General features: G+C 47.6%; 1 protein-coding gene, 6 non-coding genes and 1 pseudogene across 7 annotated transcripts; 7 read left to right on the top strand and 1 right to left on the bottom strand.

The window, feature by feature from the left end:
* The first annotated feature begins 981 nt into the window (after positions 1-981).
* On the top strand, positions 982-1,145 carry LOC140455754 (U1 spliceosomal RNA). Its single transcript, XR_011953015.1, has one exon. It is a non-coding gene; the product is annotated as a U1 spliceosomal RNA (small nuclear RNA).
* A 2,494-nt stretch (positions 1,146-3,639) lies between these two features.
* LOC140455752 (U1 spliceosomal RNA) lies at positions 3,640-3,803 on the top strand. Its single transcript, XR_011953014.1, has one exon. It is a non-coding gene; the product is annotated as a U1 spliceosomal RNA (small nuclear RNA).
* Positions 3,804-6,297: 2,494 nt separating this feature from the next.
* Positions 6,298-6,461, top strand: LOC140455751 (U1 spliceosomal RNA). The gene has a single exon (XR_011953013.1). It is a non-coding gene; the product is annotated as a U1 spliceosomal RNA (small nuclear RNA).
* Positions 6,462-8,955: 2,494 nt separating this feature from the next.
* LOC140455697 (U1 spliceosomal RNA) lies at positions 8,956-9,119 on the top strand. The gene has a single exon (XR_011952961.1). It is a non-coding gene; the product is annotated as a U1 spliceosomal RNA (small nuclear RNA).
* Positions 9,120-11,388: 2,269 nt separating this feature from the next.
* Positions 11,389-15,196, top strand: LOC140455031 (uncharacterized). The gene is made up of 2 exons (XM_072549703.1): positions 11,389-11,522; positions 13,494-15,196. The coding sequence occupies exon 2, from the start codon at positions 14,374-14,376 to the stop codon at positions 15,025-15,027; it is 654 nt and encodes a 217-aa protein (XP_072405804.1). The 5' UTR covers positions 11,389-11,522; positions 13,494-14,373; the 3' UTR covers positions 15,028-15,196.
* On the top strand, positions 11,614-11,777 carry LOC140455748 (U1 spliceosomal RNA). The gene has a single exon (XR_011953011.1). It is a non-coding gene; the product is annotated as a U1 spliceosomal RNA (small nuclear RNA).
* Positions 15,197-15,303: 107 nt separating the features above from the next.
* Positions 15,304-15,468, top strand: LOC140455851 (U1 spliceosomal RNA). The gene has a single exon (XR_011953080.1). It is a non-coding gene; the product is annotated as a U1 spliceosomal RNA (small nuclear RNA).
* A 9,598-nt stretch (positions 15,469-25,066) lies between these two features.
* On the bottom strand, positions 25,067-25,207 carry LOC140455759 (U1 spliceosomal RNA; annotated as a pseudogene).
* Positions 25,208-60,948: the final 35,741 nt, after the last annotated feature.

Genomic DNA, 60,948 nt, shown 5'->3' with positions numbered 1-60,948 from the left:
GGCTCACAGCTGCCCTGCACTGATCCAGGTCTCCAGCCCACTTTGTTCTGCCGCACAGCTGCTCCGCAGTAATCCAGGTATCCTAATTTAATCTTGTCCCATTTGTCAGCACTTGGCCCTTATCCCTCTGAACCCTTCCTATTCATTTCGCCATTCAGATGCCTTTCGCATGTTGTAATTGTACCAACCTCCATCACTTCCTCTGGTAGCTCATTGCGTCCACGCAGCACCCCTCTGTGTGCAATAGTTGCCCCCTAGATCCCTTTGAAATCTCTCCCTTCTCACCCGAAACCTATGCCCTTTAAATTTGGAATCCTTTACCCCAGGGAAAGCAGCAGGTAAATCAGACGCGGAAGAAAAGGACGATTACATTTTAATCACAGGCCAGTTTATTTTACACAGAGGGTGGTGAGTGCTCGGAATGTGCAGCCAGACGAGGCGGTGGTCTCAGTTTCGTGTCTCGTCCAACATAATGTTGAAAAATATGTTTCCCTGGCACCCTTAATCTTGTATGTGATTTCAACCTGAAGTCACTAATCTGATTGAAGAGAGATTTGCAAAGCTGCAGCTAGACATTGTAGAAAGTCGAGGCAAATTGGTTTTAAAAACTGCTTCCAGTTTCACAATCAAAGATTGTAAGTTGCTTTTATTCGCGTTGACATCAAATTCGGACGAGTGTTTGAAAAGAAAGTTGGAACTTTCCTTCCTCTTTTTCCGCGAATCAGGAGGCAGCCTGAAGGAAACAGGGGCGGGGCGCGTCCTTTGAAGGGATACATGCAGATAAGCAGTGCAGGCGCAGCCGTGGGTGGTATTTGAGTAAAACGGGAGTCCTGGAGACATTCGGTGATCCATTTGAAGAATGAAGCTGATCGACAGGCAGGGCAGGTTGAGTAAGTGAATGTCCGATGTTGCAAAAGTGAGTGAGTGTGAGAGTGAGAGTGAGCGGCTGTTGTGGGGTGTGAGCGAGTGTGAGCGCTGAGCATACTTACCTGGCAGGAGAGCTGACATGATCAGTGCGGTGGCGCTCCCAGAATGAAGCTATCCCATTGAACTTTGGGTGTGCTGACGCCTGCGATGTCCCCAAATGCGGGATACTCGACTGCAAAATTTGTGGTAGGGGTGGACTGCGTTCGCGCTCTCCCCTGATATACAAACTAATGGCAGAATCTAAATTGCCCTTTTTCTGTCGGCAGTGCTGTTATACTGCAGCTTGCCTTCTCACGGCTCCGTTAACTTCCCTCTCGAAGCAAGATCCGTCCTAACTTTAAAACCGTTAGGCGGCCCCCATACCTCTGCTGCATATATGACCATTTCCCTCTATTGCCTCACGATATCTCTCTACATGCTCCTTAAACACCTTCCCTCTTAACTGCTCTCAGTCACCATCTGCTCCATGTCTTACCACCATTTGCTGCTTCGTCAACCTACCAAGCAAGGGCATCAACACCCTGAGCGACAAAGTGCAAAATCCAGCCCACCTCACGCCTGGGGGGAGCAATCTTCCGCCTTCGGACCCTCCAACCACACAGCATCAATGTTGACTTCAGCCGTTTCCTCATCTTCCACCCCCACCTCATCTCAGACGCGCCCCTCCACTTGACTTGTCCCACCTGTCCATTTTCCTTCCCACCTATCCACTCCACACTCCACACTGACCTATCCCCATCAATGCTCCCCAACCCCCACCCACTTGCATGTACCTATCACCTTCACAGCAAGCTTCCCCCAGCTCCACAACCACCTCCAGTCCAATTACCGCTTTCGCTCTGCTCCAAGTCTCCAGTCTGCTCCAATTCAGCTCTCAGCCATTATGTACTGATACAGGCCTCAGCCATTCTGTACTGACCCAGGCCTCGAATCCTGTCCCATCCAGCTCTCAGCCATTCTGTCCTGACGCAGGCCTCTAATTCGCTCCCCCCCATCCAGCTCTCAGCCATTCTGTCCTGACACAGGCCTCTAATCCTCTCCAATCCAGCTCTCAGCCATCCTGTATGGATACAATCCTCTAATCCGCCCCCATCCAGCTCTCAGCCATTCTGAACAGATACTGGCCTCTAATCCACTCCAATCCAACTTTCTGCAATTCTGTACTGATTCAGGCCTCTAATGCAGACTCATCCAGCTCTCAGCCATTCTGTACTGACACAGCCCTCTAATCCGCCTCCATCCAGCTCTCAGCCATTCTGTACTGATCCAGGCCTCTAATCCTGTCCCATCCAGCTCTCAGCCATCCTGTACTCATCCAGGCCTCTAATCCACTCCAATCCAGCTCTCAGTCATCCTGTGCTCATCCGGGCCTCGAATCAGCTCCAATCCAGCTCTCAGCCATTCAAGGCTGTTGCATCTCTCCATCGGCTCTTCTTCAGCTCTCAGCTGCTCCACACTGATCCAGGCCTCTGGCTCACTCTGTTTTGCCTCAAAGCTGCTGTGCACTGATCCAGGCCTCTGGCTCACTCTATTCTTCCTTACAGCTGCTGCACACTAATCCAGGCCACCAGCCAATTCTGTTCTGCCTCTCAGCCTCTCCACACCACACTAGGCCTCCAGAACACTGTGTGCTGGCTCACAGCTGCTCCACACTAATCCAGGCCTCCAGCCTACTCTGTTCTGCCTCTCAGCCTCACCACACCACTCTAGGCCTCCAGCCCAATGTGTGCTGGCTCACAGCTGCCCTGCACTGATCCAGGTCTCCAGCCCACTTTGTTCTGCCGCACAGCTGCTCCGCAGTAATCCAGGTATCCTAATTTAATCTTGTCCCATTTGTCAGCACTTGGCCCTTATCCCTCTGAACCCTTCCTATTCATTTCGCCATTCAGATGCCTTTCGCATGTTGTAATTGTACCAACCTCCATCACTTCCTCTGGTAGCTCATTGCGTCCACGCAGCACCCCTCTGTGTGCAATAGTTGCCCCCTAGATCCCTTTGAAATCTCTCCCTTCTCACCCGAAACCTATGCCCTTTAAATTTGGAATCCTTTACCCCAGGGAAAGCAGCAGGTAAATCAGACGCGGAAGAAAAGGACGATTACATTTTAATCACAGGCCAGTTTATTTTACACAGAGGGTGGTGAGTGCTCGGAATGTGCAGCCAGACGAGGCGGTGGTCTCAGTTTCGTGTCTCGTCCAACATAATGTTGAAAAATATGTTTCCCTGGCACCCTTAATCTTGTATGTGATTTCAACCTGAAGTCACTAATCTGATTGAAGAGAGATTTGCAAAGCTGCAGCTAGACATTGTAGAAAGTCGAGGCAAATTGGTTTTAAAAACTGCTTCCAGTTTCACAATCAAAGATTGTAAGTTGCTTTTATTCGCGTTGACATCAAATTCGGACGAGTGTTTGAAAAGAAAGTTGGAACTTTCCTTCCTCTTTTTCCGCGAATCAGGAGGCAGCCTGAAGGAAACAGGGGCGGGGCGCGTCCTTTGAAGGGATACATGCAGATAAGCAGTGCAGGCGCAGCCGTGGGTGGTATTTGAGTAAAACGGGTGTCCTGGAGACATTCGGTGATCCATTTGAAGAATGAAGCTGATCGACAGGCAGGGCAGGTTGAGTAAGTGAATGTCCGATGTTGCAAAAGTGAGTGAGTGTGAGAGTGAGAGTGAGCGGCTGTTGTGGGGTGTGAGCGAGTGTGAGCGCTGAGCATACTTACCTGGCAGGGGAGCTGACATGATCAGTGCGGTGGCGCTCCCAGAATGAAGCTATCCCATTGAACTTTGGGTGTGCTGACGCCTGCGATGTCCCCAAATGCGGGATACTCGACTGCAAAATTTGTGGTAGGGGTGGACTGCGTTCGCGCTCTCCCCTGATATACAAACTAATGGCAGAATCTAAATTGCCCTTTTTCTGTAGACAGTGCTGTTATACTGCAGCTTGCCTTCTCACGGCTCCGTTAACTTCCCTCTCGAAGCAAGATCCGTCCTAACTTTAAAACCGTTAGGCGGCCCCCATACCTCTGCTGCATATATGACCATTTCCCTCTATTGCCTCACGATATCTCTCTACATGCTCCTTAAACACCTTCCCTCTTAACTGCTCTCAGTCACCATCTGCTCCATGTCTTACCACCATTTGCTGCTTCGTCAACCTACCAAGCAAGGGCATCAACACCCTGAGCGACAAAGTGCAAAATCCAGCCCACCTCACGCCTGGGGGGAGCAATCTTCCGCCTTCGGACCCTCCAACCACACAGCATCAATGTTGACTTCAGCCGTTTCCTCATCTTCCACCCCCACCTCATCTCAGACGCGCCCCTCCACTTGACTTGTCCCACCTGTCCATTTTCCTTCCCACCTATCCACTCCACACTCCACACTGACCTATCCCCATCAATGCTCCCCAACCCCCACCCACTTGCATGTACCTATCACCTTCACAGCAAGCTTCCCCCAGCTCCACAACCACCTCCAGTCCAATTACCGCTTTCGCTCTGCTCCAAGTCTCCAGTCTGCTCCAATTCAGCTCTCAGCCATTATGTACTGATACAGGCCTCAGCCATTCTGTACTGACCCAGGCCTCGAATCCTGTCCCATCCAGCTCTCAGCCATTCTGTCCTGACGCAGGCCTCTAATTCGCTCCCCCCCATCCAGCTCTCAGCCATTCTGTCCTGATACAGGCCTCTAATCCTCTCCAGTCCAGCTCTCAGCCATCTTGTATGGATACAATCCTCTAATCCGCCCCCATCCAGCTCTCAGCCATTCTGAACAGATACTGACCTCTAATCCACTCCAATCCAACTTTCTGCAATTCTGTACTGATTCAGGCCTCTAATGCAGACTCATCCAGCTCTCAGCCATTCTGTACTGACACAGCCCTCTAATCCGCCTCCATCCAGCTCTCAGCCATTCTGTACTGATCCAGGCCTCTAATCCTGTCCCATCCAGCTCTCAGCCATCCTGTACTCATCCAGGCCTCTAATCCACTCCAATCCAGCTCTCAGTCATCCTGTGCTCATCCGGGCCTCGAATCAGCTCCAATCCAGCTCTCAGCCATTCAAGGCTGTTGCATCTCTCCATCGGCTCTTCTTCAGCTCTCAGCTGCTCCACACTGATCCAGGCCTCTGGCTCACTCTGTTTTGCCTCAAAGCTGCTGTGCACTGATCCAGGCCTCTGGCTCACTCTATTCTTCCTTACAGCTGCTGCACACTAATCCAGGCCACCAGCCAATTCTGTTCTGCCTCTCAGCCTCTCCACACCACACTAGGCCTCCAGAACACTGTGTGCTGGCTCACAGCTGCTCCACACTAATCCAGGCCTCCAGCCTACTCTGTTCTGCCTCTCAGCCTCACCACACCACTCTAGGCCTCCAGCCCAATGTGTGCTGGCTCACAGCTGCCCTGCACTGATCCAGGTCTCCAGCCCACTTTGTTCTGCCGCACAGCTGCTCCGCAGTAATCCAGGTATCCTAATTTAATCTTGTCCCATTTGTCAGCACTTGGCCCTTATCCCTCTGAACCCTTCCTATTCATTTCGCCATTCAGATGCCTTTCGCATGTTGTAATTGTACCAACCTCCATCACTTCCTCTGGTAGCTCATTGCGTCCACGCAGCACCCCTCTGTGTGCAATAGTTGCCCCCTAGATCCCTTTGAAATCTCTCCCTTCTCACCCGAAACCTATGCCCTTTAAATTTGGAATCCTTTACCCCAGGGAAAGCAGCAGGTAAATCAGACGCGGAAGAAAAGGACGATTACATTTTAATCACAGGCCAGTTTATTTTACACAGAGGGTGGCGAGTGCTCGGAATGTGCAGCCAGACGAGGCGGTGGTCTCAGTTTCGTGTCTCGTCCAACATAATGTTGAAAAATATGTTTCCCTGGCACCCTTAATCTTGTATGTGATTTCAACCTGAAGTCACTAATCTGATTGAAGAGAGATTTGCAAAGCTGCAGCTAGACATTGTAGAAAGTCGAGGCAAATTGGTTTTAAAAACTGCTTCCAGTTTCACAATCAAAGATTGTAAGTTGCTTTTATTCGCGTTGACATCAAATTCGGACGAGTGTTTGAAAAGAAAGTTGGAACTTTCCTTCCTCTTTTTCCGCGAATCAGGAGGCAGCCTGAAGGAAACAGGGGCGGGGCGCGTCCTTTGAAGGGATACATGCAGATAAGCAGTGCAGGCGCAGCCGTGGGTGGTATTTGAGTAAAACGGGAGTCCTGGAGACATTCGGTGATCCATTTGAAGAATGAAGCTGATCGACAGGCAGGGCAGGTTGAGTAAGTGAATGTCCGATGTTGCAAAAGTGAGTGAGTGTGAGAGTGAGAGTGAGCGGCTGTTGTGGGGTGTGAGCGAGTGTGAGCGCTGAGCATACTTACCTGGCAGGGGAGCTGACATGATCAGTGCGGTGGCGCTCCCAGAATGAAGCTATCCCATTGAACTTTGGGTGTGCTGACGCCTGCGATGTCCCCAAATGCGGGATACTCGACTGCAAAATTTGTGGTAGGGGTGGACTGCGTTCGCGCTCTCCCCTGATATACAAACTAATGGCAGAATCTAAATTGCCCTTTTTCTGTAGACAGTGCTGTTATACTGCAGCTTGCCTTCTCACGGCTCCGTTAACTTCCCTCTCGAAGCAAGATCCGTCCTAACTTTAAAACCGTTAGGCGGCCCCCATACCTCTGCTGCATATATGACCATTTCCCTCTATTGCCTCACGATATCTCTCTACATGCTCCTTAAACACCTTCCCTCTTAACTGCTCTCAGTCACCATCTGCTCCATGTCTTACCACCATTTGCTGCTTCGTCAACCTACCAAGCAAGGGCATCAACACCCTGAGCGACAAAGTGCAAAATCCAGCCCACCTCACGCCTGGGGGGAGCAATCTTCCGCCTTCGGACCCTCCAACCACACAGCATCAATGTTGACTTCAGCCGTTTCCTCATCTTCCACCCCCACCTCATCTCAGACGCGCCCCTCCACTTGACTTGTCCCACCTGTCCATTTTCCTTCCCACCTATCCACTCCACACTCCACACTGACCTATCCCCATCAATGCTCCCCAACCCCCACCCACTTGCATGTACCTATCACCTTCACAGCAAGCTTCCCCCAGCTCCACAACCACCTCCAGTCCAATTACCGCTTTCGCTCTGCTCCAAGTCTCCAGTCTGCTCCAATTCAGCTCTCAGCCATTATGTACTGATACAGGCCTCAGCCATTCTGTACTGACCCAGGCCTCGAATCCTGTCCCATCCAGCTCTCAGCCATTCTGTCCTGACGCAGGCCTCTAATTCGCTCCCCCCCATCCAGCTCTCAGCCATTCTGTCCTGATACAGGCCTCTAATCCTCTCCAGTCCAGCTCTCAGCCATCTTGTATGGATACAATCCTCTAATCCGCCCCCATCCAGCTCTCAGCCATTCTGAACAGATACTGACCTCTAATCCACTCCAATCCAACTTTCTGCAATTCTGTACTGATTCAGGCCTCTAATGCAGACTCATCCAGCTCTCAGCCATTCTGTACTGACACAGCCCTCTAATCCGCCTCCATCCAGCTCTCAGCCATTCTGTACTGATCCAGGCCTCTAATCCTGTCCCATCCAGCTCTCAGCCATCCTGTACTCATCCAGGCCTCTAATCCACTCCAATCCAGCTCTCAGTCATCCTGTGCTCATCCGGGCCTCGAATCAGCTCCAATCCAGCTCTCAGCCATTCAAGGCTGTTGCATCTCTCCATCGGCTCTTCTTCAGCTCTCAGCTGCTCCACACTGATCCAGGCCTCTGGCTCACTCTGTTTTGCCTCAAAGCTGCTGTGCACTGATCCAGGCCTCTGGCTCACTCTATTCTTCCTTACAGCTGCTGCACACTAATCCAGGCCACCAGCCAATTCTGTTCTGCCTCTCAGCCTCTCCACACCACACTAGGCCTCCAGAACACTGTGTGCTGGCTCACAGCTGCTCCACACTAATCCAGGCCTCCAGCCTACTCTGTTCTGCCTCTCAGCCTCACCACACCACTCTAGGCCTCCAGCCCAATGTGTGCTGGCTCACAGCTGCCCTGCACTGATCCAGGTCTCCAGCCCACTTTGTTCTGCCGCACAGCTGCTCCGCAGTAATCCAGGTATCCTAATTTAATCTTGTCCCATTTGTCAGCACTTGGCCCTTATCCCTCTGAACCCTTCCTATTCATTTCGCCATTCAGATGCCTTTCGCATGTTGTAATTGTACCAACCTCCATCACTTCCTCTGGTAGCTCATTGCGTCCACGCAGCACCCCTCTGTGTGCAATAGTTGCCCCCTAGATCCCTTTGAAATCTCTCCCTTCTCACCCGAAACCTATGCCCTTTAAATTTGGAATCCTTTACCCCAGGGAAAGCAGCAGGTAAATCAGACGCGGAAGAAAAGGACGATTACATTTTAATCACAGGCCAGTTTATTTTACACAGAGGGTGGCGAGTGCTCGGAATGTGCAGCCAGACGAGGCGGTGGTCTCAGTTTCGTGTCTCGTCCAACATAATGTTGAAAAATATGTTTCCCTGGCACCCTTAATCTTGTATGTGATTTCAACCTGAAGTCACTAATCTGATTGAAGAGAGATTTGCAAAGCTGCAGCTAGACATTGTAGAAAGTCGAGGCAAATTGGTTTTAAAAACTGCTTCCAGTTTCACAATCAAAGATTGTAAGTTGCTTTTATTCGCGTTGACATCAAATTCGGACGAGTGTTTGAAAAGAAAGTTGGAACTTTCCTTCCTCTTTTTCCGCGAATCAGGAGGCAGCCTGAAGGAAACAGGGGCGGGGCGCGTCCTTTGAAGGGATACATGCAGATAAGCAGTGCAGGCGCAGCCGTGGGTGGTATTTGAGTAAAACGGGAGTCCTGGAGACATTCGGTGATCCATTTGAAGAATGAAGCTGATCGACAGGCAGGGCAGGTTGAGTAAGTGAATGTTCGATGTTGCAAAAGTGAGTGAGTGTGAGAGTGAGAGGGAGCGGCTGTTGTGGGGTGTGAGCGAGTGTAAGCGCTGAGCATACTTACCTGGCAGGGGAGCTGACATGATCAGTGCGGTGGCGCTCCCAGGATGAGGCTATCCCATTGCACTTTGGGTGTGCTGACGCCTGCGATGTCCCCAAATGCGGGATACTCGACTGCAAAATTTGTGGTAGTGGGGGACTGCGTTCGCGCTCTCCCCTGATATACAAACTAATGGCAGAATCTAAATTGCCCTTTTTCTGTAGGCAGTGCTGTTATACTGCAGCTTGCCTTCTCACGGCTCCGTTAACTTCCCTCTCGAAGCAAGATCCGTCCTAACTTTAAAACCGTTAGGCGGCCCCCATACCTCTGCTGCATATATGACCATTTCCCTCTATTGCCTCACGATATCTCTCTACATGCTCCTTAAACACCTTCCCTCTTAACTGCTCTCAGTCACCATCTGCTCCATGTCTTACCACCATTTGCTGCTTCGTCAACCTACCAAGCAAGGGCATCAACACCCTGAGCGACAAAGTGCAAAATCCAGCCCACCTCACGCCTGGGGGGAGCAATCTTCCGCCTTCGGACCCTCCAACCACACAGCATCAATGTTGACTTCAGCCGTTTCCTCATCTTCCACCCCCACCTCATCTCAGACGCGCCCCTCCACTTGACTTGTCCCACCTGTCCATTTTCCTTCCCACCTATCCACTCCACACTCCACGGTGACCTATCCCCATCAATGCTCCCCAACCCCCACCCACTTGCATGTACCTATCACCTTCACAGCAAGCTTCCCCCAGCTCCACAACCACCTCCAGTCCAATTACCGCTTTCGCTCTGCTCCAAGTCTCCAGTCTGCTCCAATTCAGCTCTCAGCTATTATGTACTGATACAGGCCTCAGCCATTCTGTACTGACCCAGGCCTCGAATCCTGTCCCATCCAGCTCTCAGCCATTCTGTCCTGACGCAGGCCTCTAATTCGCTCCCCCCCATCCAGCTCTCAGCCATTCTGTCCTGATACAGGCCTCTAATCCTCTCCAGTCCAGCTCTCAGCCATCCTGTATGGATACAATCCTCTAATCCGCCCCCATCCAGCTCTCAGCCATTCAGAACAGATACTGGCCTCTAATCCACTCCAATCCAACTTTCTGCAATTCTGTACTGATTCAGGCCTCTAATGCAGACTCATCCAGCTCTCAGCCATTCTGTACTGACACAGCCCTCTAATCCGCCTCCATCCAGCTCTCAGCCATTCTGAACTGATCCAGGCCTCTAATCCTGTCCCATCCAGCTCTCAGCCATCCTGTACTGATCCAGGCCTCTAATCCACTCCAATCCAGCTCTCAGTCATCCTGTGCTCATCCGGGCCTCGAATCAGCTCCAATCCAGCTCTCAGCCATTCAAGGCTGTTGCATCTCTCCATCGGCTCTTCTTCAGCTCTCAGCTGCTCCACACTGATCCAGGCCTCTGGCTCACTCTGTTTTGCCTCAAAGCTGCTGTGCACTGATCCAGGCCTCTGGCTCACTCTATTCTTCCTTACAGCTGCTGCACACTAATCCAGGCCACCAGCCAATTCTGTTCTGCCTCTCAGCCTCTCCACACCACACTAGGCCTCCAGAACACTGTGTGCTGGCTCACAGCTGCTCCACACTAATCCAGGCCTCCAGCCTACTCTGTTCTACCTCTCAGCCTCACCACACCACTCTAGGCCTCCAGCCCAATGTGTGCTGGCTCACAGCTGCCCTGCACTGATCCAGGTCTCCAGCCCACTTTGTTCTGCCGCACAGCTGCTCCGCAGTAATCCAGGTATCCTAATTTAATCTTGTCCCATTTGTCAGCACTTGGCCCTTATCCCTCTGAACCCTTCCTATTCATTTCGCCATTCAGATGCCTTTCGCATGTTGTAATTGTACCAACCTCCATCACTTGCTCTGGTAGCTCATTGCGTCCACGCAGCACCCCTCTGTGTGCAATAGTTGCCCCCTAGATCCCTTTGAAATCTCTCCCTTCTCACCCGAAACCTATGCCCTTTAAATTTGGAATCCTTTACCCCAGGGAAAGCAGCAGGTAAATCAGACGCGGAGGAAAAGGACGATTACATTTTAATCACAGGCCAGTTTATTTTACACAGAGGGTGGTGAGTGCTCGGAATGTGCAGCCAGACGAGGCGGTGGTCTCAGTTTCGTGTCTCGTCCAACATAATGTTGAAAAATATGTTTCCCTGGCACCCTTAATCTTGTATGTGATTTCAACCTGAAGTCACTAATCTGATTGAAGAGAGATTTGCAAAGCTGCAGCTAGACATTGTAGAAAGTCGAGGCAAATTGGTTTTAAAAACTGCTTCCAGTTTCACAATCAAAGATTGTAAGTTGCTTTTATTCGCGTTGACATCAAATTCGGACGAGTGTTTGAAAAGAAAGTTGGAACTTTCCTTCCTCTTTTTCCGCGAATCAGGAGGCAGCCTGAAGGAAACAGGGGCGGGGCGCGTCCTTTGAAGGGATACATGCAGATAAGCAGTGCAGGTGCAGCCGTGGGTGGTATTTGAGTAAAACGGGTGTCCTGGAGACATTCGGTGATCCATTTGAAGAATGAAGCTGATCGACAGGCAGGGCAGGTTGAGTAAGTGAATGTCCGATGTTGCAAAAGTGAGTGAGTGTGAGAGTGAGAGTGAGCGGCTGTTGTGGGGTGTGAGCGAGTGTGAGCGCTGAGCATACTTACCTGGCAGGGGAGCTGACATGATCAGTGCGGTGGCACTCCCAGGATGAGACTATCCCATTGCACTTTGGGTGTGCTGACGCCTGCGATGTCCCCAAATGCGGGATACTCGACTGCAAAATTTGTGGTAGTGGGGGACTGCGTTCGCGCTCTCCGCTGATATACAAACTAATGGCAGAATCTAAATTGCACTTTTTCTGTAGACAGTGCTGTTATACTGCAGCTTGCCTCCTCACGGCTCCGTTAACTTCCCTCTCCAAGCAAGATCCGTCCTAATTTTAAAACCGTTAGGCTGCCCCCATACCTCTGCTGCATATGTGGCCATTTCCCTCTATTGCCTCATGATATCTCTCGACATGCTACTTAAACACCTTCCCACTTAACTGCTCTCAGTCACCATCTGCTCCATGTCTTACCACCATTTGCTGCTTCGTCAACCTACCAAGCAAGGGCATCAACACCCTGAGCGACAAAGTGCAATATCCAGCCCACCTCACGCCTGGGGGGAGCAATCCTCCGCCTTCGGACCCTCCAACCACACAGCATCAATGTTGACTTCAGCCGTTTCCTCATCTTCCACCCCCACCTCATCTCAGACGCGCCCCTCCACTTGACTTGTCCCACCTGTCCATTTTCCTTCCCACCTATCCACTCCACACTCCACACTGACCTATCCCCATCAATGCTCCCCAACCCCCACCCACTTGCATGTACCTATCACCTTCACAGCAAGCTTCCCCCAGCTCCACAACCACCTCCAGTCCAATTACCGCTTTCGCTCTGCTCCAAGTCTCCAGTCTGCTCCAATTCAGCTCTCAGCCATTATGTACTGATACAGGCCTCAGCCATTCTGTACTGACCCAGGCCTCTAATCCTCTCCAGTCCAGCTCTCAGCCATCCTGTATGGATACAATCCTCTAATCCGCCCCCATCCAGCTCTCAGCCATTCTGAACAGATACTGACCTCTAATCCACTCCAATCCAACTTTCTGCAATTCTTTACTGATTCAGGCCTCTAATGCAGACTCATCCAGCTCTCAGCCATTCTGTACTGACACAGCCCTCTAATCCGCCTTTATACAGCTCTCAGCCATTCTGTACTGATCCAGGCCTCTAATCCTGTCCCATCCAGCTCTCAGCCATCCTGTACTGATCCAGGCCTCTAATCCACTCCAATCCAGCTCTCAGTCATCCTGTGCTCATCCGGGCCTCGAATCAGCTCCAATCCAGCTCTCAGCCATTCTGTACTGATCCAGGCCTCTAATCCTGTCCCATCCAGCTCTCAGCCATCCAGTACTGATCCAGGCCTCTAATCCACTCCAATCCAGCTCTCAGTCATCCTGTGCTCATCCGGGCCTCGAATCAGCTCCAATCCAGCTCTCAGCCATTCAAGGCTGTTGCATCTCTCCATCGGCTCTTCTTCAGCTCTCAGCTGCTCCACACTGATCCAGGCCTCTGGCTCACTCTGTTTTGACTCAAAGTTGCTGTGCACTGATCCAGGCCTCTGGCTCACTCTATTCTTCCTTACAGCTGCTGCACACTAATCCAGGCCACCAGCCAATTCTGTTCTGCCTCTCAGCCTCTCCACACCACACTAGGCCTCCAGAACACTGTGTGCTGGCTCACAGCTGCTCCACACTAATCCAGGCCTCTAGCCCACTCTGTTCTGCCTCTCAGCCTCACCACACCACTCTAGGCCTCCAGCCCAATGTGTGCTGGCTCACAGCTGCCCTGCACTGATCCAGGTCTCCAGCCCACTTTGTTCTGCCGCACAGCTGCTCCGCAGTAATCCAGGTATCCTAATTTAATCTTGTCCCATTTGTCAGCACTTGGCCCTTATCCCTCTGAACCCTTCCTATTCATTTCGCCATTCAGATGCCTTTCCCATGTTGTAATTGTACCAACCTCCATCACTTGGATCGTTTGGTTGTGCTGACCTGCTCTTGGTGGATCTTCATGATGGCTTCGACCCAACGCCAATTCAGGTACCAGCCAACCTCTGAGCTATGGCCTCAGCAGCCACTTGCAGCCCTGGCAACGTCATTCGGAACACAGTCAGGGTGACCGTGAAGAAGGTGGCAGAGCACACACCGGTGGGTTGGAGGTTATTTGTGAAGAAAGTTCTGCTGGAGTGCTGCGGGCTCGCAGTAGTGGACGTATACTGCCTCCAGTATTTCCTTGGCGCCGGCTACTTCGATGTGACCTTCAGAAGCGTGAAGCAGTGCGAACAGCTCCTGAAGGTCTTCAAGGTGAAGGAAGGGGAACTGCTGTTTTCCATCTTGTCAGCGACCCCATTGTGTGTGCTTCCTGCACAGAGGAATCGGGTTGTTACAATCCATATGTACAACCCCTATGTTCCAGCGGCTGATGTCCTGACCTTCCTGGGAAGGTACGTCCAAGTTGAGGGAGACGCCACTGATGTGATCAACCCCTTTGGGATCTGGACCAGTAAGCGCCAGGTCAGGGTAACTCTGAGGGCCTATGATAGTGTGAAAATCCTCCACCCACCCTCGAGCTTCGCAATTGGAGGGAGCAGAGGCTACCTGACATATGCAGGGCAGCCGAAAGTGTGCCGAATCTGCAGGAAGTCGGGACACGTGGCGGCGGATTGCAAAGTGACCATCTGCAGGAACTGCAAACAGGAGGGTCACTTGACTAAGGACTGTCAGGAAGAAAAGAGCTGCAACCTGTGCGGAGAGGCGGGCCACATGTATAAGACCTGCCCAAGACGGGGGGGGGGCCCACTTACGCACAGATGGCTGGAGGTGGCAATGTGAGCCGTGGACCCCCAAAGACCAGTAAGGTCCACCCAGACAGCAGGGAAACGGAGTCTGGTGGCACCCAGAAAGAAGAACAGGCTGGAGTGGAGGAGGCGGCAGCCAGCGGAGAGACACAGCAGCTGATCCTCACTCTAGCCGGGCAGATGGAAGAAATGGAGGAGGAGGTAATCAAGCAGGCAGAGGAGTGGATACCTGTTAAAAACAGGAAGAGGAAATCTTGCCAGGCCCCCAAAGCCTCCCCGCAAAAGGGGAAAGGACAGCTGCACGAGGGAGGGATGGCCAGCTCTTCGGAGGGGGATGATGGACGCAAAGAAGGCCATCACCACCAGAAGAAGAGACAGAGTGCCGTCGGTAAAAAGGAGGGTATTTCCTCCCAACCAGGAAACAACGAACCCCCCGAAGTCCACTCTCCACCCAGTGAGAACCAGGGGGTACACACTGCCCCACAACTTCAGGCAACCGAGAGCTGTGATCCTCTGACAGTCCCATTGTCAGACACAGAACTGGACAGTGAGGACCCTTGCCTTGGCTCAATGACACCAGAGCGGGTAAATGACCCCAGTGAGGAGCTGGATAGCTACCTCAGCCCAGCGAAGGTCCAGCAGTTCGTGCTTACCTTGGGGATGTAGACAGCCACCCCAGAGACAGGACAGTCAAATGGACAATGGTAACCCCATAAACTGGGGGTTAAAGAATGTTCACTTGCTTTCATATAACAGGGCACCCACTCAGTAGGTGGGTTCCGCTGAAGCCACAGCCAAATACCAAGAGACTGGATGGTTAATAAAGGTAACTGTTAATAGGATAACTATATATTTGATTGATTCAATCTGTGCTTTGCAATGTTAAGACATGCACTGTATATAACTATGAACGATATGGAAAATTGTACAAGTACCAAAGATTTATTTATATGAATAAAGTATATTTTGAAATTAAAAAAATGGTGTTCCCTGGACGAGGCTATCCCATTGCACTTTGGGTGTGCTGACGCCTGCGATGTCCCCAAATGCGGGATACTCGACTGCAAAATTTGTGGTAGTGGGGGACTGCGTTCGCCCTCTCCCCTGATTTACATACTAATGACAGAATCGGAATTGTACTTTTTCTGTAGGCAGTGCTGTTATGCTGGAACTTGTCTTGTCACTCCTCCGTTAACCCCCAGGTTTGCTCGGGCAGTCTTTGGTATACCTTTCTTCCCTCTCCAAGCAAGAGCTGTCCTAACTTTAAAACCGTTAAGCGCCCACCAAACCTCTGCTGCATATGTGACTATTTCCTCACGATATCTCTCAACATGCTACTTAAACACCTTCCCTCTTAACTGCTCTCAGTCACCATCTGCTCCATGTCTTACCACCATTTGCTTCTTCGCCAACCTACCAAGCAAGGGCATCAACACCCTGAGCTACAAAGTGCAAAATCCAGCCCACCTCACGCCTGGGGAGAGCAATGCCTCATCTTCCGCCTTCGGACCCTCCAACCACACAGCATCAATGTTGACTTCACCCGTTTCCTCATCTTCCACCCCCACCTCATCTCAGACCCGACCCTCCATTTGACTTGTCCCACCTGTCCATTTTCCAACCCCCACCTCATCTCTTTTATCTCCAAGGTTTCGTACAATGTTCCAGAAACTTCCTCGCGTGCCTCCTTTCGCGTTCTGGGATATTTCCCCATCAGATCCAGGGGACTTGTCCACCTTAATGATTTTTAAATAAAGGCCCCCAACCCCACCTCTTGTTTAATGTTGAACTGCCCGGAGTACCAACATACCTGTCTCTAAACTTCCCACCCCCCTTGCCCTTCTGCTTTGTGAATACTGATGCAAAGTATTCGCTCCCAACATCACCCACTTCCACCAGCTCCACACACAGATTTAGGTTCTACTGTATCACGTGTACTCAAGTACAGGAGTACGGTGGATAGTATATAATGTCGCCACACACGGGGTCACCTTCCAAATAAACTGTAGCACTAACTATTAAAAGTTTAAACGAAAAAAACCACCCAACACCAGGCTATCGTCCAACAGGTTTTATTTGGAAACACAAGCTTTCGGAGCAGAGATAGAGGACACAGAATTTCTACCAAAAACACCGGCGTCTCCAAATCATCACCGAACATAGTTCGAGGCTGGGGATCAGGCCTTGATCGCGGATGGAGATAAGTCCTTGATCGCGGATGGAGATAAGTCCTTGATCGCGGATGGAGATAAGTCCTTGTTCGCGGATGGAGATAAGTCCTTGATCGCGGATGGAGATAAGTCCTTGATCGCGGATGGAGATAAGTTCTTGTTCGCGGATGGAGATAAGTCCTTGTTCGCGGATGGAGATAAGTCCTTGATCGCGGGTGGAGATAAGTCCTTGATCGCGGATGAGGATCAGCCGTTGATTGGAGAGTTGAGTCTTTCACACCCAGAGCCAGATACCAGGCAGGGATCAGCAAACAATCTGGCGCCTTCGGTGACCTGTGGGGAAAGGAAACAAAGTGGTTAAGGTTTCAACTTGCATCTGGACAGCATTATCACGGCCGCACTGCTCGAGTAACTAACGTAACTAACTCAGTCATAACAGAAAAGTCAACCTTCCCCTCGCACCGCCTCCATCAGACACACTTGGGAAAGGGACAGCACCAGGTTAAGGAAAAGGAAAGTAAAAGGAAACATCCATTAATCTCGAATTGAAGTCAAAGTTGTAGTGACTCTGAAATAACCAAATAAGATAGCTTACCTTGAACTCTGACCCCACCAACCACGATTAGCCAGACCTGTGGAAAACATTCGGCCCCTCGCTGAGCTCCAACATTTCCTGCTGGAACGAAGAACTGCAGCCGCTGGAAACCTGAAACAGAAAAGACTGGAGAAGGGAGAAAGTGTAGTTCAGTTGGAGACTCCCGACTCGAAACCGGTTACTTTCTGAGCTAACCTTTCAAAAAAAAAGAGGAAGTAAGATGGAAGAGAATGGCAGAAGATAGGGTAGAAGTAGAGGGATAGAATGAAGGTAATCCATACAGGCTGGATCCCAGCTGAGACTAGCAGAGGAGTGATTTCGGTGGGAAAGCCACAGCAAATCCTCCTGAGCTGAGTCTCCAGCTGCAGATGCAGATATAGACGTGTTGAGCAGCTGGATTTCGTCCAAGTGAAGTGAAGAGAGCGCTGAGCTTGGGTAAAGCCTTTGCTTGATGCAGCCGCCCGAGTGGTTGGTGTCCTCGAAGAGTCCCATCAGGCAAAGTCTGGCTGGCTTCTTGCAGGACCATGAGGGCCGAGCTCTGGAAGCGCAGGTGGGTCTTGAAGCCCTGGGCGATGTCCCGTCGCAGGCGCTGGAAGGGCAGCTTGCGGATCAGCAGCTCGGTGGGGTTCTGGTAGCGGCGGATCTCTGGCAGTCCCACGGTCCTTTCCCCTCCCAGTGAACTTCAGCGCCGTCTGCTTCGTCCTCGCCACACACTCTCTCCCCCTCCCGCCCACTCTCTCCCATCCCCACCCACTCTCTCCCATCCCCACCCACTCTCTCCCATCCCCACCCACTCTCTCCCAACCCCTCCCATCCCCACCCAGTCTCTTCCATCCCCTCCCACTCTCACCCATCCCATCCCTGTCGCTCCCGTTTTCCCGCCCAGTCTCTTCCATCCCCTCCCAGTCTTTCCCTCCCCTCCCAGTCGCTCCGGTTTTCCCGCCGAGTCTCTCCTCTTCCCGCCCAGTGTCTCACTCACACCGCCCCTCCTTTTAAAACGGCTGAGCCGCTGGCGGCTGGCGCCCGGCGTTTTGTGATTGGTTCAGTAAAGCCCGCGTCTGATTGCCGCATAAAGCGCCCCCGCTGATCTCACTGATTGGTTGATATTGCGCTTTGTGATTGGACGGTTTGACAATCCGGGAACAATCACCCCCATATTTGGGAAACTCTGTGTTGCTGGACAGAATTGCATCAGGCTGCCTTATTAGGTTATGATGCTCGTGTTCAGCACAGGGTGCTGTTGTTTTGAGCGCAAAACTTTGTTTCTATTTTGTATGCTTTGTTCATACAAATCTTTGTTAGATTCACAGCTGATGGTGCCATTCACATTCAGAGAACAGGTTCAGTCGTGGATATCACTGGATTAAATGCCCATCCTCTTGGCTTCAGCTTGGGTCACTCAGCACATCGTCCTGGACCTTGGAATGTGCCAGTCTGCAACACTCAGTCAGGGGCTGGGAGATTTGTCAGAACCAAAGCAGTTATTTTGTCACATAATAAAAGCCTGGAAACCATTTTGAATCTTATGTTAGTGTCTGTCTGTCATACACTGTTCCCTGGCTCAGTGAGGTGGTTGAACTTGCAGCTGCACAAATACCTAACAGTGAAGTCTTTCCCAGCTCTTCCTTTACAAGAACCTCTTGTGTACAGACACTTGCTTATCAGCAACTAACCAATGCTGTACAGACACTATGTGACTGAGGCTAGTGACTGGGCAAAGTGCCTGAACTCGCCTTATCCCCTGATGACAGGGGAGTTTCGAAGGGGATTAGAAGTTAGTAATTATATGCCGGTGGTACCAGATTATAGTCCAAAAGGCTTATTGGGAAGTAAGCTAGTGTTTCCAAATAAACCTGTTGGACTATAACCAGGTGTTGTGTGGTTTTTAACTTGGTCCACCCCAGTCCAACACCAGCTCCTCCACATTATGGTTCCCTGAAGTTAGAGAATAATTTCTTGTAATAAAGATCGATTCTTGTTCAATGCAGAAACCTGGTCGGAAGTCGGGGAAACTGGGGAATACTTATTATTAATGTTCCTAATGACACTGGGAACAATGAGGCTTGACTAACAGCCACCTCAGTGATTTATAACAAGATGTAATGTGTACAAGGTCATCGAGTCTCGGAGATGTACAGCATGGAAACAGACCCTTCAGTCTAACTCCTCCATGCTGACCACATATCCTAAATTAATCAACTCTCTTTTGTCAGCATTTGACCTATATCCCCCTGAACCTTTTCAAGTTTCACAACAGCCTTCCTACAGCAGGGAGACCAGAACTGAACGCAATATTCCAAAAGCGACCAAACCAATGTCCTGTCCAACTACAACATGACCTCCAACTCCTATACTGAAGTGAACTGTTAATCTGCGACAGCCCATTTTGCTCTCTGTAATAATTGAGAAATCACAGCTGAAAAGGAAAATAGTTTCTTGTTGGACACCAAAACAGAGCCACTACTTGTTTTGTATATGAGCTAGTCCCAGCCTGGGGCAGACATTTCTGCAGACCCATCCCTGAGTCTGCTTTGTAAAGGGCTCAGTTGATGCATTCCAACTATATCACTCAATGCCTCTCACTGCCCAGACTGGTGGCTGGTCGCTTGCTGTTTTGAGCCAGAGCATGGAGATGGGCAGGTTTGTACTTTTTCTTTGTTGCACAGGCTCATGTGTACAACATTGAGAGGTCACATGATAGAGAATTCATGGTGCCTTTTTGAACACCTATGTATCCCTTGGTCTGCCACTTAAACAGATCTCGGCTTGCAACTTGCAGCGTTCCAGGAATGGGGCAGACCAGGATTAATCTTTGTGCATTTAGGGAAGAGATGGAATCCACACAAGTGGGGAAACAGGCCATTCGGCCCAACAGATCCACACCAACCTTCCAAAGGGCATCCCACCCACACCCTGTCCTCCTCATGGCCAATGCACCTAGCCTGCACGTGGGCCATTCCACCCTAACCTGCACATCCCAGGACACTATGGGGCAAATTACAGTGGCCAATCCACCTAACCTGCACATCTTTGGATGGTGGGAGGAAACCGGAGCACACGCAGACACAGGGAGAATGTACAAACTGAACACAGACAGTTGCCCGAGGCTGGGATTGAACCAGGGTCACTAGCACAGTGAGGCATTGGTGCTAACTACTGAGTAACCGTGCCATATCTCTCTCTCTCTCTCCCTTCCATGACACCTTCTACTGCTATTGCTAAAGCATCTCACTTATATAACAATGTCGGAACTCAAGAGGTGGGAGCGGAATTGACTAATTGAACCCCTTGAGTCTGCTCGACCATTTAATATGACGAAAACTAATCTCATCCCAGCTTCAACCCCACTTTCCTTCTCACTCTGCATATCCCTTCAACCATCACTAATTGAAAATCTGTCTATCTCCTCCTTAACTTTAATCAATGTCCTGGCATCCACCACACTCTGGGCTGATCAATTCATAACACTTCCTCCTTATTACTCTTTTAAATTGGATACCTCTTAGTCTCAATTTTACTTCATTCTCTCATGGGATATGGGCATCGCTGTCTGGGCCCAGCATTCACTCCCTGTCCCTAGTTACCCCCTTCTTAAGATGATGGTGAGCTGCCTTCTTGAATCACTGCTGCCCACCTGCTGTGGGTTGACCCTCAATGACTTAGGGAAGGAATTCCAGGATTTTGACCCAGTGACAGTGAAGGAACGGCGATATATCTCCACAGTGTGGGAACAGGCCATTCAGCCCAACAGGTCTACACCAACCCTCCGAACAGCATCCTACCTAGACCCATGAGGGTAACACGGTGGCTCAGTGGTTAGCACTGCTGCCTCACAACACCAGGGACCCAGGTTCAATTACAGACATGGGCGACTGTCTGTGTGTAGTTTGCACACTCTCTCTGTGTCTGCGTGGTTTCCTTCAGGTGCTCCGGTTTCCTCCCACAGTCCAAAGATGTGCAGGTCAGGTTAATTGGCCATTCTAAATTGCCCATAGTGTTAGGTGCATTAGTCAGAGGGAAATGGGTCTGTCTGGATTACAGGGTAGGTGTGGACTTATTGAACCAACGGGCCTGTTTCCACACTGTAGGGAATATAATCTAATCTAATCCCTTCTTGATGGTGAGTGGCTTGGATGGCAACTTGCAAGAGGTGGTGTTCCCGTGTATCTGCTGTCCTTGTCCTTTTAGATTGAGGTAGGCTAGATTGCAAGGCGCTGTCTGAGAATCTTTGGTGAATTTCTGCAGTGCCAACTTTAGGTACATTTAAGTTGTCATTGGACAAGCATATGGATGTACATGGAATAGTGTAGGTTAAATGGGCTTCAGATTGGTATGACAGGTCGGCACAACATCGAGGGCTGAAGGGCCAGTACTGCGCTGTAATGTTCTATGTTCTATCTTGTAGATAGTGCACACTACTACTACAGAGCATCGGTGGTGGAGGAAGTGGATGCTTGTGGATGTGGTGCCAAACAAGCAGGGGGCTGCTTTGTCCTGGATGGTGTCAAGCTTCTTGAGTGTTGTTGGAGCTGCACTTTGTAGGTGGTGGACAGGCTTTGGGGACTCAAGAGATGCGTTACTCGCCAGAATATTCCTAGCCTCTGACCTGTTCTTGTAGCTGCTGTGTTTATGTGGTAAGTCCAGTTGAGTGTATGGTCAATGATAACCCCCAGGATGTTGATAGTGGGGGATTCAGTGAGGGTGACACCATTGAATGTGAAGGGACATGGTTAGATTGTCTCGCATTGATGACGGTCATAGCCTGGCAATTGTGTGGTGTGAATGTTACTTGTCACTTGTCAGCCCAAATCATGTAAACTTGAATCACTGGGCGGGAAGGGGAGAGACTGGGCGGGAAAATGGGAGAGAGTGGGTGGGATGGGCGAGAGTGGGTGGGGATGGGAGAGACTGGGAGGGGATGGGCGAGAGTGGGAGGGGATGGGAGAGAGTGGGTGGGGATGGGCGAGAGTGGGCGGGGATAGGCGAGAGTGGGAGGGGATGGAAGAGACTGGGCGGGAGGGGATGGGAGAGAGTGGGCGGGAGGGGGAGAGAGTGGGAGGGGATTAGATTAGATTACTTACAGTGTGGAAACAGGCCCTTCGGCCCAACAAGTCCACACCGCCCCGCCGAAGCGCAACCCACCCATACCCCTACATCTACCCCTTACCTAACACTACGGGCAATTTAGCATGGCCAGTTCACCTGACCTGCACATCTTTGGACTGTGGGACGAAACCGGAGCGCCCGGAGGAAACCCAAGCAGACACGGGGAGAATGTGCAAACTCCACACAGAGAGTGGCCTGAGGCGGGAATTGAACCCGGGTCTCTGGCACTGTGAGGCAGCAGTGCTAACTACTGAGCCACCGTGCCGCCCAAAAAATAACCAAATAACTGGGAGGGGATGGGAGAGAGTGGGCGGGAGGGGGAGAGAGTGGGAGGGGATGGGCGAGAGTGGGCGGGAGGGGGAGAGAGTGTGTGGTGAGAACGAAGCAGACGGCGCGGAAGTTCACTGGGAGGGGAAAGGACCGTGGGACTGCCAGAGATCCACCGCTACCAGAACCCCACCGAGCTGCTGATCCGCAAGCTGCCCTTCCAGCGCCTGCGACGGGACATCGCCCAGGGCTTCAAGACCCACCTGCGCTTCCAGAGCTCGGCCCTCATGGTCCTGCAAGAAGCCAGCCAGACTTTGCCTGATGGGACTCTTCGAGGACACCAACCACTCGGGCGGCTGCATCAAGCAAAGGCTTTACCCAAGCTCAGCGCTCTCTTCACTTCACTTGGACGAAATCCAGCTGCTCAACACGTCAATATCTGCATCTGCAGCTGGAGACTCAGCTCAGGAGGATTTGCTGTGGCTTTCCCACCGAAATCACTCCTCTGCTAGTCTCAGCTGGGATCCAGCCTGTATGGATTACCTTCATTCTATCCCTCTACTTCTACCCTATCTTCTGCCATTCTCTTCCATCTTACTTCCTCTTTTTTTTTGAAAGGTTAGCTCAGAAAGTAACCGGTTTCGAGTCGGGAGTGTCCAACTGAACTACACTTTCTCCCTTCTCCAGTCTTTTCTGTTTCAGGTTTCCAGCGGCTGCAGTTCTTCGTTCCAGCAGGACATGTTGGAGCTCAGCGAGGGGCCGAATGTTTTCCACAGGTCTGGCTACTCGTGGTTGGTGGGGTCAGAGTTCAAGGTAAGCTATCTTATTTGGTTATTTCAGAGTCACTACAACTTTGACTTCAATTCGAGATTAATGGATGTTTCCTTTTACTTTCCTTTTCCTTAACCAGGTGCTGTCCCTTTCCCAAGTGTGTCTGATGGAGGCGGTGCTAGGGGAAGGTTGACTTTTCTGTTATGACTGAGTTAGTTACGTTAGTTACTCGAGCAGTGCGGCCGTGATAATGCTGTCCAGATGCAAGTTGAAACCTTAACCACTTTGTTTCCTTTCCCCACAGGTCACCGAAGGCGCCAAATTGTTTGCTGATCCCTGCCTGGTATCTGGCTCTGGGTGTGAAAGACTCAACTCTCCAATCAACGGCTGATCCTCAATCCGCGATCAAGGACTTATCTCCATCCGCGATCAAGGACTTATCTCCATCCGCGATCAAGGCCTGATCCCCAGCCTCGAACTATGTTCGGTGATGATTTGGAGACGCCGGTGTTTTTGGTAGAAATTCTGTGTCCTCTATCTCTGCTCCGAAAGCTTGTGTTTCCAAATAAACCCTGTTGGACGATAGCCTGGTGTTGGGTGGTGTTTTTCGTTTAAACATTTAATAGTTAGTGCTACAGTTTATTTGGAAGGTGACCCCGTGTGTGGCGACATTATATACTATCCACCGTACTCCTGTACTTGAGTACACGTGACACAGTAGAACCTAAATCTGTGTGTGGAGCTGGTGGAAGTGGGTGATGTTGGGAGCGAATACTTTGCATCAGTATTCACAAAGCAGAAGGGCATAGTGGGTGGGAAGTTTAGGGACAGGTATGTTGGTACTCCGGGCATTTCAACATTAAACAAGAGGTGGGGTTGGGGGCCTTTATTTAAAAAGCATTAAGGTGGACAAGTCCCCCGGATCTGATGGGGAAATATCCCAGAACGCGAAAGGAGGCACGTGAGGAAGTTTCTGGAACCTTGTACGAAATCTTTGAGATAAAATAACAGCTGATTTGGGACACTGAAAGCAACATTGTAAATCCTAATGGCACGCTGGCTTTGTTTCTGCGCTGTGTGACTGACATAAAGCTGGGTGGGAGGGCGTGCTGTGGGGAAGATGCTTGGCAGACCGAGTATAATGTGGATAAATGTGAGGTAAACCTACCAACAGTGGCTAAGGGCAAGAGTGGCAGAGGTGATCAAGTTGTGTTTAATTCCTCCACCCCCATCGTGGCATTACCGTCACTGAATTTCCCATTATCAGTATTCCCAGTGACCAGATACTCATCTGGACGAGCCAGATAAATATCTCACCTCGTCAGTGTGGAGTGGATAGGTGGGAAGGAAAATGAGATGAGGTGGGGGTGGAAGATGAGGAAACGGGTGAAGTCAACATTGATGCTCTGTGGTTGGAGGATCCGAAGGCGGAAGATGAGGCATTGCTCCCCCCAGGCGTGAGGTGGGCTGGATTTTGCACTTTGTCGCTCAGGGTGTTGATGCCCTTGCTTGGTAGGTTGACGAAGCAGCAAATGGTGGTAAGACATGGAGCAGATGGTGACTGAGAGCAGTTAAGAGGGAAGGTGTTTAAGGAGCATGTCGAGAGATATCGTGAGGCAATAGAGGGAAATGGTCACATATGCAGCAGAGGTATGGGGGCCGCCTAACGGTTTTAAAGTTAGGACGGATCTTGCTTGGAGAGGGAAGTTAACGGAGCCGTGAGAAGGCAAGCTGCAGTATAACAGCACTGCCGACAGAAAAAGTGCAATTTAGATTCTGCCATTAGTTTGTAAATCAGGGGAGAGCGCGAACGCAGTCCCCCACTACCACAAATTTTGCAGTCGAGTATCCCGCATTTGGGGACATCGCAGGCGTCAGCACACCCAAAGTGCAATGGGATAGCCTCATCCTGGGAGCGCCACCATTTTTTAAATATTTAAAAATATACTTTATTCATGTAAATAAATCTTTGGTACTTGTACAATTTTCAATGTCGTTCATAGTTATATACATTGCATGTCTTAACATTACAAAGAACAAATTGAATTAATCGAATTCACAGTTATCCTATTAACAGTTACATTTATTAACTATCCAGTCTCTTGGTATTTGGCTGTGGCTTCAGCGGAACCCACCTCCTGAGTGGGTGCCCTGTTAAATGAAAGCAAATGAACCTTCTTTAACCCCCAGTTTATGGGGTTACCATTGTCCATTTGACTGTCCTGTCTCTGCGGTGGCTGTCTACATCCCCAAGGTAAGCACGAACTGCTGGACCCTCACTGGACTGAGGTAGCTATCCAGCTCCTCACTGGGGTCATTTACCCGCTCTGGTGTCATTGAGCCAGGGCAAGGGTCCTCACTGTCCACTTCTGTGTCTGACAATGGGACTGTCAGAGGATCACAGCTCTCGGTTGCCTGTAGTTGTGGGGCAGTGTGTACCCCCTGGTTCTCACTGGCTGGAGGGTGGACTTCGGGGGGTCCGTTGTTTCCTGGTTGGGAGGAAATGCCCTCCTCTTTACCGACGGCGCTCTGTCTCTTCTTCTAGTGGTGATGGCCTTCTGTGCGTCCATCTTCCCCCACCGAAGAGCTGGCCGTCCTTCCCTCGTACAGCTGTCTTTTCGCCTTTTGCTGGGAGGCTTTGGGGGCCTGGCAGGATTTCCTCTTCCTGTTTTTAACAGGTATCCACTCCTCTGCCTGCTTGATTACCTCCTCCTCCATTTCTTCCATCTGCCCAGCTAGAGCTAGGATCAGCTGCTGTGTCTCTCCGCTGGCTGCCGCCTCCTCCACTCCAGCCTGTTCTTCTTTCTGGGTACCACCAGACTCCGTTTCCCTGCTGTCTGGGTGGACCTTACTGGTCTATGGGTGTCCACGGCTCACATTGCCACCTCCAGCCATCTGTGCGTAAGTGGGGCCTCCCCGTCTTGGGCAGGTCTTATACATGTGGCCCGCATCTCCGCACAGGTTGCAGCTCGTTTCTTCCTGGCAGTCCTTAGTCAAGTGACCCTCCTATTTGCAGTTCCTGCAGATGGTCACCTTGCAATCCGCCGCCACGTGTCCCGACTTCCCGCAGGTTCGGCACACTTTCGGCTGCCCTGCATATGTCAGGTCACCTCTGCTCCCTCTAATTGCGAAGCTCGAGGGTGGGTGGAGGATGTTCTCACGATCATCGGCCCTCAGAATTACCCTGACCTGGCTCTTACTGGTCCAGATCCCAAAGGGGTTGATCACATCAGTGGCTTCTCCCTCAACTTGGACGTACCTTCCCAGGAAGGTCAGGACATCAGCTGCTGGAACATAGGGGTTGTACATATGGATTGTAACAACCCGATTCCTCTGAGCAGGAAGCACACACAATGGGGTCGCCGACAAGATGGAAAACAGCGGCTCCCCTTCCTTCTCCTGGAAGACCTTCAGGAGCTGTTCGCACTGCTTCACGCTTCTGAAGGGCACATCGAAGTAGCCTGCCCCAGGGAAATCCTGCAGGCAGTACACCTTTTTTTAAATATCAAAAATATACTTTATTCATAAAATGATTTGATGGTCTGTACATTTGGTCATGCCATACATATGTCAACATTTATATACACAGATCAGAATTTATCATTGTTATATACAGGTCTGTGCATTTCTCAATTTTATGCACATATATTTGGCTGAGGCATCAGCAGAGCCCAAAAAAACGTCCGCATGGGCCCCCTGTTCTTCTTTAGGCAGGCCGATCTTACACGGTGGTCTTTCCCCACCGCGCCTTGGCGGCAGCTGCCCCAAGCTTCAGCACATCCCTCAACACGTAGTCTTGGACATTGGAATGTGCCAGTCTGCAACACCCGGTCGGGGTCAACTCCTTCAGCTGGAAGATCAACAGGCTTCGGACCGCCCAGAGAGCGTCCTTCACCGAGTTCATGATCCTCCAGGCGCAGTTAATGTTCGTCTTGGTGTGAATCCTGGGGAACAGGCCGTAGAGCATGGAGACCCACGTCACAGCGCTGCTCGGGACGAACCTCGACAAGCACCACTGCATTCCTCTCCAGACTTCCTCTGCAGAGGCACATTCCAGAAGGAGGTGTGTGACAGTCACGTCCCCACCGCAGCCACTTCGAGGGCAGCGTGCGGTGCGGCAGAGAGTCCGGGCGTGCATGAAGGATCTCACAGGCAGAGCCCTTCTCACCACCAGCCAAGCCATGTCTTGGTGCTTGTTGGAAAGTTGGCCCGGTGACTGCAGCGGCACAGCTTCTGGGAATAGGCCAGACCTGTGCCACGTATAATAGCAAAGACAGTGCCTCACACCTGATGACCAGATTTTTTCCCGTGATGGAGAGCGACTGTAGCTTCCATCTGCCCAGTTTCTGCCTCACTTTGCTGATACGCTCCTCCCAAGACATGGCACACGCCCCAGCCCCCCCCGAACCAAATACCCAGCACCGTCAGGTGTTCCGTCCTGACGGTGAAGGGGATCGAGGATTGGTCGGCCCAGTTCCCAAAGAGCATGGCCTCGCTCTTGCCTTGGTTTACCTTGGCCCCCGAGGCCCATTCTAACTGGTCACATATGCACATGAGTCTGCGCACGGACAGTGGATCCGAGCAGAAAATGGCAACGTCATCCATGTATAGGGAGGGCTTAACCTGCTGCCAGGAATTGTCACCCCTCTCAGGCTCGCATCCTTCCTGATGTACTCGGCAAATGGCTCTGTGCAGCACACAAACAAGGCAGGAGAGAGAGGGCAGCCCTGCCTGACTCCAGATCTGACTGGGAAGCTATCTGATTCCCACCCATTGATTGAGACTGCACTGACAATGTTGGTGTAGAGCAGTCTGATCCAATAGCAGATTCCCTCCGCAAAGCCCATTTTAGAGAGAACATCTCTCATATACCTGTGTGATATCCTGTCAAAGGCTTTCCCCTGGTCCAGGCTGATCAGGCAGGTGTCCAATCCTCTGTCCTGTAGTTGATCGTATCCCTGAGGAGTGCGAGACTCTCAGCGATCTTCCTGCCCGGTACAGCACAGGTTTGGTCCGGGTGGATCACCGACCCCAGAGCAGACCTGACCCGGTTGGCGATGACCTTTGACAGAATTTTGTAATCCGCATTCAACAGTGAGATTGGTCTCCAATTTTTGAGTTCCTCCATCTCCCCCTTCTGCTGGTAGATGAGGGTGATGATGCCTTTCCTCATGGATTCACTCATGGTACCTGCCCGAAGCATACTGACATACACCTCCAGCAGGTCCTGGCCGATCAAGTCCCACAGAGCGGAATCGAGCTCGACCGGTAAGCCGTCACTTCCGGGAGTTTTATTCTTTTCGAAGGTCTCGAGGGCCTTGGTCAGCTCATCCAGAGATAGCGGCTGGTCCAGCCTCTCTCGTGTTCTGTTGTCTAAGACCTCCGTGATAGAGGACAGGAATGACCGGGAGGCCGCGCTGTCGGTCGGATTCGCATCATACAGTCTGGAATAGAAGGATTTACTGATCCTCATGACGTCTGCCTGAGATGACGTTATTGAGCCATCTTCTTCCTTCAGGCTGCTGAGCACGGAGCTCTCTTTGTGCACCTTCTGGAAGAAGAAACGTGAGCACAACACGTCCTGCTCCACCGAGCGGACCTTGGACTGGAAGATTATCTTGGAGGCCTCCGAAGCAAACAGTGAGGCTTGCTGGCCCTTCACCTCCTTAATGTCCTCCGTGACATCCAACCCCATCGTCTGTAGCAGGAGCAGGTTCTGCATTCTTTCCTGGAGCTGGGACAGTTTTCCCTGCCTCTTTCTCGCCTCCTGAACACCTTTCAGGATGAAGAACCTCTTGATGTTCCCTTTTACTGTTTCCCACCAGTCTGCTAGGGACTCAAAGAGGGGCTTCTCGGTTCTCTAACCTGCATAGTCCCTTTTGAGCGCCTCAATGTTTCCCGGGGTCAACAGCTTTGTGTTCAGCTTCCACGTTCCCTTAACAGCCTGCTGTTCGTCCTGTAGGTGACAGTCGGCCAGCAGGAGGCAGTGGACAGAGAAGAACACCGGCTTGACGTCGGTGGATCTGACCGAGAGCGCTCGCAACACAAACAGGTAATCTATCCTTGAGCGGATAGACCCGTCTGCCCGTGACCAGGTGTATCTACGCTGCGCTCCATCTGCAGGGGTGCTGAAGATGTTGTGCAGCTTGGCATCTTTTACTGTGTCCATCAGGGCTCTGGACGTGGCGTCCGGTTTACTGTCCCCCCCGCCGGATCGTCCATCTGCATCAATGATACAGTTGAAGTCTCCAGCCACAATGACCAGCCTGGACGTAGCCAGCAACAGTGGAAGCTGCTGCAGGCTGGCCAACCGTTCACTCTTACCCACTAGGGCGTACACATTAATCAGTCTCAGGGGAGCATTCCTGTACATGACATTGGTGACGAGGAGGCGCCCGCCCACCACCTCCTTAACCTCGGAGATGGTGAAGTTGCCTCCCCGCAACAGGATACCCAGGCCGGAGGTGCGGCTATCGTTGCCCCCCAACCAAACTGACAGCCCATGGGCCCACAAGCTCGACCATCTCCTGTCGCTGCTGAGGTGCGGTATCCCACACTCCTGCAGAAACAGGGCATCGACTTTAACGTTGGCCAGGAAGGCCATCGTAGAAACATACTGCGTAGCCGATTTGATGCTACGCACATTGATGCTGGCAATTTTTAACCCCATTTTAACAGTTTACGAGGTTAACAGTGTCCATTTGCTGCTGGTCTTGCCCCTCTGGGGGTAGTTGTGTGCATTCCCATGGTGACGGCAAACTGCTGGACCCTCCCTGGGCTGAGGTAGCTGTCCGGCTCCACGTTGGAGCCATTTCCCCGCTCTGGTGTCTTTGGGTCGGGCCCAGGGTCCCCACCGTCCAGTTCTCCATCTGACAGCAGGGCTGTCACAGGACCACTGCTCCCAGTTCCCTGGAGCTGTGGGCTGGTGGGTACTTCTTGGTTCTCACCAGGTTGGGGGAGTCCTTTACACATCCCCTCAGAGGGATCGTCTTTTCCTGCTTGGGCGCTGCTGCCCTCCTTTTTCCCCACGGTGCTCTGTCTCTTCCTCTGGTGATGACCCTCCATGCACCCGTCCTCACCGTTGGAAGAGCTGCCTGTATCCTCGTCGTGTCGATGTTGCTTCCCCCTTCGCTGGGTGGCTTTGGGAGGTTTCTTCTTCCTGTTTTTGAGAGTAATCCAATCCTCTGCCTCCTTTGATCCCTCCTCTTCCATTTCCTCCGTCTGTCTTGCAGGAGCTTGGGTCGGCTGCTGCAGCTCCCCGCTGTCTGCCGTCTGCTCTGCTACAGCCTGCCCTTCCTTCTGGGTGCCTCCAGACACCATTCCCGTGCTGTTTTGTGGTACCTTGCTGGTCTTAGGTAGTCCATGGCTCGTGTTGCCACCTCCGGCCATGTGTGCGTAGGTGGCGGCCCCTCGTCTTGGGCAGGCCTTGTACATGTGGCCCACCTCTCCACACAGATTACAGTTCTTGGCCTCCTTACATTCCTTGGTTGGGTGGCCTTCCTGCTTGCAGTTTCGGCAGACGGTCACCTTACATTCCGCCACCATGTGGCCTGACCTCCCGCAGGTTCGGCACACTTTTGGCTGCCCTGCGTATGTCAGGTAACCTCTGCTTCCTCCGATGGCAAAGTTGGAGGGTGGGTGGAGAATGTTCCCACTGGCATCGATCCTCAGGGTTACCCTGACCTGTCGTTTGCTGGTCAAGATCCCAAAAGGATCGACCACATCGGTTCTCTCTCCCTCGACCTGGATATATCTTCTCAAGAAGGTCAGGACATCTGCTGCTGGGACGTGAGGGTTGTACATCTGGATTGTTACAACCCAACTCCTCTGTGCAGGACGTACACACAACAGGACCGCCGACAAGATAGAGAAGACCTTCAGGAGCTGCTCACAATTCTTCACGCTCCTGAAGGTCACATCGAAATAACCTGCCGCAGGGAAATCCCGCAGGTAGTACACGTCCTTTTTTTTTATTTCAAAATATATTTTATTCATGGCTGCGAGCTGGATGGGGACGGATTGAAGCCAAGGCAAGGGTCCACACTGTCCACCTCCACTCCAGCCTGTTCTTCTTTCTGGAAGCCACCAGACTCCGTTTCCCTGCTGTTTGGGTGGACCTTACAGGTCTTTGGGGGATCCACGGCTCACATTGCCACCTCCCGCCATCTGTGCGTAAGTGGGGTCCCCCCTGTCTTGGGCAGGTCTTATACATGTGGCCCGCCTCTCCGCACAGGTTGCAGCTCTTTGCTTCCTGACAGTCCTTAGTCAAGTGACCCTCCTGTTTGCAGTTCCTGCAGATGGTCACGTTGCAATCCGCCACCACGTGTCCTGACTTCCTGCAGGTTCGGCACACTTTCGGCTGCCCTGCATATGTCAGGTAGCCTCTGCTCCCTCCGATTGCGAAGCTCGAGGGTGGGTGGAGGATGTTCCCACTATCATCGACCCTCAGAGTTTCCCTGACCTGCCGCTTACTGGTCCAGATCCCAAAGGGGTTGATCACATCGGTGGCTTCTCCCTCAACTTGGACGTACCTTCCCAGGAAGGTGAGGACATCAGCCGCTGGAACATAGGGGTTGTACATATGGATTGTTAACAACCTGATTCCTCTGTGCAGGAAGCACACACAATGGGGTCGCCGACAAGATGGAAAACAGCGGCTCCCCTTCCTTCTCCTTGAAGACCTTCAGGAGCTGTTCGCACTGCTTCACGCTTCTGAAGGTCACAACAAAGGAGCCTGCCCCAGGGAAATCCTGCAGGCAGTACACGTCCGCTGCGGCGAAACCACAGCATCCCAACAGTACCTTCTTAATAAACAAGGTGCGATCATAGTATCGATAGGTCCACTGCGTCAAACCTGCAGCACTCCAGCAAAATCTTCTTCACGACAGTTGTCCGATCGACTGGTATGTGCTCCTCCACCTTCTTCACGGTCACCCTGACTGTGTTGCGAAAGCCGTGGCCTGGGCTGCGAGCGGCTGCTGAGGCCAAAGCTCTGAGATTGGCTGGTGCCTGAATTGGCTTTAGGTCGAAGCTAGCATCAAGATCCACCAAGAAGGGACTCGCTGTACAAAGATCTGGGCAACGGGGGAGAAAATACACCCAATGCCACCCTCACCCTGATGGCCACCTTTGTGTGTGGCTGCATCAAGCTGTGCGTGGATCCCCGGTACGCAAACACCAAGTGTCACTACGTACTGAGGTTCTACCTGTCCCCGGTGTTGCGAAGGATGGGCCTTGCCTCGCTGCCACAGAATGCTCCGAGTAGTTGGACCGTTCCATATCACCTGTCATTCGTGGAGAAATTTATGAGGAAAAACACCTTTGACCACATGTCCATCAGGAAGTGGTCAGCACGTAGTGTCCTTGAGACCCTTCGGGAAAAGGAGAGGGCAGATCCTTTCGAGTGGTTCCCTGAGCAGACTGTCAAAGCCATTTGGCAGAATGCCTCATCGCCAGAACTTTCCAACAAGCACCAAGACATGGCTTGACCCCGACTGAGTGTTGCAGACTGGCACATTCCAAAGTCCAAGACTACGTGTTGAGGGACGTGCTGAAGCTTAGGGCAGCTGCCGCCAAGGCGCGGTGGGGAAAGACCACCGTGTAACATCTGCCTGCCTAAAGAAGAACAGGGGGCCCATGCAGACGTTTTTTTTGGGCACTGCTGATGCCTCAGCCAAATATATGTGCATAAGATTGAGAAATTCACAGACCTGTATATGGCAATGATTAATTCTGATCTGTGTATATAAATGTTGACATATGTATGGCATGACCAAATGTACAGACCATCAAATCATTTTATGAATAAAGTATATTTTTGAAATAATAAAAAAAATCAAGATCCACCAAGAGCAGGTCAACACAACCAAACAACCCTCCAACATCCAATCATGATCCAGCGATGGTCTCCAGTAGCTCCGACGTCTCGCAACACGATCCCCTTGGTTTTGATGTTGTATTCCTAACATCTAAACATTAGCTTAGGGGCACCACGTCTGATTTACAATCCAGCTGTTGTTTGTCTCAGTAATGGTAAGCACATCACACCCTCTAAAATATATCTAAGCAACAACAATATCTTGCATTTATATTGTATCTTTGATGAAGTAGACAGTCAGAAGCATAATTAGCAAACACAATTTAAGACCAAAGCACTTAGGCAGCTACTGGGTGATGTTGATGAAACCATTGTTGATGAATGCTTCTTAATTATTCCAATTAGGAATGGCCAATAAATGCTGGCCTAGCTGTTGATGCCCTCATCCAGTGAATGATGCTTTTTTATAAAAAGATCAGGTGACTGCACGCTTGGTCAAAGAGGTGGTTTTAGAGCATCTTAGAACAAGATTGAATGAGGTAGAGATGTTCAGGAAGGGCATTCCCTACTTCAGGGTCCAATGAGTTGGAGAGACACACATTGTTGGTGGAGGAATTAAGACAGAGGCAACTTGAAGAAGCTAGAGTTGGAGGAGTACAGAGACCCTGAAGGGTTGTGGGCTTGAGGATGTTACGGAGACAGGGAGAAGTGAGACCATGGAGGGGTTTTAAAACATGTATGAAAATTTTCAAAATCAAGGCATTGTTTAACTGGGAGCAATCATGGACCAGTCACCAAGGGTGGAGTGGGGAAATAAGATGTTCACTAATGAAGTGATGTTTGGCACGAAACATGAGTTTGAAAACATATTAAACACATAATACTCAAATATTGTTGTGAAACATTACTTGGTAAAGTGAGACACCCATCCTCCAGTTACTCTTTGTGGAGATTTAACCAAGAATTTAGTTGTTATTAAAGGTTACATGAAGCTGGATTAATTTTTTTTTGTAAAGTGATTAATTGCTGATTAAATTTTGTACAGTTTCAAGCCCGATTGCTTGATAACGTTGAGTTAACTAATGGAAGGCAGGACCACTTCTTCAGACTTTATGGGAAATCCAATTATGTTCAAACACTTTCAAACAGAATTCAAGCCTTTGCTCACCATGAAATTAACATTCTAAACCAGTGCAATAATTATTTCAAAATAGAATGTTAAACAATTTATTTATCTTACGATTATAAAATCCTACAAAAGGACAACATTGCCAGGAACTACATATTGTCCAATAATTGAGCACACTTGTCATCTACTATTTGATTATTTGAAGAAAACATTTTTGAAAGAGTAAAATCATAACATATAATGATAGGAATAACAGAGTAGAAATGTTAATGTAGTGTTTAACCTCCCGAAACTGATATTTTAGGAATGTGTGATCGTTACTATTTGTTTCTGAAGGTAGTTCCTGATTTTCTTTCGATACATTCATGACCTTCCTCCTTGCCCTATCCATGTACTGATCATCGCTGTGCGCAGTATGGACAGATTACTCAAGAATAAGAAAATTGATATGGAATTATGAAATAATTTTCTTCTCTGAAGCTAAAATAAAACAGATACAAATTGAAAATAGTACAAATACATGATAGGTTAGTCAGCATTTGAATAGGGAAAGTACAGCTTCAGGTTTTAGATTGAGATTTTGAAAAGTCAATCTTATTGTTCCTCAAGGATTTTACATTGTGCATTTTCAATCGAACTAGAATTAGGTTTATTGTCTTGTGTATTCAAGTTACAAAAGACCAGGAGTACAGTGTAAAGTGTACAATGTCACCAACACACTGCGCCAGCTTAGGTACAAATCTTAGTACAAAAAAAAGAGAAAACAAAAAAGTTATACTACATCAGAGATATACATAATACAAATCAGGAAAATACAAAACAAAGCTAATAAGATAGACATTAGTCTTTCCACAAGGGCTTTCCACTGGTTACCAACCAGTACCATTGTTGCTCTGGACTACTGGCCTCCCCACTCAAGAGATGCTGGTTACCCCTGCCCTGGGCCCACTGGCTACTGTCCCTGCTTCACTCTGGGCTGCTGGCATCCCCACTGTGGGCGCACTAGTTGACTCTGTTCTGGGCCCACTAGCTACCAGCCCAGAGTGAGGTGGGACAACAGTCAGCAGGCGTGGAGCTGGGGTGACTAGCTGCATGGTCATTGTCTAACACGTGTGTCAGCTGGATGATACTTGCTACTTAATAGTAGATGTTGGGATCGTGTCCAGGCCTTGCTGTATTTTGACTGCTCAGTATCTGAAGGGTCATGAATTGTATCCCTGCCTTTTGATGGGGCGGAAGATCATTGACAAAACAGCTGGAGATGGTTGGGCAAAGTACACCACCCTGAAGAACTCATACAGTGATGGCTTCTGGATATGGTGAGTGATTCCTAACAATTACAATCATTATTTATTGTGCGGGACATGTCTCCAACCAGTGGGGAGTTTTCCCCGATTCCTATTGACTAGTTTTACAGGACTCATTAAGGTTACACTCGGTCAAATAAAACACTGAAATCATTGGCAGTCATCCTTCCTTTCCCTCTTGAATTTTCTGTTGTCCATTTTGTACCAAGGCTGTAATAACAGTAGGAGGTGAATGGGCCAAGTGCAACCCAAACTGAGTGATAAGGTTATTGTGGAGTAAGTGCCACTTGATGGCATTGTCAATTACACGTTTTATAGTTTTGCTGATGATTGAGAGTAGACTAACAGGGTGGAAAGAGGATGGCTAGGTTTTTTGTGTACAGGACCCAACTGGATGATTTTCCACTTTCTTGGTAGATGCTAATGTTGTAGCTGCACTAGATCAGCTTGGCTAGGTGCATGGCTCATTCTGGAGCCTTAGTCTTCACTACTGTTGCTGGAATGTTGTCTGGGCATAAAACTTCGATGGTATCCAGTGTCAAGATCATTCACTTGGCATGTCTGACTGAAGAAAATGCTTCCACCTTAGTAAAGGAACAATAAAAACCATGGAAGACATCTACATCCAGGCAATTTGATTTGATTTAAGTGACCTGGATTCTTCAAATCATACGAGTGGTGAGCACAAATGAGGCAAGTAATACCAAGTGATAAATTGTTCACAAAATTGGGTTTAAGAGTCTTTGGATGGTGGCTCTTATCAAAAGGGGGATTGTTCGGGTAACCATGACTGAGCAGCACAAAACGGCCAATGACTGCACCTGAGTGAAACAGCAGAACGTGGCTGACAGTTGTCTTAGAGACCTTGGAAAAATATTTGCTGAATGTAGCCTGCACAACCTAGTAGCTCTGTGGACCCAAGGTACCAGAACTGAGATCGAATATGCAGCTGCATTTGTTTAACCATAAGACATAGATAAGAAATTTTGACACCACATTTAATTAGTGAGTCTGTCTTGAATTATTTAATCAATCTGTTACAATACTAATCGTAGGTTTTCGTTAAGATCCTTCAAATAATCATCGGTATGGATTCTGAGGTAGTTATATATTCATCTATATACAAAAAAAAACCCACTGAAAACATTAAGGGGAAAGATCTAAATAAAATCAGGAGGGGAAACCAGTGTCAGTAAGTAAAAGCAGCCTCTATATCATTACAGGGAGAACAGGTACAGAAATTAGAATGCAGGTTAAATGAACATATTGTAAGACACCCAAGGGTAAAGATCAGGGTGTCTCATAAACGTGGTGAGAAAGAAACTGCTCACAACTCAGTAGTTAAAGAATTCTAACATTAAGTGGAAACCATATAACTTCATTGGAACTGATATTATAACAACTAGTAAATTTTTTTTTGCATTTTATGTAATGAGGTTAATGAGGAACTTAAAAAGTCCTTAAGTGATAGGTGAATATACAATTAATTTACAGTTAACATGGTGCAACTGACAAACACCTGGGCGGGAATGTACTTGAATACATTGTCCATTGTGAAAAACCCCAAGAAGGGAGTGAGGAGAGTCTGGGAAACATGAGACCATGGAGGACTGGGAGCTGACCACAAGCATGTCCATCTGTAGCTGTTTAGACAGACAATTACCTGAATTGAAAATATATGTAATTAATTAACAATTAGTTTGTAAACATTAAGCACCGGATGTATATTGTTCTTTGTTAGTGAAGACTTCTTTGGATTTCAGCTGTTTTTCTTCCCCAATGGAATAAACTCTTTGGTGCTGGCAGTGAACTCCTGGGTGTCAAGTGAATCATTTGGTCATTCCACCCTGACATTAGAAACTGAAACAAATATAGAAAATATTGGATATGTTCAGCTGAAGTCAACAGGATCTGTGGAGCAAGAAAAACAACATTTACTAATGGTGTTGATTACCTTTCAACAGAAATGGAACGGAATATTGATGGTGAACAAAAGTCTAAGTTTTCAGCTTTGGAGGTTATGTTGACACTAGTGAATACCTACCCTCCAATCTTCCAGCACCTCACCCATGGCTAACAATGATGCAAAAATATCATCCAGGGTTGATATTTCAGTCTTTGTTTCAGATTTCTGAGGAATTCAGTCTGGTTCTGTGGTACGTGGAACCTGGTCAAGCTGGATGGGTGAATGCTTCATGGGACCCGACCCAATATTCTCTCAGAGATTTGTTCCTGCTGATAAGGGGTGGGTTTAAACCACCTTGTCAGGGAAAGGAAACTTGAGGGGTAACCCAAATTAGAAAGCAGTGAAGTTGGTAAAAGGATATCAAGAAGATTCTTGGGAGAATAGCAGGTAGGAGAACAAAGTAGAGCACTGATTAAGGTTTGAAAATAGAATGATGTCAAAAATCCAAAGTTAAAGGCACTTGACCGAAAAGCACACTGCTTTCACAGCAATATAATCAATCTAAAGGCACAAATAAAGATCGTGGGTATGATCTAATGTTGCTGCTGAAACAATGGCTGCATGGTAACCAGGACTGGGAATGCAGTATTTAAAGATGGATAGAAGGAAAAGGAAGTGGTGTTGTGCTGATAATAATAGATGGGATCATACAGTAATGAGGGAGGGTTTCAGATCAGCAGAGTGAGTGTAAGCTGTCTGGGTGGAGCTAAGAAACAGGAAGGGGCAGCAATATCAGCTGGATCTGTTTATTTGCCACCAACAGTAGTAATGGTGTGGAGTGTGGTATTAATCAGGAGATGACATTATGTTCTAACATGGGCAAGACAGCTGGGTGACTTCAATCTGCATATGCACTGGGTAAACTAATTATGCATAATGCAGTGAAGGACAATATTTTATTTCAATTCACTGATGGATGAGAGTGAGACTGGCTGGACTAGAATTTACTGCCCGTCCTTAGCTACCCTTGAAAAGATAGCTGTGAGCTGCCTTCTTGAACATCAGCAGTCCATCTGCTCTAGTTACAGCCATTATGCCATTGAAGAGGGAATTACAGGATTTTGATTCAGCAACAATAAAGTAACGGTGATATAGTTCCAACACAGAATGGTGAATGGCTTAAAGGGGAAACTGTAGGTGGTGGTGATGCTAAGTATCTGTTGCTTGGAATGCATCTGTTGCTCTTGTCCTTTTGGAAGGAAGTGGTAATGGGTTCAGAAGGTGCTGTCTCAGGATCTTTGGCAAATTTCTGTTGTGAATCTTATCGCTAGTATACAGTGATGCAACTGAGTGGGTGATGGAGAGTGTGGATATTTGAGGATTAGGTACCAATCAAACTGGTTGCTTTATGAGAGATGGCTTCAAGCTCCTTGTGTGTTCTTTGAGATTTTCTCATCCTGACAAGTGTAGAGTATTCCATCACACTCCTGACTTGTGCCTTGCAGATAGTGGCTAGGCTTTGGGAAGTTAGAAGATAAGTTACTTGGTGCACTAATCCTCACCTCAATGGAATGTATTTGGGATAGGGTTGTCAAGCAATATCTTGGTTAACCAACTAGATCATGTGTCATTTTTATCTAGTATTTTGTAACATAAAAATCCTAATTAGTAATCTCATTCTTCAAGACCCAAATGGAGTGAGTTGTCACTCAGACACTGTTACATGATGTTTAAAAGTGAAGAAGTTCATTCTAATTAAGGAAATGAAGGAGGCAAGAGTAACAAGTGGCTCAGGTGAATTGGAAAAAATACTTTATAAGGCATGACTGTACAAAGTAATGGATGGGTTTGTTTGGAAAGCTTGGTCACATGACTTACAGCAGCTATCCATTTGTTCATGCTGCAAAAACTGAAAAAAAAAGCCAGTCAACGGAGGTTAACAAATGAAGTTCAGAGTTGCCTTGCACTAAAAGGAATGATCTGTAAAGTTGCCAGAAATAGCAGCAATTCTCAGGTTTGCAAGGTTCATAGAATACAATGACAGAGGCCCGAGAGTCTGATAAACTAATAGAACTTTAACATAATTTAGTAACTTAAATATGTAAATAGACTGTAAAAGCTTACATAGAGATGTAAACAGAAAACACGACTGAAATAAAGTTGAATATGTTCCAGAAAATTTATATTAATGAATATAGAAATGGCAGAGAAGCTTTATATATATTTTCAATAAGGAAGATACCAGAGATCTCCAGAAATTTGAGAGATGATATGGTTATACTGGAGATATTAATGCAGCTGGAAATGGATAAATCCCTCAGACCTGAGTCTTCATCCCAATATATTGAAGGAGATGGCTATAGAGATAATTGATGCATTTTTACGATCTGTTCTCACTGATTGGAAATTAGTGAATGTCACTATTATTTAAGAAGGGAGCCAGAGAGAAAATAAGGAATTACAAACATGTCAGTCCGACATAGTAACAGGAAAAAATGCTACAAATCTACCGAATCAATGAGCAAAAACTGATAGTCAAGTTCAATACCCATGAAGATGACCTCAACCATGATCTTGGGTTCATGTCATTTACATGTGACCCCACCACAGTTCTGTATCTGTAAAACCTTTCTTTCTGTCCTATTTTGACACAATCACCATGATAAATTATGATCTATCTTAATTACATCATATAGTTTTAGATTTATTACTTTTGTTAGACCTGCGAATCTTATACCGATCATATTATTCCAGTCAAACAAAAACCAAAAGAACTACGGATACTGTAAACCAGGAGGGGGTTTGCTTAGTGGGTCTAGTGGCATCTGTGAAAAAGATTCAGAGTTAACGTTTTGGGTCCGGTGATCCTTCCTCTGGTTTTTCTTCCCAGATACTGCCGGGCCTGCTGTGCTTTTCCAGTAGCTTCCGTTTGTGTTCCCTGTTACTCCAGTCATTTGGGTTGTGTCCAACACCACTTTATTATCATTTTTTTGTAATTATCTCTCTGCCTTACTTAAACTGATTTGAGGTTATCCTTTCAGTTGTTATTCAGCTGTTGACACTTTACTCACACTGTATAATACTCTTCGTCACCTGCAGAGGCTTATTGTGTAACACCTGACTCACACCATTTATATGATCTGATTTCTCTGCCCTTGATCTCTCTGCCGATAAACTGTGTTCTGTGTTTTTCTCACTCACTTCAACTGACAAAGGGGCTACACTTTAAAAGCTTGTGATTTCAATTAACCCTGTTGGACTATCAGCTGGTGTTGTCTAATTTCGGACTTTGTTCACCCCAGTCCAACACCGGCACCTCCACATCATATAAATCTATTGTGGAGGATGGGATAAATACACACCTAGGTGTTGAAGATTGGTTTGGGCACAGTCAGTGTGGATTTGCAAAAGAGAAATTGTGTTGGACAAAATTGTTGGAGCTTCCTTAAAACAGAATTTTAAGAAGAGAGCCAATGATGTGATAAACTTAATTTTTAGAATATGTTTGAAGAAGTCCTCTGAGCAACCTAGTTAGAAAGATTAAATGTACAGAATTGGATAGGACTGGCAAAGATTAATGATTGGCAAACAGACAGAACCAGAGATACAGGTCATTCTCATGTTGGCAGGTTGTGCTTCATGGGATAACACAAAGATCTGTACTTAGCTTCCAGCTGTTCACAGTATACATCAGTGATTTGGAGGCAAGGATCAAATGCAATATTTCCAAATCTGCAGCTCATATAAACTGAGGACAGGGAGAGGCCATTCAGCCCCTCGAGGCTGTTCCATCGTTCAATTAAACATGGCTGGCCTATGGCCTAAATCTATATACTAAAATCTTGATACTTTTGCTCAATAAAAATCTGTCCATCTTAGATGGAGTAGCCTGCTATTGTTCAAGAAAACTAGTCATTAAAAAAGAAAGCCAGAAATACAATCATAACAACTGAAATAACAGGGCTGAAACACTGGCCAAAAAGCAAGGTATGGTGGCAACACCTAAGCCAAGACAGACAATTTTGCCCAAACAGGTCCTTGCAAAGATTCAAGCCAAGACAACTCAAAAGTAGAGAGATTCAAGACTGCTTTACAAAGTGTAAAGGGCAACTCAATATTTCCTTCCAAACAAATCACCACATGGGGCAGATACACCTCAATAATACAGAAGATGAGGTACATACTCCGGTTTCAAAAGGTGGACACTCAGTCCCCAAAGTAAACAATTCAAACAGGTCACTGTTAGCAAGCCATCAAAATCTATTAACAATATTTAAAGATGGCAAAAGCAATTAACTCAATGCCCCAATTGTTCAAGTCCTTGGGAACAATTAGCAAAATATACTTACCCAGGTATTTTTCAGTGTAATCAGGAAAGGACTACACACCAACAGCCAACCAGAAATGAAGCATGCAGACACTTTATTCAAATACAACAAAAAAAGGTAAGAAATAAAATCTTAACTAGAGCAACTTGATTCTTTGGAAACTTGAATATTCCCAGAGGCTGTCAGATTTTGCTGGCTTTTCAAATTCATAGGATTCCATTTCGTCCACACAGATCCTTCAAAGAGCATCCCACCCAGAGGCATTCCCTACCCTGTAACCTGGCATTCCCCACGGCCAACCCACCTAGCCTGAACACCGTGGGCAATTTAAAGTATGGCTAATTCAGCTAATCTGCACATCTTCGGTCTGTGGTTGGAAACCCACAGAGAAACTCTACACAGAGAATGGCCCCGAGTCTGGAATCGAACCTCCGTCCCTGGAGCTGTAATGAAGCAGCGCTAACCACTGAGCTACCCTGTGCTACCCTGACATTGACCATTCAGGGTTTGCTCCTTTTTCCTGCCCTTCCTTCGGTCGGAGGCAGGACTTTAATCGAGGTTTGCAGCCTTTAATAAATGTTTTGAACCATTCCCCATCCACCCTCCGGCTCCAAGGTTCCCTTCTCGTTCCCACATCCTCACCAACAGCACGTGGGAAAAACAGCATCACCCAGCCCTCTGTCACAATGCGCATGCTCCAGAGTGAGGGCGTTACTGCGTCTGCGTACTTCCCTGTTGTGGCCTGTATAGGGGAAGTTCTCAACCGCGGGGATTTCTGGGTAGCTGAACTAGCCATTGCTGTGTAACTTCTCTTCGTTGGATAGGGAGTGTGGGAAGGGAGATGGTGGTTTTTAATTAATAAAATTTGGAAACAAATTATACTTGAATACCGGTAGTGTAAAGAACAATGAAGTGCAAATGTTCCGCGAGCACCTGCTGGGCGGATTACACCTTTAACAGTGTCGGAGCTGATATCCCCACAGCGAGATTTCCTAGAGTTGTTAGTGTGGTTTAAACCAGCTCATTAGGGAATGCAAACCTAATTGGAAGGAAGTAATTTTGATAACAGGAAGCAGAACAAAGGCAAGGAAGACGAGAAGGCAGGACAGAGAGCTGAACATCGTGCATGGTCTGAAAGTGAAATGGTGTCAAAAAGGTGAAGTTAACAGCATTCCCCCGAATGGATGGAACATTCACAGCAAGGCAATCAAACAAAACGGAGAAAGTGAGGACTGCAGATGCTGGAGATCAGAGCTGAAAAATGTGTTGCTGGAAAAGCGCAACAGGTCAGGCAGCATCCAAGGAGCAGGAGAATCGACGTTTCGGGCATAAGCCTGAAGAAGGGCTTATGCCTAAACGTCGATTCTTCTGCTCCTTGGATGCTGCCTGACCTGCTGCGCTTTTCCAGCAACACATTTTTCAGCTTCAATCAAGCAAAACGTTCGAATAGAGCTCACTATGAGCTAATTGCTATTACACAAACAAAGGTCACATGCTTAGCAGAACTGGGAACTGAATCGTCAAGGAAATTCGAAGATTCGGAATAGATGACGAGTTGTAAAAGGAGGTTGTGTTAGAACAATATTCCGGGATGCCATGAATGGATTACCAAGGGAACAACTCGGATCAGGAGTGGTGTGTGGAATCTTTTCAGACGTGGCTAAAAGATAGCAGAGGGCAGCAGACGTTCGTTAGATTCATTTAGAGGCCACCAAATAACGGTGGGGGTGTGTGGCATGATTTTCATCAGGACATGAGAGTGTTCTGTCACATGGACATCGAAGTTGCCATGGGTGACTTCTATCCGCATATATAATGAGAAAACACAACACAGTTGAACGCCGAAGCTGTGAAGAACGAGATTGTGGAGTCTTTATCGGGTGGTTTTCTCAAACACAATGTTGGAGGGTCAATGAGAGGATGTGTTATTCTGGATCTAGTATTTTGGAAGAAGAAATGGTTAATTAATAATCTTGTTATTATTTTTTAAAAAAAAACTTCAGGAATGAGTGATGTTAAAACGACAGAATGTTATAGAATCTTTAAAATCATGGTAACATTCTAGCAAGGGTGTTAATTTTCACATAAGGAGAATTATGAAGACCTGAGGTCCAAATTAGTTTTGGTGCAGTTGAAAAATACAATAAACGGCATGACTCTACATAAGCAATGGACAGTTATTAAATGACTATCACACAACTTGCAGCCAGTATGCATTCTGTCAATGTGCAATAAAGAAAAACTGCATCAACCAGCCTGTTAAAAGAAGTTCAGGAGTCAGAAAAAACAAAGGCCTATTAAATTGCCAGAAATAACAGTAATTCTGAGTATTGGAAGGTTTGGAGAGTACAACAAATAAGACGCAAATACTGTTTCGCAACAGGAGAAAACAATTCACTGCACTCAGGCAGAATAAGACACACAAACCGATGCTAAAAGCCTTTGTCATATATAAAAGGGAATGCTTGCCCAACACAAACGTGGGTCCACTAAAAGTAGAGTCAAGAGACTTTAAAATGGAGAATAAAGAAATAGAAGAGAAGCTAAAGGAATACCTTATGTTTGTCTTCACTGAGGAAGGTACCATCAGTCTCCAAGAAGTAGAAATCTAAGTCACCAAGGAGAATGGAGTTCGAGGGAAGTAACATTAGTAATAAGATTGTACAGCAGAAATTAATGAGGCTGAAAACCGATAAACCTCAATGCTTGATATTCTTCATTTCAAAGTATTGAAGGAGTTGGATGTTGAAATATTTGAAGCATTCATGAATACCTTAATTTTCTATTCCCTTTGACTGGAAGATTGCAAATATCACGTGGTTATTTTAGAAGAGAGTGAGAATAAAACCGAGAAACAGAAGCTGATTAGACTTTGAAATCTAACATTTTCTCTACTACATATTTATGATAAAATCAGTTTGAATTTGTAAATGACAAAGTGTTTGTCAAATTTGCTCGAGGTTTGGAAAACCAAACTTGATAAAAGAGAGCTAAGAGATGTATTGTAGTGTGTTTGCCCTGATGGGGAAACCAGAACTGAATGTCACAAGTGGGGACAAATAAGGTAGATGTGATTAAGGTCCAATGTGAGGAGTTTTTTTTTATGAGGGGTTGTGAATCATACTTGGAGGATGCTCAGCCTGAGTTTGTTCAGATCACAGATTGATAAATTTGGTTTCTAATGACATACATGGTTTTGGGGATGAGGTGAGTAAAATGTATTGTATTGTTCAATCAGACATGATCATACTGAACAACTGAGCAGACCGAGTTGGTGTACTCCTATTCTGATGTTCATAAGAACAATTGTGGGAATGACAGTTTAATGGGGGTAGCAATGTATCTATAAAGACAAACTGGAGTCAAAGATTGGTAGGAAAATCACAGTTGAATGAAGAGGGGGCATTTCAGGCACAGTCAAGTGTGTTTTCTCAGTAGTAAAAGTAGGGCAAAATGAAATACAGCTTCCTGGTTGGCAAAAGATGTCAAAATACTGACAAATAAGGAAGTGTATTTATGACTGATGCAAATACAACATACAATTGGGAACTGCTTTGAATCTTTCAGAACAAGGTAACAAAGTGAATGCGAGAAGCATAACAGAAGTATGAAAAAGGTAGCCAACTAAGCAGGTATTCCATAAATCTTCTGGGTATATAAATAAGAAAATCAGAAGGAAGAACAATTTGGAAACAAAAAGGGGATTTACATATGTGAAGAACGTGGGAAGGCTGAGGTGCTAAATGAATGGGTTGTGTTGGTCTTTACAAAAGAAGGTGCTGCCAAGGCCATGGTGAAAGAACTGGATCAGGGACTTGAAAGGGTTCAAATTGATGAATTAATGGTAGGTTGTCTGCACTTAAAATGGCTAAGACTTCTAAACTGGATGAGATGCATTCAATAAGACAGAGAGAAGTGAATGTGGAAAGTTTAGATGCAATGGCCATCAGTTTCAGTCTTCCTTAGACTTGGGATAGGGAGAGGGAGTGGTGCAGAGGAAGCAGAGATTATGCTTGTAAAAAGGAAATCATGTGTAATAACGAGAGATTTGGGAGAGATGACAGAGGGGGTTAATGTGGGCAGTGTTGTTGTTGTGATGCACAGGAATTTCCAAAAGCCTCTTCTACAGTACCGCACAATAAACCCATGAATAAAGTGATACCTCATGGAGTGAAATTTGCTCATGGAGGCAAGGGCGGCAATTACAGGGGCCTTGGTTCAAATATTTCAATAATCTCTGTCCACAGGGGAGGGGCCAGAGAACTGGAGGACAGCTAATGTGGTTCCACTGTCCAAATGTAGGATGGTATGAATAGACTATGGAACTATAGACAAGTGAGTCTAACATCAGTGGCAAGGAAACTGCTGGAGAAAATGGCCAAGGAAGAAGCTAATCTCCATTTAGGGAGGCAAGGATTGATGAGGGTTATCAGCATGGCTTTGCCAAATGGAGGTCATGCCTAACGAATTGTTTTGAATTTTCCAAGAAGGTCACCCACCGTTTGGATAAGGGTCAGGCACTTGATGTCATTTATACAGATTTCAACAAGGCCTTTGCCAAGGCCCCACACAGGAAACTGATACAAATGTCTTGGTATCCAGGGTATTTAGGGGAATTGGATTCCAAATTGGTTTGGTGACAAGAGACTGAGGTGATGGGATTAAGCTGTCTGTGAGATTGGAGTCACATGCAGACCAGAATTGCAGTTTCCTTCTCTCAGGGACATTAGTTAATCAGATGGTTTTTTTCCCCAAAAATACACAATGAATTCATAGTCATTGGCAGACTCTTAATTCCTCATTTTTATTGAATTCAAATTCCACTACCTGGCAAAGCAGGATTTGAACCTGGCTCTCCGGGTCATGAGCTGGGTCTCTGGACTAACTGTGCAGTGACAATACCATGCCATCACCTCCCCATCGGTTAACTGAAGACAGTGAGGATGAGAAAGTGTGAGGGAGGAACCATCTGTGAAGATCCTTCTGATGGTGACACTGCTCACATTTCTGAGATGGGACAGAAGAATGACTGGAGTAGGTCTCACTTGAAGAATCAGATCCCAAACCTATGGATCCAGGCTCCACTGATCAATCTGTGGAAATACATTCCCAGGAAAAAAAACTTCATCTCAATTCTGAATGAACTGGGTGTGAACAATGAGCTGTAATTCTGTGTTTGCTGTGAAATAGAAGGATGGACAATGATGTTCATGTTCACACTGGAACAGGAGAATCCTGTTATCCCGCAATGAGGCTCCGGGAATGTCCTGCAGTGGAGCCCAGGAAACCTACAAGTTCAGGAATGACAGACACAAGGCAATCACTTCAGGGTGGGGAGGGGAATTATTGTGACAGGTTTTAAGTGTCTGGGAGGGTGGGACCGGGTTCTGAGAGACTGAAAATGTCTCAGATCCATAAATGGATCCAAGCTAAATGTCACTTTTCCCCACCCCCACATACCAGGCCTTGTTATCACATCGGCTGCTATTGGACATAACCCTTTGTCAGATGCAAATCGTCCCAGTAGCAGCTATTAATGTTCCCAGACTAACCACACCTTTGTTTGTCTAACTGTATAACTCTCTCTTTAGACTATTTCCACCTATTGTTTACCCATCTCCATCCCCCACAACATTTATCTCAAAAGATGCTATCAGACCTGCTGAGTTTTTCCAGCAATTTCTGTTTTTGTTGGATTTCCAGCATCCGCACACAGTTAATTCAGTTTTTTTTTGTTAACTGTTTAACTCTCTGCCACGTCTCTTCTGGGTACGGCCAATTTGAAGAAGTGCTGCTCCTGTCTCTGACAGGATTTTCATTCCAATCTTTCTTATTTCGTGTTCACCACCGTTAATTTTGCTGTCACTCCTGGTGTTTGACAAGGTATTTGTGAAAACCCCTGTCCACAATCACATCATATTTCTCAGAGACTGCCTCCGGCTCAGACATCCCCCCACGTGGATTCCAACTCCACTTCCATCCTTTGTGTTGAATCCATCCAGCATCACAGGTATCGCTGTGCTGTTCAACGGTCCCCTGACAGCTGTTCTCATCATTTCCTGAGATCCACACTCAGTGTCATACATTGTCATATACACATTCCCAACCTCTGTTCAACAGCAGCGCCTCATGCTGGCTCAGACCTGTGGTTGTTGCCTGATGTACTGATCTCTCCATTGCACAGGATGAGCACCAGCTTCTCTCCTCCTATTTCCCCCTGACCCATGACCCTACCATTGGCACAACAGTGCATTGTGTCCACAATGGTCACCAACCTCATCTCAACCAAGAATCTCACCCTCAGTGTATCCAAGCTCATCGTCTCCTAACTCCACACATCTTACTTCTACCTCCTTCCCAAAATCCCCACACTGGGCTGCCTGGGCAGACTCACTGCTCCAGCTGCACAGGAACCATCTTATCCTTCCTCAACTTTGTTTTGTGATCTGCCCTTATCCAGTCCCTTCTCCCTTACAGCTGCCATTCCTCTGCTTTATGTCAGTTTCAGAATTTCCAGTTCATGGGCTCTGGCCACCTCCTCTTCACTTTGGATGTATCATCCCCTTTTACACGTCCACCCCCAATCAGGATGGTCTCAGCGCTCTCTCCATCTTCCTGGTAAAATGGTCTGAACCATCTCCATCCATCACCACCCTCCTCCTGGCCAAGCCCATCCTTAAAATTTCTTTCAACTCTTTCTTCAGGTCAAAGGTATGCGTACCAGACATATCCACATGCCTGCCTCTTGGAACATTCCTTGTTCCACTCTTGTTCTGGCCTCCATCACAACTGTTTCTCTGGTGTGTCAATGATATCACCAATGCTGCTTCTCTCTCTTGTCCGGAATTGGTTTATCAAGTTTATCAATTTCCCTTTCAGTTTCCACCCTGCTCTCACCTTCACTTGGTCCATCTCTGACTCCATCCTTCCCTTCCTTAACACCCGTTTCCATTTCTGGGAGAGCCTGGTGACAATACCCACTGCAAACCTACCGAGTCCCACAGGTCCCTTGACCGGACATCCTCACATCCTGCTTCCTGGAAAGACTGTTCTATTCTCTGAGTGACTTTGTCTCCACTGCATCTGTTTGAATGATGCCAACTTCAACAAGATGGCCTCAGAAATGTCCATCTTCTTCCTCAGACGAGGAGTTCCCAACACCGTGGTTGACAGGGCAGTTGGCCAGGTCTGACCCATCTCCCACACTTTGGCCTTCACCCCCCCTCTCTTCCCACAACAGTGATAGGGTCTCCTTTGTCTTCACCCACTGTCCCACCACCATCTACATCCAGAGGATCATTAACTGCCATTTCCACCTCCAGCAGGATGCCAGCACCAAACCCACATTCCACTGCCTGACCCTTCCCGACCTTCTACAAGGACCATTCCCTCTGGGAAACCCTGGTCCATTCCTTCTTCACTCCCAACCCCTTCCCCAAGCGCGCCACTGACCTCTGCATCCCCTTCCCCCCACAGCCCCACAGCACCTTTCCCTGCAATGGCAGAAGGTGTGTCACCTACCCATTTACTTCCACTGTCCTCCGTATCCCAGAATCCAAACACACCTTCCAGGTGAAGCATTCCACTCAATCCCGGCGACTGTATTCACTGTTGAGACGGTGGTCCCCTTTCCATTGGGGAAACAAAGCGTACACTGGGTGACCGCTCCACACAACCACATGCTCTAGTCGCAAAAACGACCTGGAGATTTCAGTTCCTATCATTCAACACATCACCCTGTTCCCTGGCCAACATCTCTGTCTCAGGCTTGCTGCAGTGCACCAGTGAAGCTCAGCACAAGCTTGAAGGACAGCACTTCACTTTCTGCTTGGGAACCCTGCAGCCGTGTGGACTCAATACAGAAATTAACAATTTCAGGCTTGAGTATCTTTCCCCATGTTACACTCAAACACACACAGACACACACACACACACACACACACATACAGACACACACACACACACACACACACACACACGCACAGACACACACACACACACACACACACATACAGACACACACACACACATACACACACACAGACACACACACACACAACCCCTGTCAGCCATTAATAATCCCCATTCGCAGTGACTCATTCTCCCAGGCTCTGTTATCCACTCCTTTGTCTGTACAACTGGTTTTCTCTCTCTTTGGGCTATATCTCCACTGATTGTTTACCTTTATCCAGATCCTTTTATTGTACAACGTGAACAGTTGTGGTCCCAACACTGAATCCTACAGAATTCTACCATCCTTAAAAAGATCCCTTTATCCCTACTCTCAGCCTTCTGCCAGTCAGCCAATCCTGTAACCGTGCCGGTACCTTGCCCCGAACAGTGTGGGCTCTTGTTGTCTTGAGCAGCCATCTGTGTGGCACCTTGTCAAAGGTCTTCTAGAAATCCGAATATATTCACTGCCTCTCCTTGTCAAACTTGCTCATTACCTCCTCGAAGAATTCTAACGGATCTGTCAGACATGTTGGCTCAGCCTGACCTTACCTTCACTTCCAATACTCCACATTCTCATCCTTCATTATAGACTGTCAAATCTCACCAATGACCAAGGGCAGGCTAAAGGGCCAATTATTTCTTTCTTTTGCTTTTGAACAGGGGTGTTATGTGAACCATTTACCGATCCATGTTACTGCTTGAAGAAGACCACCATCATCCTGGTGCCAAGGAAAACCCACACAATGTGCCTTAATGTGGACTGCCCAGTGGCTCTGACCTCCATCATCATGAAGTGCTCGAGAGGCTGGTCATGACTCACACCAACTCTAGTCTCCCCCTTGATCCCCTCCAATTTGCCTACCAGCAAAACAGGTCAGTGTCCGTATCCTGACACTCATCCCGGGAACATCTGGACACTAAGGAAACCTATGACTACAGCTCCTCCTTAAACACCATAACCTGCTCCAGTCCGATCTCAAAACACCAAGACCTAGGTCTTGCCTCCACCCTCAGCTTCCTGACCTACAGACCACAATCAGTGAAGATAGATAACAGCACCTCCTCCATGATAATCCTTACCACTGACACCCCACGATGATGCGTACTCAGTCCTCTACCATCCTCCCTGTACCCTCATAGCTGTGTTACCAACTTCCCAACAAACACCATCTGCACATTGGCTGATGACACCACCGTGGTAGGATGGGTATCAAACAGTGGGGAGTCCGAACACAGGAAGGAGTTAGAGTGCTCAGTGCCATGGTGCAATGATAACATTCCCTCTCTCAATGTTGGCAAAACTAATGAGCTGATTATTGACTCCCTGAAGAAGGGAGGAGGCCATGCCCTTATCTCCACCAACAGGGCTGAGGTGGGAGAGGGTCGGGCCTTTCATTGGGAAGACTGATACAAAGTATCTATTCAGTTCCTCCACCATTTCCTTGGGCCTCATTACTGTTTCTCCAGCCTCAGTTTCCAGTGATCCAAAGACCACTCTTGTCTCTCACATTTTTAGTCATCAAAAAATCTCTTGCAACCTTCTTTCATATTATTAGTTAGCCTCACTTATATTTCAGCTTCTCCCCCTTATTGCTTCTTCAATTGTCCTCTGCTGGGTTTTAAAGTTATCCCAATTTTCACCACACTCTATCCTTTATCATTTGACTTTTACTCTGTCCTGACTTGACTTGTCAGCCGTGGTTACCTCATCCTCCCTTTAGTATGTTTCTTCTTCCCTGGGATGAGTTTTAGCTGTATCTCCTGGATCACCCCCTAGAAACTCCTCTTATTGCTGCTGGGCTCCCCTTCCGATTCACTCAGACCAGCTCCTCCCTCATGTCTTAGTGGTTACCTTTTACTCAATGGTAATACTGGAACATCTGATTCAAGCTTCTCCCTCTCAAACTGCAAGGTGAACCTTTTCATATTATCATCACTGACGACTCAGGGTTCCTTCACCTTCACCTCAGGTCTGCCTCATTACACATCATCAAACCCAGAACGGCCTGTTCCCTGGGGGCTCCACCACCAGCTGCTGTAAAAGACATCTCATAGACATTCCACATAAGCTCATTTCTTCGGCTCCACTGCCGAGCTGATTTTCCCAGAGCACCTTCTTATTGAAGTCCCTCATGATTATTGGAATAGTGCCTTTCTTACAGACCTTTTCTATCCCTAGATTTATTTTCTGCCCCACACCCTGATTCCTGCTGGGAACGGTACACAACTCCCATCAGGGTTATGATGTCATTGTGGTTCCTGAACTGGATACAGACAGATTCCACACCTTCTGTCCAGATGTTGCTTTTTGCTGTAAATTGAATTTCATTTCTTCTGAACAAGGCAATCCTGCCTCCTCTGCCCACCTGCCCGTCTTATTGGGAGGACTTGTTTCTTGGATATTTCATTCCCAACCCCGATCTCCTTGTAACCATGTCTCTGTGATGCCCAGAACCATAAACCTACCGATTTCAACCTGCGCTACAAACTCAACTCATTCCCTTTGTTTTGTATCCTGGATATTCCCCACAACCACCCTGACCCCTCAGTTTGACATTTTCCACTCCTTATTTCTTACCTCTCCACGGCCTTTTCCAGATGATTATTCCAAATATCGCAGCCATTACAGTGTCTAATACAAGCACAGGTAAGAGATGGAAATGTCCCACATTGTTTTCTGGGATTTCTGAAACATATTGGAATAATATCAAGATTGTCTCTGTTCCCAAATCCATTCCCAGGCCTGTGTTATTTGGGGACAATTTTGCCCACTGGGAATTGATGGAATTGGTTGGAATGTTGGTTTGACCCTCACCTGATTTCACTCTTCAGTGTCATTCCTGAAGATCCCATTTCTGGGGCTGTGAAAGATCTGGTGCTAGAATCCTGGACAAGACAGAAACATCGTCAATAGAGTGAGCTCATTTAGGAGTGAAATTAGGAAACATTTCCCCATAAAAATGGGTGTGGAAACGATGGACTGTCTCACCACAACGCTGAGCACTGAGGATCAGTGGGGTATTTCCAGCCTGAGATCAGGAGGGTTTTGTTGGGGAAGGACGGCAAACGTCAGTGAAGGAGGGGAGGGACAGATCAGACAGCAACTCGTTAAATTGTGGAATAGAATAAGGGAGACGCGTATACACACACACACACACACACACACATGCGCGCACACACACACACACATGCGCACGCAGACACACACACAGAGACACACACACACACACACACACATGCGCGCGCGCGCGCACACACACACACACACACACACACACACACTCCAGTCCCTTACCCCACTGATAGAGCTGGGCCTCTGCCAGGCTGCTGTGTTCAATTTGACAGGAGTATTGATCCTCATCCCCAGCATTGATCCCAATCTCTTTCTGGATCTGATGGGTCCCATTGTGGTTCGGTCGAACCCCCGAGGATTGGGTCTCAGACATGACCTCTCCATTCCTTAGCCAGGTCACCTCGATGTCTACAGGATCAAACCCAGTGACCAGGCAGGAGAGAGTGAGTGGCTTGTCCTGACCATTGGGCTCCCTCCTGGAGATGAACACTTCAGGCTGAACTGTGATGGGAAAGGGTGAAACCACAAACAATAGACAGACACTGAATGGAATGGGAGAACGGTTTCATAGATCAGTGAGGTTAGATCAGAACATGGGATCAAAACCGAAATACATACCTTTCCTTGTGAAATATTCCTTTCCAACTTCCAGATATCTTTTTAAATGCTCAACAAACTGTCCCTGCTGCTGTGTTTCTCAGTAATTGTTCCAGGAATCATCAGAATCCCATTCCTCTTTAGTCTTCACTGCAATGGGATTGGGTGTAATCCATCTCATTCTGTCTGGGTCGAAACTGATATAATCCTTTCCATCAAATCCAAATCTCATCGATCCCTTCACAGAGCCACCATCACTGACCTCAACAGTAATAAACTATTGAAAGATGTGAATTCCTGTCACTAACGCAATAATTAATCAATAATTAATTCTTAACTGAAACTGTGAAACAATCTGATCAAAGGTGAATGGGGATCCTGTATCAGGTCCAGGGAGAGGGGGTTACACATGGTGCTGATCCCCAGGGCCTGTGCTGTCACAGGGTCCCAGACTCAGGCAGCACTGCCCCTTTCTCCAGTGGCTGCCTCACACCTCAATCGGGAGCAGATAAAGAACAGGCTCTCTGATCCGAGTCAGAATTCCAGCTCTCACGTTCCCACTGTCCTGGAACGACAGCCCTGTTCCATGTGGTCATTTATTTTGATCACAGGCTGCATTCTGGGGGATGTAGTCCATGTCTGTCAGTGACCACTCTGTCAGCCTCCCACAGGCTCTGACCCACGATCGGACTCTGTGTGTTATTTACAAGGACCCTCTCCCTGCGTGGGGCTGTGAAATCTAGTTGTTCTAGTTGTTCAATCTGTTCATCACAGATTACACAGAATGGGTTGGGCTCGTGTGAGGCAATGGTAATATCCCAGAATGCTCAGCTGCTCCATAGATTTCACAATATATCCATACAACCTGATTCAAAAGTATCTCTCTATCACGAGTGGACCGTGACCATTCCAATATTCAAAGTTTGGGAGAAGATTTGTAGCTCAGGTGCTCGTTTTTGTGGTTCTGTTCGCCGAGCTGGGAATTTGTCTTGCAAACGTTTCTAGGTGACATCCTCAGTGCTTGGGAGCCTCCTGTGAAGCGCTTCTGTGATGTTTCCTCCAGCATTTATAGTGACCTGTCTCTGCTGCTTCTGGTTGTCAGTTCTCTGTTTGGCTTGCCCTATAATGGTAGTGTTGTCCCAGTCGAATTCATGTTGCTTGTCGTCTGTGTGTGTGGCTACTAAGGATAGCTGATCGTGTCGTTTCGTGGCTAGTTGGTGTTCGTGTATACGGATCGTTAACTGTCTTCCTGTTTGTCCGATGTAGTGTTTTGTGCAGTCCTTGCATGGGATTTTGTTCACTACATTGGTTTTGCTCATGTTGGGTATCGGGTCCTTTGTTCTGGTGAGTTGTTGTCTGAGCGTGGCTGTTGGTTTGTGTGCTGTTATGAGTCCTAGTGGTCGCAGGATTCCTGTGAGTGTGGCGTTGATGATCTGGTGTGTGTTCTCTATTTCTGTGTTTTTAATGATTACAAAGGTGTCATCCACGTATCTGACCCAGAGTTTGGGTTGAAGTTGTGGTAAGACTGTCTGTTCTAACCTTTGCATTACTGCTTCTGCTATGAGTCCAGAGATCGGTGAGCCCATGGGAGTTCCGTTGATTTGTTCCTATATTTTGTTATTGAATGTGAAGTGTGTTGTGAGGCACAAGTCCAGTAGTTTAAGTATGCCGTCTTTGTTGATAGGTTCAACATCCTGTTGTCTGTTATGTCTGTCCAGCAGGTTGGCTATTGTTTCTTTGGCTAGTGTTTTGTTGATGGAGGTGAAACTCACAGGAATCCGATTCACGAGAGAGGAAGAAAAGGACAACCAACTCCCATTCCTAGACGTGATGGTACAGAGAACACCAAACGGAGAATTCACCACAAAGGTTTACAGGAAAGCTACAAACACAGACCAAGTCCTAAACTATGAAAGCAACCACCCCAACACACACAAACGAAGTTGCATCAGGACACTATTCAAAAGGGCCACAACACACTGCAGTACACCAGAACTACAAAAAGAGGAAGAGGAACACCTATACAAAGTATTCGCCAAAAACGGATACCCTCGCAATTTCATCAACAGATGCCTAAGGGAGAGACAATGGAACGAGGACATGCCGCAACCCAAAGGACTAGCCACACTACCATACATCAGGAGCATTTCTGAACTGACAGCCAGACTACTGCGACCACTAGGACTCATAACAGCACACAAACCAACAGCCACTCTCGGACAACAACTCACCAGAACAAAGGACCCGATACCCAACATGAGCAAAATTAATGTAGTGTACAAAATCCCATGCAAGGACTGAACAAAACACTACATCGGACAAACAGGAAGACAGTTAACGATCCGTATACACGAACACCAACTAGCCACGAAACGACATGACCAGCTATCCTTAGTAGCCAGACACACAGACGACAAGCAACATGAATTTGACTGGGACAACACTACCATTATAGGACAAGCCAAACAGAGAACAGCCAGGGAATTCCTAGAGGCATGGCACTCATCCACAGACTCTATCAACAAACACATCGACCTGGGCCCAATATACCGGCCACTACAGCGGACAGCTCGAACTGACAACCGGAAGCGGCAGAGACAGGCCACTATAAATGCTGGAGGAAACAGCACAGAAGCGCTTCACAGGAGGCTCCCAAGCACTGAGGATGTCACCGAGACAGGGGACGAAATGTTTGCAAGACAAATTCCCAGCTCGGTGAACAGAACCACAACACCATTCCAATATCTCTCTATCCCGAGTGGACCGTGACCATTCCAATATCTCTCTATCACGAGTGGACCGTGACCATTCCAATATCTCTCTATCACGAGTGGACCGTGACCATTCCAATATCTCTCTATCCCGAGTGGACCGTGACCATTCCAATATCTCTCTATCCCGAGTGGACCGTGACCATTCCAATATCTCTCTATCCCGAGTGGACCGTGACCATTCCAATATCTCTCCATCACGAGTGGACCGTGACCATTCCAATATCTCTCTATCCCGAGTGGACCGTGACCATTCCAATATCTCTCTATCCCGAGTGGACAGTGACCATTCCAATATCTCTCTATCCCGAGTGGACAGTGACCATTCCAATATCTCTCTATCCCGAGTGGACCGTGACCATTCCAATATCTCTCCGTCACGAGTGGACCGTGACCATTCCAATATCTCTCTATCACGAGTGGACCATGACCATTCCAATGTCTCTCTATCCCGAGTGGACCATGACCATTCCAATGTCTCTCCATCACGAGTGGACCGTGACCATTCCAATATCTCTCTATCCCGAGTGGACCGTGACCATTCCAATATCTCTCTAACCCGAGTGGACCGTGACCATTCCAATATCTCTCTATCCCGAGTGGACCGTGACCATTCCAATATCTCTCTATCCCGAGTGGACCGTGACCATTCCAATATCTCTCCGTCACGAGTGGACCGTGACCATTCCAATATCTCTCTATCCCGAGTGGACCGTGACCATTCCAACATCTCTCTATCCCGAGTGGACCGTGACCATTCCAATATCTCTCTATCCCGAGTGGACCGTGACCATTCCAATATCTCTCCATCACGAGTGGACCGTGACCATTCCAATATCTCTCTATCCCGAGTGGACCGTGACCATTCCAATATCTCTCTATCCCGAGTGGACCGTGACCATTCCAATATCTCTCCATCACGAGTGGACTGTGACCATTCCAATATCTCTCCGTCACGAGTGGACCGTGACCATTCCAACATCTCTCTATCACGAGTGGACCGTGACCATTCCAATATCTCTCTATCCCGAGTGGACCGTGACCATTCCAATATCTCTCTATGACGAGTGGACCGTGACCATTCCAATATCTCTCTATCCCGAGTGGACCGTGACCATTCCAATATCTCTCCATCCCGAGTGGACCGTGACCATTCCAATATCTCTCTATCCCGAGTGGACAGTGACCATTCCAATATCTCTCTATCCCGAGTGGACCGTGACCATTCCAATATCTCTCTATGACGAGTGGACCGTGACCATTCCAATATCTCTCTATCCCGAGTGGACCGTGACCATTCCAATATCTCTCCATCACGAGTGGACCGTGACCATTCCAATATCTCTCCATCACGAGTGGACCGTGACCATTCCAATATCTCTCTATCCCGAGTGGACCGTGACCATTCCAATATCTCTCTATCCCGAGTGGACCGTGACCATTCCAATATCTCTCCATCACGAGTGGACTGTGACCATTCCAACATCTCTCTATCACGAGTGGACCGTGACCATTCCAATATCTCTCTATCCCGAGTGGACCGTGACCATTCCAATATCTCTCTATGACGAGTGGACCGTGACCATTCCAATATCTCTCTATCCCGAGTGGACCGTGACCATTCCAATATCTCTCCATCCCGAGTGGACCGTGACCATTCCAATATCTCTCTATCCCGAGTGGACAGTGACCATTCCAATATCTCTCTATCCCGAGTGGACCGTGACCATTCCAATATCTCTCTATGACGAGTGGACCGTGACCATTCCAATATCTCTCCATCACGAGTGGACCTTGACCATTCCAATATCTCTCTATCCCGAGTGGACCGTGACCATTCCAATATCTCTCTATCCCGAGTGGACCGTGACCATTCCAATGTCTCTCTATCCCGAGTGGACAGTGACCATTCCAATATCTCTCTATCCCGAGTGGACCGTGACCATTCCAATATCTCTCTATCCCGAGTGGACCGTGACCATTCCAATATCTCTCTATCACGAGTGGACCGTGACCATTCCAATATCTCTCTATCCCGAGTGGACCGTGACCATTCCAATATCTCTCTATCCCGAGTGGACCGTGACCATTCCAATATCTCTCTATCCCGAGTGGACCGTGACCATTCCAATATCTCTCTATCCCGAGTGGACCGTGACCATTCCAATATCTCTCTATCCCGAGTGGACCGTGACTATTTGAATATTTCTCTTTTATGTCCTTCCTGTTTGTAATTCACTAATTATCTGATTGCTGATTGGAAGGTCATTGAACTCTGACCATGAATAGTAGTAATGATCCTTGGCTGATCAATGTCTTTATTAGCTCTTCATATTTCTTCATTCCGTGCTTTCTGTTTAATTTACAAACTCATTTTCTCTGTTTTGGTGACAACAAATGTTTCATTTCTATGATACACTTGCAATGCTCTTATCCCAGTAAGTTACCAAAATTATTTTTCATTTGCACTTGACCTGACCACATGTACACTATTTCAAGAAAATTAACAATGGACTGTTTCTGGCTGGTGTGAGGCCCTGAGTCAACCATCTCCCAAACCAACCTTCTCCTTCACAATGGTATAATGTGGGAGTAGGGGACTGTTGGTGTGAGACCCACTGTGTGAACCCTGGACCAGGAGAGGAAGAACCCCAGTTGGGAGGGAAACCCACTTCCTACACCTTCTTTTGTATGAATTCCATCTCCAGCAGCTCAGAGAATGCACCACCAGAGGAGAATGTAAACTCAGTGTTACTTAAACCCAACTCCTTATTGAATCTCCTCCCCCTCCCTGATGACCCAGATCTGAGTTTCAGGCTGTCCCCTTCGAGCTCTGATCCTTAAGCAAAAAGACAAAGATTTTTAGCTCGCTCTGCAGCTTCACACATTTCATTGGTTATTTTTATCAATTACTCAATTTTTAAAAAGCTATCAATGTGTTGCTTTGTGTAGTTTGATTGCTGAGCAAGCTGTGAATGTTTCCTTCATACATTAAGATGATATAAAATTAAAGTTTAAAGTTGTGCTAAACGAGACCCCAAGCAGCTGCCTCTGGGTTTCTTGCTGTTGGAGAATGAGGAGCTCTGATGGCTTTTTGCAGGATGGACAAAGAGGTTGTTTTGCTCCAGCAGAAAATGGCAAGTGTTGACAATGCTCAGCATGTCTCTCAGTATCTGTGCAGAGAGAAACAAGACCCTTCTTCAGGATTGGTGTAGATCTTGAACCTGAAGCTTTGACTCTATTTTTCTCATTACAGATGCTGCCTGACCTGCTGGGGATTTCCAGAATTTGGAATTTATATTTTAGAATTCCAGTATCTGCAATAATTTGCTGTCCTATTACATGTCCCTGTGGCATTTGTAAATCTGATTTGTTCAAATCGAAGTTGAAGTGAGATTGGGACAATCAAAACAATGTGACTGGAAGTTCAGGATCATGTCTGTAGAATAGAAAAGTTTTTTATTTGACAAATTGTGTTTCGAGAGATACATCATAATCAACGATGGCAGTACGGTGGCTTGAAAGAAGTACATTAACTCCATTGTGTGGGTTTGGATGGTGGAAGATGGACAATACCACCACCAACTGTCCACCGCCGGTAATGCAGGAGATGAACAAATACATGAAGTCCCGTTGTTAGGCAGCAGGTGGTGGTGTTGCTCCATCAAGAAGATTTTGTGGCCCATAGTCTGGGACCCTCTGAAACCTGCAACTCATTCTACAAGATTGCACAACATCAGGTTATCGTCCAACATGTATATTTGGAAGCACTAGCTTTCGACTGCTGCTCCTTCATCTCCTTTCCTTATCCTCATATTCCTAACTTTCAACTTTATTGATTGCATTTGCTGATTTTCTAAGCCTGCACTCCTTCACTCCCTTGCAAATGCTATGGCTTCCACCTCCTCTGCCCGCCAATGTTTTCAGTCCTCACCTTAGCCCCTCAGCACATTTTGGTGGAGAACATTATATTTAGTGAGGACCTTTAGTAAGATTCTTGTTCAATACCTGCAGAATCAAAGTTGGTTCATTAAATATTTTTCAACATCATTTCAATGATCAGATTTTCTGTCTATGTAGATACTGCCCACTGAGGAAACCAATTATTATATTTAGTAAAAAGTTAAACTGGCCAATTAAACAGCCTGAATAAAAAAAAGTTATTATAGCTGTTACTTGATCATTTTTGACTCACCCAAAACCACAAGCCTGACTCTGCACTGCTTTATTCAGGAATTCAATTGTTTGCAAAGATTAAAATAAACTGGATGAAATAAGCTATTTTATTGTCAACTGAATAAAATTCATTCCGTTTCAGTAAGAGGACATAGAAAATTGACTGTAAATCTTATAGAATGTTTAACTAATTGCAGCCATTTAGGATTTGTTGACTGGAATTGGAATTTTGAATAATTGCTGTCAGATTGTTTTGCATAATGATTTCCGAGGTTAACAAGATAACATTGTCACAGGTCACATATTGTCCACTAATTGGGCACTCGTGACATCATTTATAATCTGCAAACTAATTTGGAGAAAACATAAGACCTGTAAAATGCTAATAAATCTGTTTGAATAGCCCTGTGCAAATGTTCAAATTATGTTTTACCTGTCTGTATTACACAGAAGACTGGTGCAGTTTCCATTTACTTCAACAGTTAGCTATTGATTTCCTTTTGGCATTCATATACAATGATTAAACAACACAACTGTATTCGATCTCCAAATAATGACAGAAAATAATACAAATTCACATCAAGTCTGGAATGAGCTGCCAGAGGAAGTGGTGGAGGCTG

Source organism: Chiloscyllium punctatum, chromosome 30 (genome assembly GCF_047496795.1).
Source record: "Chiloscyllium punctatum isolate Juve2018m chromosome 30, sChiPun1.3, whole genome shotgun sequence".
NCBI classification, from domain to species: domain Eukaryota; kingdom Metazoa; phylum Chordata; class Chondrichthyes; order Orectolobiformes; family Hemiscylliidae; genus Chiloscyllium; species Chiloscyllium punctatum.
Note: the sequence above shows the minus strand (reverse complement) of the source record. Positions and strands in the feature narration are given on the sequence as shown.

Coding starts and splice junctions, on each gene's coding strand:
- LOC140455031 (XM_072549703.1), top strand. CDS start 14,374: ATGGCTGGAGGTGGCAATGTGAGCCGTGGACCCCCAAAGACCAGTAAG.